Source organism: Macaca nemestrina, chromosome 6 (assembly GCF_043159975.1).
Source record: "Macaca nemestrina isolate mMacNem1 chromosome 6, mMacNem.hap1, whole genome shotgun sequence".
NCBI lineage: Eukaryota > Metazoa > Chordata > Mammalia > Primates > Cercopithecidae > Macaca > Macaca nemestrina.
The window spans coordinates 65,680,156-65,752,244 of NC_092130.1; positions in this window are offsets into that span (position 1 = coordinate 65,680,156).

Sequence of the window (72,089 nt, forward strand, 5' to 3'; positions counted from 1 at the left end):
CCTAAGTAATTATTGCAATAGCTCTAGTTTTTCTTTCTGCCAGTGGAATGTGTCCAGCCAAATCCAGAAAAAAGTCCTTCAAACTTTTGGCCTGACTGGTAGGGTTCTTCATAGTTATCTATTCCTACTTCCTCTTTTAATGTTTAATTTTCACACCACTATCTTTGCCCTGAACCATAAATATATATCCCAGGGCCAGTCACACTGAGCTATTTTATTCTCTGAACACTTTGTCTCATGACTCAATCAAGTTTCACACATTGGTTATTGTATATTGCCCCTCTGCTTGCAGTACCACTTACCCCATATTTGTAGTATCAGGCTCATCCTTCCTTCCAGACCAGCCTAAATGCTGCCTCCTCTGAGGAATTCTCCACAGCCTCCCATGCAGGGTTAACAGTGCTCTTCTTTGTTGACTCATAGTGTGTTCACTCATCAGAAATCTGTTTTCTTATTAAATGTACCAAAGAACAGCCTCTACAGGTAGAAAGTCACTTCCATGCCTCTGGTTCTTGCATGGGTCCTGCTGTATATTGGGTGGAATGTTGGATAAATGAATGGGTGACCCTCTAATCAGAATGGCATTTGGTGAGAATTTCAGGTTGAATAGTCAGTGGAAGTGAAAGGTGACACAAGCAGATGAGATATTTTGGGTCATAATGTATCTACCTATCCCTGGGATATAGAAAACACCCAGATATACCCATCTGCTGGGCCAAAGGTGAGCTTTAACAACCAGACTCTAGTGCCACTCTGTATCAACTCACTCACTTGGCCTTAAACTCTTGGTCCAATTCTCTCTTCTCTAAATTTCATATCACATGGTATCACATCTCAACTACAGTCCCACCTCAGCCCCGGTGACTTAGAATTTGCTCTTAATCCCGCTCAGTTTGAAACTTTTCATTTTCTGATTGGCTCTGCAATGCCTCATGCTACTTGTTCTCTTCCTTTGTCTCAGGCAGAAACTCTTCCCCTCCTAAACCTGAATAGCTGCCTTGCCAAATAACTAGATCCCTGGTGGATCCTGGTCTAGTCCTATTGTGAGGGGAAAATTGACATAAGCAATTTTAATGATTGTGTTTTTTTCCTCAAACTCCCATTTTCTATCATAATTAGTCATGGATACACATAAAACAAAAATAGGGATAATGATTTTGTGTCTTTGAGAGAATCAGTTAGTTTGGGATATCTCAAAAATATATCTTTTCTGCGAGAGGGTAAATGATGACATATCATTTTCAGCTGGTATGGTTCCAGAAGTTTCTGAGATAATGATAATTACCCAAACAGTATCAACCCATTTATCCTGTTGAAAACTCTTTGGAGAGTGTTCTAAGGATATGGCTTGGAAATAAAATTAAGACCTGTTGCTATGAGATGAATCCCAAGAGGCAATGGGGCTTCACCGGTACTTACCAGGGTATATGTAATGTTAATGGTCATGATTACCAATGGCTCAATAAGGAAAACCAGGCCCCTATGAAGGAAAACTAAAATCAACAAGGAAAACCAAAAGCCCCTGTGAAGAGACACCTGAGCAAGAGAATGACTATACATTACACAGTGCTATCTGAGAAGAAGGGAGGCCAAATTACTATGGAAAGTTCTGTGTAAGAAGTTAAAGAAGAGTTCCTCAATCGGTTTTGTTAGGCCTTCTTGAGCAGGCATAAATGTCTTTTCTCTTTGTCTTTGTCCTTTGATTTTGCCATTAAGTGAAAAGGAAACTCATTTAGAAGGAGTAATACCCCAACAGTGATTAAGAATTTATCATCTAACAATACCATGTGGATTAACTCATTTATCTCACACTGTGAAGATGCTTCTCACCCTGTGAAGTAGGCCACATTCTTATCTCCATTTCATTGGCAAATACACTGAGGCTGAGAGAGGAGTAGTGGCTGTGCAAGTCATCTAGACAGTAGGTGTCAGAGCTCAGCATTGACTGTGGAAGCTTCACTTCAGAACCTGCATTTTTTGCTATTCTAACACTGCAACTTGAGCCTATGCTTAAGGATTGCCTGTTGAGCTATATGATCTGAGAGGTAAGGTGAACAAAAATGAGCTCTTGCTGAACTTGGCTCAGAAACAGACGATGCCATTGAGACAGGGAAGTGGCAGGTCGTGGGAATCCAGGCCTTTGGCTATTTTGGATAAGAGTGAAAACTGGAATGTTGGCAGGTAGAAGACTAGAATGAAACTATGCACAGCAGTGATCCTGCAGCCATCATCCCACCCAGTGTTCTGTATCAAGGAGGACAACAGAGATGAACCCACATGCATCGAGGCTTTAGAACCCCTAACTCTCCCCAAACCTCTTGGGCAGAATGGATGCAAGGTGATGTCATTAACTGACTTGTGATGGGAAGGGATTAGAAATCCAAACCAGAGGAAAAGCAAAGGGAGACAAGGAATAGTTGTCAAAGGACAAATTGTCTGGCTGAGTGGTATAGAAATTAGAAAAGGCTGTAACTGAATTCAGGGAGATTGAGAATTCCTGGGACATGAGATTAGCACAAATGGGTCCCTGTAGTGACTTGTGACCTTCCCTCAACAGGACTGGTTTGTCCCAGCACACACGAGGGAGCCACCAGAAAAAGAGTTGAAAATGTGTAAGAAAGGGAGATTGTGGAAGAGATTTTTACGTATTTTGTTATAAAATGTGTATTTCTTTGACTTCTAAAGTCATTCATGTAAAAAACATTTTGAAGTAGAATTGTAGTCCTGAACTTCTTTCTCTGCCAGAACTTTTCAATATTATTCATTTCAAGGGCTTGAATTTCCTCTAATGTCAAGATCCTGTGGTTTTACAACTAAAGATTGGCCCTAGATACATGAGGACTTATCTAGGTCATGTTTCATGATTAATGTATTCTACCCTCAGGACATTAGTAGCTTCTTTTCACTTATCTCATTTTTTATATTACTGTTAATGACCTTTTAACCTATTTTCATATAAAGTAAAACCTCTCCTCTGGGAAAGGCAATTCCTGAAAAGACTTATGCACTAAAGCTGTTTATGGAGAAAAACATTGTGGGGACAGGGTTAGGAAGAAATTATACAAAATTCCCTTTTATTTGGAAAAATTTATAATTTGGCCCATTTTCAAGTAATGAGAACTTTAAATAGAATGACACTTAAAAAAAACTTACTGGTTTAAAAAAAGTTAGAAAGCTTGCTGAGATATAAAAAAAAATGTAAATGGAAATAAAAATAGGAACGAAAATGAGTCCCAGATTTAGTGAAGATGACAGCCCTCTTTAATGCTGCCATCCTAAGCCACCCTTTACAAACTCTTCTCTGTTATGTTTTCAATGGAAAGCAGCTGCCTTGGAAGGCATTGTTTACAATGGATCTCTGTCACAGCTCTGCATTGTAGCTATAAATAATGTCAACACATTCTCCTATCCAGCAGCCTAAATGCTGATGCCACCCATCCATACCAGATGAGGTTATATTATTCTTCCTCAAACATATTCATTATCATCTCATGCTGTCCCCATCCCTGAGGGTAATGATGACCCTTTGTAACACAATTCATCACTGCCTGTGATTGTTTGCAGCTGAGGCTATTGCCTGGGGGTCCTCCCCACCCAGCTTCTCTGTTCTCAGTCATATCATGTCTGCTTTGTTGTCTTATTGATCTTTATTCCAAACATTTTCTTCTTTTCCAGTACAGTCCTGTGGCTGTAGAAGCAAAGCAATGCAAAGTACATTTATGTTAGCATCAAACATAGCCATGTAGAGGTCTTGGCGGTTTAACCAGGTAAGGAATGAGTCTCTAAAGGAGAGTCTAGGAAGGATCTTAAAAGGTGAGTAGAAGGTCAAGGTGAAGTGGTGGGGATTTAAAATTTTTTTTGGAAAAGCTGGAGTGAAAGAAGACAATCAGTGACATCACCTTGCACCCATTTTCCCCAGGAGGTTTGGGAACAGTCAAGGGGCCCTAAAAGCCTCAGTGCATATGAGCTTTTCTAGTCAGGGGGTTTCTTCATTTTGTTGAATTCTCAGGTTATGAGTCAAGTCACATACATAAAAGAAAATGAATAAAAGTGTAACAACACTAAGAAAAAGATTGTTAATGGGACAGAATTTGCAGAATACTTGAAAAAGGGCAGATGAAATTTAATAGGAAAACTAAGCTCAAAATACATATAGGAGAAGATGGCTACTGCATGTGGAGACAGATTTGGAGGTTCTCTAAAATCAGTTTTGGGTATCATATACAGAAAGGAGGTCCTAAAAGAATCATCAGAAGACTAGTTTTTGTGCCAGTAGGTGGAACGACATCTTCCTATCACCTTAGCCAGTGGGGCAGAAGGGGGCTATTTCATCCAGAAGATTAGCTACTGGTACACTGCACACTTTCCCCAGTAACTGAGAAAGGCTGTGGTCAAAATTATAAGAGTTAAAGAGGAAAGAAACACGAAAAGCTGAAATTTTGGAGAATAAACCTGAGAGGGACTTCTGGCTGATTTTGGTCGGGAACACACTCTCTTCCAGACTAAGAATATTTAAGGGTTTTAGGGTGAGAGAACTCATCACAGGCTTGGAATGTTTCCGTGCGGAGGACAAGTTTATTGCAGGGTTGGAATGTCTCTGATGGAAGGGGAAGTTATCTTGGGGCTGACATCTCTCTGGCCAGAAGGGAGGTTGTCTCGGGGCTGGCATGTCTCTGGTCAGGGAGGAGTTTATCTTAGGGTTGGAATGTTTCTGGTCAGAGATATCATTTGTGATTTATGGTCATGCTAACATTAGCCATTAGACTGATGTCCTTTGGGTTGGATTTAGGTGGTTTTTGATAAAGGGGAACTTTAAAATGGTAGTACTTGTCCAAGATGGTGATGTTTCTGCTCTGTCAATCAAGACCCTATAGTTATAAGAAGGATGAGGGGTGGCGTGTTCTTTCTGGCTACTTCCTGCTTATGGGGGAATAGAGAGTTTTCTGGTCTTGGATTGACTGTAGGGGTAACGCTGTCTGTAGATGTTTTTGGATAGTTGTCTGTGAAATGGCCATGATTCTGTCAGTTAAAAATCTTTGAAAAATGTTAGAGTAAGAACATTAGTCTTAGGTATATTATCAGAAGAAGGCCCAGGAATGAGATGACCCATGCTATGATTTTGTTCGCAAACCAATAATGTATTTGGTTGTTTTGGTATTCCCTTAGCTTTTTAGCCCTTTAACTTATTTAGCAATGCTTCTTACTAGGCCCGATTGGTTGAAGCAACATTCCTTACCTAATGACAGGCAGAGGTGCATGTTTGGAAAGGCCCATGTGTTATTTTCTGTTAGTAACTGTTATTAAAAGACAAATCATGGTAGGACTGGTTTGTTTTATTACACTTGGTTTAATTATTTGCATATAGTGCAGCAAGAATAATTGTTACGTAGGCCTTTTAAATTGGCTTTGATGGAACTTTGTTCCAGAGAAGGAATCTGAGATAAGACCTTTATAAAGCCAAGCCCAGCCATGAATTTGTACCATCAAATACCTATGAGTTGGGTGAATTCCTCTCCTCTTGAGATTCTAAGATAACTTGGGGTTCCCAGCCTGTCAGAAAGTGACATTCTGTACCTACAACAGATCAGAAACCCTGTACAGGGACAGGGACTGTGAAAACAAAATATGAGGCCAGTTTTCCAAGGGCTTTATTGGTGTCATAAGTCAGGTTTGATTCCTTAAAGGAGAGAACGCCATTCCAGTCAAAGCCTTGGTAAAAATAACCAGTTTTTCCAATTGTGTCCTGTTACAAAAGAAAACAGATTCTAATTGCACTTACGCAAATAACTACATTGAAATAATCTAAGAATACTCACAGATAGTTTCCAAATTCTGGAGAAAATCAGGTAGAGAGAAACAAGTATGCTTCAAATTTTGTTCACGGGAGTATACTAAATTGCTAAAAGCAGTCCATAGCTTAAAAAGAAAAACATCAAAAAGATCACTCCAGTCTCCTATTAATTCAGTTCATGACGTTAGTTCCTGTCCTGCTTAATATTAATGAATATTTTTAGCTCTTCAAGAGTCCTGAACATTTTTCCTCTATTCTGATGTCACAATCTCCAAAGTTATCAGAAACCTGCATTCAAAAGCACCTGCTAGAGCTTTATAGGTGATTATAAAACCACCTTCTAAAGAGGACCAAAACAATACGATAGTTTATGGATGACAAAAAGTCTTAGGGTAGCCACAGTTAAAGACACAATTGACAAGGATATCTGTTACCTTTGTGGCATGCAATAGTTTTAACATAATAATTATTACTGATAATGTACACCAAGATATATCAGAATTATAGGAGTCTCTCATAACTTTGGAACACATATCAATAACATATTTATACAAATATAGCCCAAAGAAAGCTAAACACCATTTTATATTTGACAATACTTCCTGTATGATTTTATACAAAATAAGCCAAATTTTACCTTTATATTAGTGTGCTTTTAATGTTAAACTCAATTTTTAATAAAACCTTGTAGACACATTTACCCAATTTTAATATTTGACGGTAAGGTAAGATTTTTATAGACCCTTTTAACCCTTTATAATTTTTGTTAAAGAGCAGGTTAGTGCTTTAAGAGAAACCTGTTGTGCTTTTATTTTAATGCTCAAGTTACAGAAAAACTAGATGATACCCCTTCAACTTTAGCCAATATGTTTACACACAGAATTTCCTTATAATTAACCTTCTAAAACTTGCTTAAAGTTTCATTTTTATTTTATTTAACTTAAAAGAATTCTTTAACCTTTCAATCTAGGTAAAAATCCACATTCTCATGCCTCCTTATAATCTCATTACCAAAAATATATGTAAATTATTTTTTTTTCAATAGTCTTAAATACATGTTACACTGTTAACTTTTAGCTACCTTTACTTTTGTTGGTAAGTTTGGGATTTTAAATATGTACTAGGTGTACAGCCTAGGGACCTACACAGAAGTGCAGATAAGGTCTCACTTATTCCAGCATCTAACTCCATGTATCCTAGGTCTTACCTAGCTGCAAAGCAAGCAAATTGTACAGCTAAGAGTTTTAGTGGCATTTTATAAAGCATTCAGGAAGCCTAATCACTTTTAAATTGTACAATATTTCTTGCTTAAATTCCCTTTTATAAAATTTTTTTGTGACTTACACAGACAATCTCTGACATGACTCGACTTTCTGACTTCTTCTAAATGTCCCTCTCTCTAAACAACAGGTTAATTTACTTTAGGACAAGAATTTACCATGTAAGATTCTTTTCTATGTAAATTCTTTTTTCTTTAGTATCAAAGATAAAAGTCCTTTCCCAAAATGAACTTCCTTCATGTCTGCATACTAGACTGCCTAAGCCCACAAGATTAGAAGTTAGGGTATTTCACTAAATAGTTCAAGATGTAGCTATCTTTATTAAATATTAATGTTTCATTTGCTTAAAAGTTACACAAAGATTATTCTGTTTGGGCTGAGTTACAGTTTTGTAGCCTCTGTGCCAAATTTTGACACCTTATAGTATTTGACAGAGATAAGTATGAAATTGCTCAATCAATAAATGCGAACAAAAATGTATGCTGGCAACTCTTAAGACATTTCTAATTTTACAGTACCAGTAGGTTTTAAAGATTAAAGTCACGTGAACTGAAAGGTCCCTCTCATGCAAATTGCTTGAAAAGTGAAGTGAGAGACAAGATGGGGTGGGTGACCAGAGGCTCTTGGGATTCAGCAGGATGAGCTGCTGCTGCCCACTGCTTCCTGGGTTGTAAGAGAGCCCCTACCCCCAACACCCCTCCTGGGTTTTGGCACCAAATGTAAGAGTTAAAGAAAGTGAAAAGAAACATGAAAAGGGGCTCAACAATCAAAGACAGATTTATTTTGGAGAATAAACCTGAGAGGGGCTTCTGAATGATTTAGGTCAGGAGTGTCCTCTCTTATGGACTAAGACTATCTAAGGGCTTCAAGGGGAGGGAGCTTATTACAGGCTTGGAATGTTTCTGTGTGGATGAGTAGTTTATTGTGGGGATGGAATGTCTCTGGAGGTTATCTTGGGGCAGACATCCCTCTGACCAGAGGGGAGGTTATCTCAGGGCTGGCATGTCTCTGGTTGGGGAGGGGTTTATCTTAGGGTTGGAGTGTTTCTGGTTGGAGATGTCATTTGTGGTTTATGATCAGGCTGATGTTAGCCATTAGGTTGGATTTAGGTGGTTTTTGATCAAGAGGAACTTTAAAATGGTTTGTCCAAGACGTTGATGCTCCTACTCTGTCAGTAGGCACCAAAAGTACTGAGCAGAAAAATTTTCACAGAATTAGCACGAAAAGGTGCAGAAACAAAAAATACGGAAGCAGTGAAAGAAAAAGTAATCCCAAAGTTTCAAAATCTATCAAATAGGAACTCCCAAAGAAAAAAAATGGAAAAGAGAAGATACTTAAGGGAATAGTAAAAGATAATCTCTCACAACTTAGAAATACAGATTTTGCGGTTGAATGGGTACAGTGAGGCCTGCCAGATGGAAGAGGTAAAGGATCCTCCCCCAGACACACCAGAGAGAGCTTTCAGAGCACCAAGAATATAAACAGACACTTCCAAAGAGAGAAACAGACAAATGTGTACATAGGAAAAAGAATTGGATTGACATCCAACCTCTCAGCAACATTAGATACAGGAAGACTAAAATTTTGAACCCATATGTCTGTGCTTAGCCAAACTCTCATACATTTGGGAGGACAAAATTAAAATTTTTCAGGTATATTTTAAAAACTAAATTCTATTAAGTCTGTTTGGTGCAGAGCTGAGTTCAATTCCTGGATATCGTTGTTAACTTTCCGTCTCATTGATCTGTCTAATGTTGACAGTGGGATGTTAAAGTCTCCCATTATTATTGTGTGGGAGTCTAAGTCTCTTTGTAGGTCTCTAAGGACTTGCTTTATGAATCTGAGTGCTCCTGTATTGGGTGCATATATACTTAGGATAGTTAGCTGTTCTTATCAAATTGATCCCTTTACCATTATGTAATGGTCTTCTTTGTCTCTTTTGATCTTTGATTGTTTAAAGTCTGTTTTATCAGAGATTAGGATTGCAACCCCTGCCTTTATTTGTTTCCCATTTGCTTGGTAGATCTGCCTCATTCCCTTGATTTTGAGCCTTTGTGTGTGTCTGCACGTGTGATGGGTCTCCTGAATATAGCAAATTGATGGGTCTTGAATCTTTATCCAATTTGCCAGTCTGTGTCTTTTAATTGGAGCATTTAGCCCATTTACATTTAAGGTTAATATTGTTATGCATAAATTTGATCCTGTCATTGAGATGTTAGCTGGTTATTTTGCTCATTAGTTGATGCAATTTCTTCCTAGCATCGATAGACTTTACATTTCGGCATATTTTTGCAATGGCTGGTACCATTTGTTCCTTTCCATGTTTAGTGCTGCCTTCAGGATCTCTTGTAGGGCAGACCTGGCGGTGACAAAATCTCTCAGCATTTGCTTGTCTGTAAAGGATTTTATTTCTCCTTCACTGATGAAACTTAGTTTGGCTGGATAGGGAATTCTGGGTTGAAAATTCTTTTCTTTAAGAATGTTGAATATAGGCCCCCACTCTCTTCTGGCTTGTAGAGCTTCTGCCAAGAGATCTGCTGTTAGTCTGATGGGCTTCCCTTTGTGGGTAACCCGACCATTCTCTCTGGCTGCCCTTAAGATTTTTTCCTTCATTTCAACTTTGGTGACTCTGATAATTACGTGTCTTGGAGTTGCTCTTCTTCAGGAGCATCTTTGTGGTGTTCTCTGTATTTCCTGAATTTGAATGTTGGTCTGCCTTGCTAGGTTGGGGAAGTTCTCCTGGATAATATCCTGCAGAGTGTTTTTCAACTTGGTTCCATTCTCCCCATCACTTTCAGGTACACCAATCAGACGTAGATTTGGTCTTTTCACATAGTCCCATATTTCTTGGAGGCTTTGTTCATTTCTTTTTACTCTTTTTTTTCTAAACTTCTCTTCTCATTTCATTTCGTTCATTTGATCTTCAATCACTGATACCTTTTCTTCCAGTTGATCAAGTCGGTTACTGAAGCTTGAGCATTTGTCATGTAGTTCTCGTGTCATGGTTTTCATCTCTATCAGGTCGAATATGGACTTCTCTGCATTGGTTATAGATCTAATAGACATCTACAGAACTCTCCACCCCAAATCAACAGAATATACATTCTTCTCAGCACCACATCACACTTCTTCCAAAACTGACCCTATAGTTGGAAGTAAAGCATTCCTCAACAAATGTAAAATAACAAATTATAACAAACTATCTCTCAGACCACAGTGCAATCAAACTACAACTCAGGACTAAGAAACTCAATCAAAACCACTCAACTACATGGAAACTGAACACCCTGCTCCTGAATGACTACTGGGTACATAATGAAATATAGGCAGAAATAAAGATGTTCTTTGAAACCAATAAGAACAAAGATACAACATCACAAAATCTGTGGGACACACTTAAAGTAGTGTGTAGAGGGAAATTTATAGCACTAAATGCCCACAAGAGAAAGCAGGAAAGATCTAAAATTGACACCCTAACATCACAATTAAAAGAACTAGAGAAGCAAGACCAAACATATTCAAAAGCTAGCAGTAGGCAAGAAATAACTAAGATCAGAGCAGAAATGAAGGAGATAGAGACACAAAAAACCCTTCACAAAATCAATAAATCCAGGAGTTGGTTTTTTGAAAAGATCAACAAAATTGATAGACCACTAGCAAGACTAATAAAGAAGAAAAGAGAGAAGAATCAAATAGATGCAATAAAAAATGATAAAGGGGGTATCACCACCAATCCCACAGAAATACAAACTACCATCAGAGAATACCATAAACACCTCTACACAAACAAACTAGAAAACCTAGAAGAAATGGATAAATTCCTGGACACATGCACTCTCCAAGACTAAACCCTGAATAGACCAATAGCAGACTCTGAAATTGAGGCAATAATTAATAGCCTACCAACAACAAAAAGTCCAGGACCAGACAGATTCACAGCCTAATTCTACTGGAGGTACAAGGAGGAGCTGGTACCATTCCTTCTGAAACTATTCCAATCAACAGAAAAAGAGGGAATCTTCCCTACTCATTTTATGAGGCCAGCATCATCCTGATACCAAAGCCTGGCAGAGATACAACAAAAAAAGAGAATTTTAGACTAATATCCCTGATGAGCATCGTTGCAAAAATCCTCAATAAAATACTGGCAAACTGAATCCAGCAGCACATCAAAAAGCTTATCCACCATGATCAAGTGGGCTTCATCCCTGGGATGCAAGACTGGTTCAACATATGCCAATCAATAAACATCCAGCATATAAACAGAACCAAAGACAAAAGCCACATGATATCTCAATAGATGCAGAAAAGGCCTTTGACAAAATTCTACAGCTCTTCATGCTAAAAACTCTCAATAAATTAGGTACCAATGGAAAGTATCTCAAAAAAAATAAGAGCTATTTATGACAAACCCACAGCCAATATCAAACTGAATGGGCAAAACCTGGAAGCATTCCCTTTGAAAACTGGCACAAGACAGGGATGCCCTCTCTCACCACTCCTATTCAACAGTGTTGGAAGTTCTGGCTAGGGCAATCAGGCAAGAAAAAGAAATCAAGGGTATTCACTTAGGAAAAGAAGAAGTCAAATTGTCCCTGTTTGCAGATGACATGATTGTATATTTAGAAAACCCCATTGTCTCAGCCCAAAATCTCCTTAAGCTGATAAGCAACTTCAGCAAAGTCTCAGGATACAAAATTAATGTGCAAAAATCACAAGCATTCTTATATACCAGTAACAGACAAACAGAGAGTCAAATCATGAATGAATTCCCATTCATAATTGCTTCAAAGAGCATAAAATACCTAGGAATCCAACTTACAAGGGATGTGAAGGACCTCTTCAGGGAGAGCTACAAATCACTGTTCAATGAAATAAAAGAGGACACAAACAAATGGAAGAACATTCCATGCTCATGGATAGGAAGAATCAATATCGTGAAAATGGCCATATTGCCCATGGTAATTTATAGATTCAGTGCCACCCCCATTAATCTGCCAATGACTTTCTTCACAGAATCAGAAAAAACTACTTGAAAGTTCATATGGAACCAAAAAGGACCCCTCATTGCCAAGACAATCCTAAGTCAAAAGAACGAAGCTGGAGTCTTCACGCTTACCTGACTTCAAACTGTACTACAAGACTACAGTAACCAAAACAGCATGGTACTGGTACCAAAACAGAAATATAGACCAATGGAACAGAACAGAGCCCTCAGAAATAATACCACACATCTACAACCATCTGATCTTTGACAAACCTGACAAAAGCAAGAAATGGGGACAGGATTCCCTATTTAACAAATGGTGCTGGGAAAACTGGCTAGCCATAAGTAGAAAGCTGAAACTAGATACCTTCCTTACTCGTTATACAAAAATTAATTCAAGATGAATTAGAGACTTAAATGTTAGAACTAAAACCATAAAAACCATAGAAGAAAACCTAGGCAATACCATTCAGGACATAGGCATGCACAAGGAATTCATGTCTAAAACACCAAAAGCAATGGCAACAAAAGCCAAAATGGACAAATGGAATCTAATTAAACTAAAGAGTTCTGCACAGCAAAAGAAACTACCATCAGAGTGAACCGGCAACCTACAGACTGGGAGAAAAATTTTGCAATCTACTCATCTGACAAAGGGCTAATATCCAGAACCTACAAAGAACTTAAACAAATTTACAAGAAAAAAACAACCCCATCAAATAGTGGGCAAAGGATATGAACAGCCACTTTTCAAAGGAACTCATTTATGCAGCCAACAGACACATGAAAAAATGCTCATCATCACTGGCCATCAGAGAAATGCAAATGAAAACCTCAATGAAATACCATTTCATACCAGTTAGAATGGCAATCATTAAAGGATCAGGAAACAACAGGTGCTGGAGAGGATGTGGAGAAATAGGAACACTTTTATACTGTTGCTGGGATTGTAAACCAGTTCAACCATTATGGAAAACAGTGTGGCGATTCCTCAAGGATCTAGAACTAGAAACACCATTTGACTCAGCCATCCCGTTACTGGGTATATCCCCAAAAGATTACAAATCATGCTACTATAAAGACACATGCACACATATGTTTATTGCAAGACTATTCACAATAGTAAAGACTTGAAACCAACCCAAATGTCCATCAGTGACAGACTAGATTAAGAAAATGTGGCACATATACACCATGGAATATTCTGCAACCATAAAAAAGGATGAGTTCGTGTCCTTTGTAGGGACATGTATGCAGCTGGAAACCATCATTCCCAGCAAACTATTGCAAGAACAGAAAACCAAGCACCACATGTTCTCACTCATAGGCGGGAATTGAGCAATGAGATCACTTGGACACAGGAAGGGGAACATCACACACTGGGGCCTATTGTGTGGGGGGAGGAGGAAGGGATAGCATTAGGAGATATACCTAATGTAAATGAAGAGTTAATGGGTGCAGCACACCAACATGGCACATGTATACATATGTAACAAACCTGCATGTTGTGCACATGTACCCTAGAACATAAAGTATATATATAAAAAAAGAAAACTAAATTCTACTAACTACAAATCCCGGTGAAGAAGCAAACACTATGTATTGTAGAAAAGTTAAAAAAAAAAAATAAGTTTAAAGAAAATGCCATGAATTATAAGAAATTGAGAGAGGAAGAATCCAAGAAAAAATACTGCAGTTAGACCTAAATGTTTGTTATTAGAAAAAATGTGTATTAACTTCATGTAGAATTAGAGGTGTGAACTACCATTCTTCATGTAAAATTAGAAGTATGAACTATCGTTCATTCCTTTCTCAATGAGATGATGTAATATTAACTATGTGGTAGGAAAATAAATACAAATATTTGTTTTCAAATAGGATGTTTTGATTTCAGACTATTGAAATGGGGAAAAACTCCAAACCAGATCACTCAAACAAAATACAAGAGATGAAAAGAAACAAGAAAATATAGTGAATAAAAAAAGGGAGCTAGCATAATTTTAAACATACCTGTTGTCCCTGTAAATGTGAATAGATAAAATTCTCAAATTCTGGATAGACATTCTGATATTGAGTTAAAGAAATCAAACTCCAAGCTATTTTGGGAAACTTCTAAAACAAAAGAAAACTAGGAGTTTGGGAATCAAGTAATGAAAACAGATAACCTAGCATTTTATTTAGGTTTATCCTATGAAACAGCCTAGCATTCTATCTAGGTTTATATTTCTCTGCCTAGCACGTAGAGAAAAATAACAAGCAAAAATAGAAATCAAGGTGAGAGGCATTGAAAGAGACATACTGATCAGATAAATTTATTAAGAAAAGATGAATGATGAATGTTTATAAACCTAGTAACATAAATGTATGTTGTATAAAGCAAATTTAAGCGAAAAGAAAGGAGAAAGGGACAAATTCATAATCCAGTTTCTTCCAACATGGAAGACATTAAAAAACCCAAAAATTTCACTCAGAAATATATACCTCTAGTAGATAAAGTGAATTAGAATGTACAGTAATGTCCACAAATTTAGTCTAATAGCTAGATATACAAACTTGTAACCTACAGAGTATTCTCAGATACACATGTCATATTCACAGCAAAGTTAGGGAAAAAAATCTAAAATGTGAAGTTATTAATAAATTTGCATTAGAAGAACTCTGATGGAAATTTATACTTTTTAATGCACTTATTAAACAACTACAAAAACTCAATTTAGAAAACATTTTTAAAAGTAGAAGAAATATATAAAGATAATACCATAAGTTAGTAAAAAATAAAGTGTAAGCTTTATAAAGTAAAATATAACATCTTCTACTTTAACTAGAAAATAGAAAAATTCTGAGCAAACCTGATAAATATGACAAATAGCCAGAACCTTTCAAGAATTATAAAGGGAATAGAATTACCGATTTTAGAAAAATTTAAACAAAACAGCAAGTATAGCATCTTACTAATAAACTAGAGGATCTAGAAGAAATGGTTAGATTTATAAAGCAAAAAGTTCTAATATAGACACAAAAAAGCAAAATATCTGAATAGAGCAATAAGCATAAAAGTAAAAATACCAATAAAATATATATAACCTTCTAAAAATAATTTTTGTTTTTGTAGACCAAAAAATATGAGGGGAGACTAATCAAGAAATTATAAACATAATGAGTATTATGAAAGGGGAAGTAAAATATGCTCTTTTTTGTAAATTCTTGAGAAAAAGTAAAATAAGCCTTTTTTTTTTTTTTTTTTTTTTTTTTGCTGTTTGCGGAGACCCTCGAAGTTCTCATAAAGATTTAACAATGAAATTATTTACTGCCTATTGCAAGATATTTGATTTTCCAAAGCACACCACTAACTCATTATAAAAAAATTTTGCAGAAAGAAGCATTTTCCCTTCTTTGGTAATATTCGATCCGTGAAAAAAAGAAGGAAAGATTAAGGTAGTTGTAAATCATGAAAACAATATTCTGTTATCTTGATTCACACAAAAATGGAAATGAAGTGTTTCTAATTACTTTTTCACATATATCACAGAATGGAGAACATATGATAACATTTAATGAGTGAATTAATTTTTTCAGTGTTCAGTTGATGAAAACAATGTTGGAACACGAAGGAATGCTGCTGATATAAGATGGTGCTTTAAGCATAAACGATGAAGTGTCAGGTGGAAATTACATTAAGTTTGGCACACATCATTAAACAGTGTCTGACATGAGCAGATGTTCAATTTTTCACACTGAGGAGGTGGTTCAGGATATTCTATTGTAACATAATGTGATGAAATGGCATAATTTGCCATGAAAGTAAAATAAGCCATCCATCTTGAATGTGGCAGTTGGTAACTGTTTGTGAAGCATGTTGATAACTTTAGTGTTCCTGTCTGTGGTGGAAACCAAAGGTGATTCTGAAGACTCTAAATATACCTCATCTATATTTGTTATTGTCCGTATGATACTGATACAGTGCCACAGGTGGACAGCACCTTTAAATATCTAATGTCTTAAATGATATCCTTTAGATTAGTTTATCACTATCTTTTAATACCTCCTCACTCTGCCCATTCCTAGGCCTATGCCCTGGAAGTCAAGGGAAAGTTGCTCAAATGTGGCAGTGGTAGATTCCGTGAGGCTCAGCTCCATAAAAGATATTTTATCATACTTAGTTTTCTATGGGTGCTCTAATTAGATGTTTTGCATGGTCATGTTCATCATAAAGGTTTTTCAATTTGTGTATCTCAAAAAATGGAGAGATAGATGAGGTAAAGGTAAGTACGTAAATTTGACTTTCCCAACTTCTTGGAGAAATGGTAAAAAAGGAGAACAAAACTGTACAAACCCCATTCTGTCAGCATAACTAGAACTAAGAAATTGTCAGCCGGGCGTGGTGGCTCACTCTTGAAATCCCAGCAATGTGGGAGGCCAGGGTGGGTGTATCACAAGGTCAGGAGTTCGAGACCAGCCTGGCCAAGTTGGGGAAACCCCATCTCTACTAAAAATACAAAAATTAGCCAGGCGTGATGGCACATGCCTGTAGTCCCAGCTACTAAGGAGACTGAGGCAGGAGAATTGCTTGAACCTGGGAATCAGAGGTTGCAGTGAGCTGAGATTGTGCCATTGCACTCCAGCCTGGGTGACAGAGCAAGACCCTGTCTCAAAAAAAAAAAAAAAAATTGTCCAAACTTCAAACTAACAGTGGAAAAATAGACACCAAGTCCCAGCATGCTATCTCCCATGTTCTGGATATAATCCTTTGGGAATTGCATGGGCAGTTCAGAAACAAAGCAAAACAAAAAACTGCATGGCAGAGAGAAATGGGGAGACAGCACTAGGGGAAAAAAATCTAACAGAAGCTATAAACAGAAAAGAAATATTCTATATGAAAATACAGAAAAAGTGTAATGGTATGCCAGAGCACTGACTATAGGGAAGGGAATTAAAAGTATGTGTGGGACACAAGTAAACAGTCTTGGAAAGGTAACACCCAGGCAAAGATTAGAGTTAAAGCAATGGGCAGCCATCCTTTGGGAAGTGTCTAGTGAGGGGAACAAGAAACAAGATGGGGAAATTTAGATAGAAAAAAATCAAAATATCAAAGGACGCACAAACCTTCTCCCATCTTCCACTTTCCCTTAAACACACACACACACCCACACACACACCCCTACACACCTACACACACCTGGTAAGCAAATTACTTCTCGATACACTGACAGAAGAGGGTGCTCTTGAACTGGAAATCTCACCTAAAACTGTGGATCATGTCCACAGAAATGCAGAAGCAAAGTTTTCATTTAATCTACTTTTTAAAACCTACAAAAAAGAAAGAAAATCAAAATAATCCAAACATTCCACTGATGAAAATTCACTCTCATAAGAAGCCATTGACAAAAGAGAATGATACTGTCATGCAACACTCAAACTAGGCTCAGTATTCTCAAACAAGCATTTGAGGATATTGGAGAATACCTTGAAACAAAAGTTCAAAAACTCAGAACATAGTGGATGAGTAACTGGAAGAAATGAAATAATAATTAAAATCAGGGGAAGAATAGAAAAAAAATCAAAATAAGTTGTCTACAAAGACAAAAAATTAACAACATAATAAGAAACGCTGGAAAAAGTTAGGAAAAAAACCGAAGGAAGGGAAATATGATAAAGGAAAATGTAAAAAAAAAAAAAAAAAAATCAGAGATAATAATTGATTTGGAAGATAACCAAAGAAGGAATAACATGTATATAATTGGAGGTCTAAAGAAAAACAGCAGAACCCCAGAATAGAACTAACAGTTATAACTATGAAAAAAACCTTTCCAGGTGTAAAATACTTAAATCTACATATAAAAAGTGCTCGCTGGTATGATTGAAAATCCTTAATGATCACCTTAATATTATATCCTCATAAGACTAGTAGACAAAGAATCTTTAGAACCTTCAGGAAAAAGATTAAATAATCTATATGGGAAGATGACTAGACTGTCATGAGACTTCTCAAAAACCAAAGACAAATCAAGCCAACATGGGAGCAGCATTTTTAGGAAACTCAAAAATGAAAGTGTGAACCAAAGATTTTACATCCTGTCAAACTGTCTTTCAAGTGTTAAGACTCTAGAAAAATGATTTTAAACTCAGAAGAGCTCAGGAAATTCTGTATCCATGAACCCTTTTTGAGGCATCTACTAGAAAATGTACTTCAATCACCATGAAATGACTAGGGAACTTTAGCAAAGGAGTGATGGTTAGCATTTAATAACTTGATTATAGATCTAAGACTAAAACAAAGATAGAAGGAAAAGTGCAGAATAAAATGTTGTATGACATGTATCAATGTTATGTGTTCCATGTTCTGATAAAGAAGAAATAATATGACTAGAGGAGAGTAGAATAAGTTCATTAATTATTGTATAGACAAAATGAGGATTAAAAGATAACATTAAAAACTCAAATGGATAGTATTAGTTTCTGAAAATAGGAAAATAAGGGCATTGAAAACAATATGAATAAAAAAGTAACCACTGGAACAAAAATACAAACCTTCTTAAACACTGAAAACAAAAGGAACAATGAAAAAAAAATACAGAGAAAAACACTGTAGAAAGTTACATAGACTGGGTACAGTGGCTCACGCCTGTAATCCCAGAACTGTCAGAGGCCGAGGTGGGAGGATTGCTTCAGGTCACAGGAGTTTGAGACCAGCTTGGACAACATAGCAAGACACCATCTATAAAAAAAAAAAAAAAAAAAAAAAAAAAAAACTTTAAAAAATTAGCTGGGTGTGATGGCATATGCCTGTTAGTCCTAGCTTCTCAGGAGGCTGAGATGTGGGTACTGCTTGAGCCCAAGATTTAAAGGCTACCATAAGCTAAGATCACACCACTGTACTCCAGCTTTTGTGACAAGGCAAGACTCTGTCACTAAAAAACTTTAAAATTAAAAAGTTCTTTAAAAAGTTGTATTACATAGTCAAGATCAAAAGTAGCAGTCTTACCAAAAAAATGTTGATGGACTTAATTTACCTATTAAGAGAAAAAAAAGATTCTCAATTTGTTTTATAAATGAAGGCCCTCCTATGTTCTGTATACAGGAGACACAACAAAATAGTTCAAAAAGATTAATAAGAAAGAGGTAGGCATAAGTAAATTCGGCAAATGAAAACAAGAAAGCAAGGTTAGCAAACTGATATCATGCAAAGTATATTTCAATACAAAAAGTACTAAGCATAAAAACTGAAAGATGCCTTTTAATGTTAACTACAATTTATAATTAATACATAACAATTATGAATATGCAACAAAATAACACAGCAACTACCTTTATAAAACAAAAACCACATATAAGGCATGGAGACACAGAAAACATGTTAGTAATTTGAAATGTTAAGACACAAGACAGATTATGTTGACCAAAAAAAAAAAAAAGACTATAGAAAATTTTGACCTCATAACCAACAAGATAAATGTTTGGGTATGTTAAACTTTGCACCCTGATCCAGATGACACACATTTCTCTCAAGTACATGTGAAAGACTTAAAAAACAGATAAAATGTCAGTAGAAATATTACAAACAACACTGTTGGATTCCAATAGAATAAAACTACAAATTATTATGAAATTAAAAAATAATCATAGGCCCAGTACGGTGGCTCATGCCTCTAATCCCGGCACTTTTGGAGGCTGAGGCAGGTGGATTGCTTGAGTCCAGGAGTTGGAGACCAACCTGGGCAACATGGTGAAACCCCACTTCTATAAAAAATACAAAAATTAGCCAGACATGGTGGCATGCACCTGTAGTCCCAGCTACTTGGGAAGGGTAAGGGTGCTTAGGTGGGAGGATCACTTGAGCCCAGGAGATCTAGGCTGCAGTGAGCCATGATCATGCCACTGCACTCCAGCCTGAGAGACTCTGTCTCAAAAAAAAAAAAAAAAAATCATGGTTCTTGTACCTGGACACTTACTTCATAACCTTTTATTATCCACTCTTGATTAAAAGAGCAAGCACAATATAAAATTATAAAATTTCTAACAATGCTATTGAAAACACAACATATTTAAACTAGCAAAATGCATTTAGAGTGTGATTAGAGTGAAATTTGTAGCACAAAGCACTCTAATTGATAAAAATGAAAGAATGAAAATAAATTCAAAACATAAAAAGAGAAAACCCCAATGTAAATCAGAAGAAAGCTCAAAGAAATTAAAATGATGGCCGGGCGCGGTGGCTCAAGCCTGTAATCCCAGCACTTTGGGAGGCCAAGACGGGCGGATCACGAGGTCAGGAGATGGAGACCATCCTGGCTAACCCCGTGAAACCCCGTCTCTACTAAAAAATACAAAAAACTAGCCGGGCGAGGTGGCGGGCGCCTGTAGTCCCAGCTACTCGGGAGGCTGAGGCAGGAGAATGGCGTGAACCCGGGAGGCGGAGCTTGCAGTGAGCTGAGATCCGGCCACTGCACTCCAGCCTGGGCGACAGAGCGAGACTCTGTCTCAAAAAAAAAAAAAAAAAAATTAAAATGATGAAAGCAGAAATTAAGAGTAGATCTAACTCATAAAACTTATTTGAAACAACAATATAGACAAACCTGTAGATAACATAATCAAGAAACAAAAGGAAAAAAATCACAAATATACAAAATAATAAATAAGGAAAATAATTGAGTCAGACAAAATTTTAAAATGTCATGAGACCATTTTGGAAAGTTTAAGAAAATGAATTTGAAAATGTAGATGAAATGGATATTTTCCTGGGAAGATATAATTTACCAAATTGATTCAATTAGAGCAGAAACTGAGAAAGTTATGTAAGAACTACTGTACAAAACATAACATGTACAGGTGGAAATTCACGGGGAAATTTTAGCAAACTTCAAAGAGCAGATGATCCTGGTTCTCCATAAATTATCCTGGAGCACTGAAAACAGGCAAATTAGCTGACGCTTTTATGAAGTGTGTATAACATTGATATTATAAAGTTAATAAGACAGTACCTCAAAAAGAAATTTCGCCACAGTATCACCAATGAATATTGATGCAAAAGTTCCAAATAAAATATTGATAAAATCTAGCATTACTCTAAGAAAATAATGCATAAAGACCTCATGAGATTTATTTTAGGAATGTGTGGATGGTTCAATATTTAAAAATCCATTAATATAAATAAGGAAAAAAATCAAAGAATTGTCTCTATAGAAACTGAAAAAGCTTTCAACATAATTCACTGCATTCCTGAAAAAAACGCACTCAAGCAAATAGGAATTGATGAATATTTTTTCCATGATAAAATATATACGCTGTATTCCTAAAGCTAGCATCTTCTTTAATGGGGAAACAATAGAGGCATTCCTATTAATATCAGAGAAAGACAACTGTAGTAAGGTGATACGGTTTGACTGTGTCTCCATCAAAATCTCAACTTGAGTTGTATCTCCCAAAATTCCCACGTGTTGTGGTAGGGACCCAAGGGGAGGTAATTGAATCATGGGGGCCGGTCTTTCCTGTGTTATTCTCATGATAGTAAGTCTCACAAGATCTAATGGGTTTATCAGAGGTTTCCACTTTTGCTTCTTCCTCATTCTCTCTTGCTGCCACCATGTAAGAAGTGCCTTTTGCCCTCCGCCATGATTATGAGACCTGCCCAGCCATGTGGAACTCTAAGTCAAATTAATCCTCCTTTTCTTCGCAGCCTTGGGTATGTCTTTATCAGCAGCATAAAAACGGACTAATACATAGGGAATCTGGGTGAAGGTATCTGTGTATTCTTTTTACAAGTCTTGTAAGTTTTCTCTAAGTCTAAGATAATATCAAAATATATACTTAGAAATATGGAGGATGAGATTACTAATGCCTGTTTTCTGTATCAGCACTTAGGCCTGTATCTTGATCAGATACTCTAAGCTGTCTACCCAACATCAGTTTCTCCCCTTTCTTCCAAAAATAATTTATTTTAGAAAAGTGTATAATAAAATACCTTTGTCATTGCCCAATTGTGTTCCCCACAAGATAAAGTAGAAATTTCCAAGTAAGTTTTCTGGGAAAATTTCAGGGATCCACATTGTACCTGCAAGGAAAGCCTCAAGCTGAAGATGAAGGGGCAGAGTCTCATAAAGAGCACGCATCCTGGTGAGGTCACTGAGTCATTATATTAGCCCCGATGGACAATTTCTGGATGTTTTGCATAGTAATAATCCCCTTTCTTATCTAGGCTATGGTTAGTTGGGTTTTAATTTTCAAAGCAATCAGAAAATCATACTAGTTGGGAACCACAACTCTAGACACATAAATCCTATATTAAATTCCAAATTGCATGTCAAAGTAAAAATTTCAAGAGTTCACACTATATTGAGAATCCCCATGCCTTGGAAAAATAAGCATAATGCAGTAAACTCAGTGTTTTCATTCTGTATTATTATATCAGTTCAACACCATTTGCTGAGAAATTCCTATGTGAAAACACTAGAAAATAGAAATATGTCTCCATATTCTACCTAGCAAGGACTTTCTAATCCTGCTTGTAAGTAAATAGAGATGCAAGTGCTTTAAGAGGTAAAACCCATTCAAGACACTACACTAAAAATGTCAGTAACCTCTGGAGATGGTGTAAGTCCTATATAAATTCAAAGACATGTACTAGATTGAATGGAGGAGAATTCGTGAAGGGGTATCTGAGTAAGTCATGGCAAAAGATAAGCGTGGTCATTGGAAGGAGTAGGTGAGGAGGCATGCTTGGCAAAATAAATAGCATATACGAGTTGGATGGATACTATTTTCTTTAAGTGACATTCAGGGCCAGTAAGCAGTTTGTTCTGATGAAGTAGAATGTGTTTGACATTATGAGTTCTTTAGCAGGGATGTAATCTGATTGAAGCAGAAATTTACAGAGTTATGCAATATTATGTACAATGAAATGGAAGTTTAGAATCAAACAGGATAAATGTAGTAATATTGATCATAGGTGGAGCAATAAGAATGATAAAGGTGTATTCAAAAGCTGTTTCTCAGGAAAAGTTCATATGCTTTTGTACTTTATCAGATACAGGGGTGAATCATAAACTACCCCAAGGTTTTTAAAATAATGGCTTGAAAAATAGTGGTAGCATTGATCGTAATTGGTTATTGGAAATGGAGCTCTTTCCTTGGAGAGAGAGGAGGGAGAAGAGGATGGAGATGAACTTAATTTTGCCACAGTTATATTTTGAGCAGTTGTGGAAATGTTCAGCACTTATTTGGAAATAGTGTCTCTAACTAGGATGAAAGGTCAGACCTGTAGATGCACTTGGGTGTTCTTTGCATGGAAGTGAAGTAAAACTGTCTAGATGGCTAATCTTTAGTATGAAAGGACGGAGAGTGGCCAGTAGAAATCTGAGAACTAAGCACTGGGCAACACTGTTTACAGAAAGGACAAAAAGAGAAGCTGGTGGGAAAGACAGAGGTAGAAAAAGCCTCACCTAACTAGGTGGTACACTTTCTCCTAGCTCTTGCTGATAGCTGTCTCATGGATTGAGGCATCTGCTAGGGTCCTTGAAGTGGAGTTTTATATGTCACATAATCTAGGTTTTAATGTAGATAAAACACTAACTCCAAACTTGTTGCAAAATCTATCCACTTCTTTTTCTAGGTGTGGTATGAGACACAGAAGCTTAATTTTATTTGCCTAGATTACATTTGTTTAGTATTCATTAAAAACAGCATATTCTTAAATAAAATTTGTGAGAATAAAGAGGGATTCTATGCCAAATTTACACTGAGACATCTCTTTTGAAGAACATATATATTGTATTCATGTAAATATTATCAAATTAGAGCAATATTGTAAGAGTTCACATTATAGTTAAATTAACAGGTATGTTAATTTTACTTTCATGACCTTGTGCTGGTTATTTCTGACATATTTTGTGCCTCATCCTTGTTTAGGTACACAATTATGAAAACATCATTATTTCTATATGAAAAGCAAAAGCATGACATGCTTTACTGTTTAGACCCAAGGAGATATTACCACTGGAAGCCGGAATTTTGCCAATTCTAATAGGGTGGGTCAGCACTACTGATCATCACAGGATCCTGCACATTTTAGGAACCTTAGAGCAATTAACTCAACAGCAGTTGAAAACTTTAGTTGAAATAAATTGCCCTCTTTAAGTTTAAAATTCTCAAGCACAGTTTCTTGGTTCTATACTAGAAATGGCAGTAACGTTAATAAAACATGTGGCCTGCCTTGTAGCATTTTATATGTGTGCTATTTTACTTTTTAATTCACTAGATAGAGTTTGCTTTTCTGATGAAATATGTGGTAGTTATTTAGGTTCCTTGTAAATACTGTTTGGGGAATTTGACAATGAAGTAACTGTGGTTGAAAAGAATGAGCTTTTTAGTCAGACAGGGCTGGGATTGCTCTATTAATTATTGTCTTCATGATAAGGGAAAATATACTTAGTATCTCTAAGCCACAGTATTTTCTTTTTTAAAAAAATTTTTTAATTTTTTATTATTATACTTTAAGTTCTAGGGTACATGTGCACGGCGTGCAGGTTTGTTACATATGTATACCTGTGCCACATTGGTGTGCTGCACCCATCAACTCGTCAGCACCCATCAACTCGTCATTTACATCAGGTATAACTCCCAATGCAATCCATCCCCCCTCCCCCTCCCCATAATAGGCCCTGGTGTGTGATGTTCCCCTTCCTGAGTCCAAGTGATCTCATTGTTCAGTTCCCACCTATGAGTGAGAACATGTGGTGTTTGGTTTTCTGTTCTTGCGATAGTTTGCTGAGAATGATGGTTTCCAGCTGCATCCATGTCCCTACAAAGGACACAAACTCATCCTTTTTTATGGCTGCATAGTATTCCATGGTGTATATGTGCCACATTTTCTTAATCCAGTCTGTCACTGATGGATATTTGGGTTGATTCCAAGTCTTTGCTATTGTGAATAGTGCCACAATGAACATACGTGTGCATGTGTCTTTATAGCAGCATGATTTATAATCTTTTGGGTATATACCCAGTAATGGGATGGCTGGGTCATATGGTACTTCCAGTTCTAGATCCTTGAGGAATTGCCATACTGTTTTCCATAATGGTTGAACTAGTTTACAATCCCACCAACAGTGAAAAAGCGTTCCTATTTCTCCACATCCTCTCCAGCACCTGTTGTTTCCTGACTTTTTAATGATCGCCATTCTAACTGGTGTGAGATGGCATCTCATTGTAGTTTTGATTTGTATTTCTCTGATGACCAGTGATGATGAGCATGTTTTCATGTGTCTGTTGGCTGTATGCATGTCTTCTTTTGAGAAATGTCTGTTCATATCCTTTGCCCACTTTTTGATGGGGTTCTTTGTTTTTTTCTTGTAAATTTGTTTGAATTCCTCGTAGATTCTGGATATTAGCCCTTTTTCAGATGAGTAGATTGCAAAAAAAAAAAACCCCAAAAAATCAGTGAATCCAGGAGTTGGTTTTTTGAAAAGATCAACAAAATTGATAGACTGCTAGCAAGACTAATAAAGAAGAAAAGAGAGAAGAATCAAATTGCAATAAAAAATGATAAAGGGGATATCACCACTGACCCCACAGAAATACAATCTACCATCAGAGAATACTACAAACACCTCTATGCAAATAAACTAGAAAATCTAGAAGAAATGGATAATTTCCTGGACACTTACACTCCCCAAGACTAAACCAAGAAGAATTTGAATCCCTGAATAGACCAATAGCAGACTTTGAAATTGAGGCAATAATTAATAGCCTACTAACCACAGAAAGTCCAGGACCAGACAGATTCACAGCCAAATTCTACCGGAGGTACAAGGAGGAGCTGATACCATTCCTTCTGAAACTATTCCAATCAATAGAAAAAGAGGGAATCCTCCCTAACTCATTTTATGAGGCCAACATCATCCTGATACCAAAGCCTGGCAGAGACACAACAAAAAAAGAGAATTTTAGGATAATATCCCTGATGAACATCGACGCAAAAATCCTCAACAAAATACTGGCAAACCAAATCCAGCAGCACATCAAAAACTTATCCACCATGATCAAGTGGGCTTCATCCCTGGGATGCAAGGCTGGTTCAACATACGCAAATCAATAAATGTAATCCAGCATATAAACAGAACCAAGGACAAAAACCACATGATTATCTCAATAGATGCAGAAAAGGCCTTTGACAAAATTCAACAGCCCTTCATGCTAAAAACTCTCAATAAACTAGGTATTGATGGAACTTATCTCAAAAAAGTAAGAGCTATTTATGAAAAACCCACAGCCAATATCATACTGAATGGGCAAAAACTGGAAAAATTCCCTTTGAAAACTGGCGCAAGACAGGGATGCCCTCTCTCACCACTCCTATTCAACATAGTGTTGGAAGTTCTGGCTAGGGCAATCAGGCAAGAGAAAGAAATCAAGGGTATTCACTTAGGAAAAGAAGAAGTCAAATTGTCCCTGTTTGCAGATGACATGATTGTATATTTAGAAAACCCCATCATCTAGGCCCAAAATCTCCTTAAGCTGATAAGCAACTTCAGCAAAGTCTCAGGATACAAAATCAATGTGCAAATATCACAAGCATTCTCATACACCAGTAACAAACAGAGAGCCAAATCATGAATGAACTTCCATTCACAATTGCTTCAAAGAGAATAAAATACCTAGGAATTAAACTTACAAGGGATGTAAAGGACCTCTTCAAAGAGAACTATAAACCACTGCTCAGTGAAATAAAAGAGGACACAAACAAATGGAAGAACATACCATGCTCATGGATAAGAAGAATCAATATCGTGAAAATGGCCATACTGCCCAAGGTTATTTATAGATTCAATGCCATCCCCGTCAAGCTACCAATGAGTTTCTTCACAGAATTGGAAAAAACTGCTTTAAAGTTCATATGGAACCAAAAAAGAGCCTGCATTGCCAAGACAATCCTAAGTCAAAAGAACAACGCTGGGAGGCATCACGCTACCTGACTTCAAACTGTACTACAAGGCTACAGTAACCAAAACAGCATGGTACTGGTACCAAAACAGAGATATAGACCAATGGAACAGAACAGAGTCCTCAGAAATAATACCACACATCTACAGTCATCTGATCTTTGACAAACCTGCAGAAAACAAGAAATGGGGAAAGGATTCCCTGTTTAATAAATGGTGCTGGGAAAATTGGCTAGCCATAAGTAGAAAGCTGAAACTGGATCCTTTCCTTACTCCTTATACGAAAATTAATTCAAAATGGATTAGAGACTTAAATGTTAGACCTAATCCCATAAAAACCCTAGAAGAAAAGCTAGGTAATACCATTCAGGACATAAGCATGGGCAAGGACTCATGTCTAAAACACCAAAAGCAATGGCAACAAAAGCCAAAATTGACAAATGGGACCTAATTAAACTAAAGAGCTTCTGCACAGCAAAAGAAACTATCATCAGAGTGAACAGGCAACCTACAGAAGCCACAGTATTTTCAACTATAAGAGGGGAATTACAGTAACCTTCTCATAGCTAATTGGGGAGGTTAAATAAAATCTGTTTATAGCTTCCATTTCCTGGGGAAAATATAAGCACTGCATGATGTACATTTCTGAAGATACTTATCTGGGGCTCAGAGGTACTTTATCATCAATAAACAATCAAATGTCAGTATTTCATCCACTATATTTAACAGCTATTAATGAAAAGTAGTTTCAAAAACCACAGTTACTTTTGCACCAGCCTAATATATATTAGTAATTTGATATTAGTTGTGGCACTTCAGAAGAAAAAAACACATAATTTTTACATCTCCAAATATTCTCCAGCAATAGAACAATTCCGGAGACTTAAAGAATCAAAATGTTTGATTTTCTTTTTCATCAGACATCAAACTAGTATGAAGAAATGGCAGTTGTATTTTAACATTTTCAGCATAATTTAAATAGCATAACTTCAACTCACTGAGGAGAAATACAGTCTGTTTGGTGACATCTGAATTATACACACACTTTAGTAAATGAAAACTTTAAAATGTTTAGTTTACAAAAATAACCCTAAAATAGTGGTTTTGAAAGTTTGTTCCCTGCTGGTGATGGGCGTAGGACTGGTTTGAAGAACATCACCAATTTTGTCTGCTTTATATAATATATTGGCCTTTCTAGTCTAATTTCAATTAAAATAAACTAGCATTTCACACATATAAAACAGGATTATCACTTTATATCCTATTTGTTTTAAGCATTGTGTAGGTTAGTGTTTTCATTTTCCAATGTTTTGTTTGTTTTAAGACATGTTTCGTACTAATTTCTAGTTTAATTGCATTTTGGCCAGCAATTGCAACTTGTATAATTCTACCTCCTAGAGTTTGAGGTTTTTAATTAATAACTGCTATAAATGTTTCATGAATGTTTAAAATGTTTATTCTCTGGCAGAATGCAAATATCATATATGTTGAATCAAAATTACATTATTCAGATGCTCTCCATCCTTATTTGTATTTTGTTCACTTGTTCTCTGAAGGACTAAAGATGAAATAGTAAAACACAAGTTTCAAATAATCAGCCACATATAGAAGTTTCTTGTTTTCCCGTGCAGTTACCCATGCATGCAATGTTATTTTTAAAATTAATCACCAGCATTTAAAAGCCAGGGGATTTTACATAACATTCTGATTTCTAACTTCCTTTGAAAAATTAGAAAATCTGCTAAATCTGTGTCTTTATTGCCACACAGAAATGTTTGAGTACAGCTAAGTGTTTGGCCTCTTGTGATGGTACATTCACTCCCCATTTGACACGGACTTATCTTATTGTCTGAGACTGAGGACTCTGGCCTTGAATGTGAGTTGCCATTTACCTTTGTTCTTGTTCTCTTGTACTACTTTCGATAGAACAGAGGAAACTGAAAAAATAATTAACCCCTGGGAGTATTAAGTCAAAAGATAGGCTGAAAAGACATTGCATTTAAGGGAAAACATTTAAAATCTTGAATTAATCATTCTTTATTCATTTACATTATATGTTTGGCCACCGTAAGAAAATAAATTTGTAATTCCTGTAACAATATCTGTCAATTTCTTATATTTTAAATCCACTTTATTGAAGTATAAGTAAATGGATCCATGTAAAGTGTACAATTTGCTGGTAGACATACCTAAAACCACCTGTGCTGTATAAATCTGTGAAAATAAGATCTCATTCAAGATACAGAACATTTTCAATATTACCCAAGGTTTCCTGGTGCCTTTCTGCAGTCTGTCTCTTCTTCCTCTTCCTTCACCCCAGACAATCACCTACCTATTTTTTGTCACTATAGATTAATTTTCAGTTTAAAAAATTTCAAATAAATGAGATTGTATATGATGCACTCTTTTTGGGCCTAGCTTTTTTTCATGCAAGATACTGATTTTGAGATCCAGCCACATTTTTTTTTTCTTGTATCAATAATGCTTTTATTTTTATCACTGAGAATTATTCCATTTCTTGGACATATAAAAATGATTTTATCACCAGTTATAGGATATTATTCCCATTTTAAAAGATACTACAAATAAAGTTATGAACATTCATGTACAAGCTTTCGTGTGAACATCTGGTTTCATTTCTTTTGGGTAACAACCTAGGAGTAGAACGGCTGGGCTTTATTGTAGGTATATGTTTAACGTTTTCAGAAACTGACAATTATTCAAAGTGGTTGTATGCTGTTACATTCTCATAACAGCATATGAGAGTTGCACATGCTCCCTATTCTCACCAGCAATTGATACTATGTTTACAATTTTAGCCGTTCTCTAGGTGTATAATAATATCTCATTGTGGTTTTAATTTCTCTGACAAATGATGTTGGGCATCTTTTTGTTGAGCGTGTTTGTGTGTGTTAGGACATATCTGCTCAGATCTTTTGCCCATGTTTGTTTTTTGCTTCTTATGGTTGTCATAAAACTTATGTGTATAAGACACAAGATCGTTGTTAGATATATGAATTGTGAATATTTCTCCTATTCTGTGACTTACCTTTTCATCTCATATTTATATTTTTGCTTTTTATATTTACACAGCATGTAAATATAAAATGTTTATGATTCACGTTTATGAATCTCATATCTCAACTGTGAACCATACCTTTATTAGCATAAGAAAACCCTGTTGCTATCATTTTACTATTCTTATAACAAATACTCAGTTTCTACTGTTTGATTGGCATTGTTTTTAACATTCAGCCTTTATATATTTTAGAAACTCTATAAAATTGAATCTTATTTTTTAACACAGTATAAAAATATTTGCCTTCCCATAGTAGTTTAAATCATTACACTTATTGTCATGATTAATACTGGCTCTTTTTTTATGTAATCATCTAAAAATTTTGTTGAATCAATATTCTTTTGTCCTTCTTTCTCTACTGGTTTGAGAGACATCCTAAAATCTAGACTTTTGTTTTAAAAAATACACTATAATCTAATGTCTCAATTTTTTAAAATATTGAGAATGGAATACTAGCTATTAAAACCATGAATCTCTTTTCTATTATAGGGTGAAGCAACTTTTCTTCATTGTGAGTTAATGCCTTTTTTTCTTATAATCCATACTTTCACATTTAGATTATTGTTACCAAGTTATTTTATTCTAGGTATCTCTCAATACCTATAATTTATTATCTTCCACACATTTTACTAATCTGATAGACTAATAACCATTTGTGTTAAGTGCTGTTCACAAAATTGTTTTTGCAACATTTATTCAAGGTTAAGTGTTTATTCTCATTTAATGTACTTTGATATCTGTGTGTGTGCATGTGGGTGTTTAAGGAAGTATATATTGAGGTAATACTTTGCATGTTTGATTATCTGTAAGAGACATTTTATTGCTTTCACACATTAATTATAGCTTACTATGCATAGAATTATTAGGTTTCAGACTTACCTTTAAAGGGGTGTCTCTTTATTGTCTTCTTTCATTGTACATAAGAAACTGCTGAGAAATGTTTCCAATGTAAAAATTGTATTTCATGCTTTGCTACCTTTTTTTTTTTTTTTTTTTTTTTGGTGTTTGACATTTAGATAGTACATGTGGATATGTGGATATGTTAGTTAATTTTAATAATATTGTATGATGCTGATTGAACAATTTCAAATTAAGTGTGTCTTCAGCAAGTGTTCAGCAAGCAAGTGTTCTTACTTTTGAGTAATCATTACTTTAGTTTCTTCCCTTGATCTCATCTGCCGTTGGAAATGAAAAAAAAAAAAATCACCTTAAGACATCTAGTAGAGTTGATTTATTATATTTTACCTTTTGTGTAGTATCTTTCTAGCTTTCATCTGACAAAGCAGAGATGTTATTACTTGGGTACAACACATTGGTAAATAATACAGTCGATCAAAATGATAGACATTTCAGAGTTTGAAGTTGCTCACTCTAGATGGCGTTTGTATCTAAATTCTAGATGTTGCAAAAGACTTTTATCTTGCAAGGAGGGTTTATGATCTGGAATAACATTTTTCCTGCAGCTGCAAAAGAGAGGGATAAATTTTCTACTTATGCAGATATCTTCTTCGGCATAGTTAGTTGAACCTACGGATTTTAACACTAAGTGCTGAAATTCCATTAACACTGGGAGGAAAAGAGATATCCAAGGAGCTAAAAACTTACAATAAATAACAGGTCAAAATAAGAGTATTACAAAACAGAATATGGGACATGTCATGCTTTGTACTTACACATTTTCAGAAATACTGGTAATGTCTAGGCTGACTCATTATGTCTCTTCATTTATATATTTTTTCACAATTTCATTTTGTCTACATTCTGAGAGTTTAAAAGTTTATCCTACATATCATCCCCCAATTCACTGTCAATTCTAATGTTGCCTTTACCTGTTACAGTCACTTCTAATCCTATTCAGCTTAATTTTCATTTCTGCTTCTATCCTGGTTCTAGTTTTTTTGTAACATGACTTCTCTTGAAATTTTTCATTTTTTATAGTGTATATTTTCTTATGAAAGTTTTTATTCTCTTTATTGAGTGCTATGTTCTCTTTTTACATCATAGAATCTTTATATAATCCATGATGGTCATTTCTAAAAAAACAGGATAGACCTATATACAGCGGTAGTATTGTTTTTTGTTTTTTAATGGAGTCTGGCTCTTTCGCCCAGGCTGGAGTGCAGTGGCGCTATATCGGCTCACTGCAAGCTCCGCCTCCCAGGTTCACGCCATTCTCCTGCCTCACCCTCGGAGTAGCTGGGACCATATGCCCACCACTATGCCCAGCTAATTTTTTGTATTTTTAGTAGAGACAGAGTTTCACCGTGTAAGTCAGGATGATCTCGATCTCCTGACCTCATGCCACCCGCCTTAGCCTCCCAAAGTGCTGGGATTACAGGCATGAACCGCGGCAGCCGGCCCAGAGATAGTATTTGTTAATAGACTAGATTGTTAGTTTTAACTTGTCCCCTCCTGCCTTTCCATCTGTGAATTAATGCAGGCCTCCTTTCCTACAGGACAGAGAGATGTTTACTCTCCCATGCCAAGCTTGTGGTATTTTTCTTAGTGTGATTCTGGAGACTGCAAAGGATCCTCTCTTACTCCTGCACCCTTGTCATCTGTTCCCATTAGGCTACTCATGTTGTGTCTGGAATTGGTTCCTTCTGGTGAGTTCTTGGTCTTGCTACTTCAAGAAAGAAGCCATGGACCCTCTTAGTGTTATAGTTCTCAAAGATGGTGTGTCCCGTGTTTGTTCCTTCCAGTGGGTTCATGGTCTTGCTTGACTTCAGGAGTGAAGCTGCAGACTTTAGCAGTGAGTGTTATAGCTCTTTTTTTTTTTTTTTTTTTTTTTTTTGAGACGGAGTCTTGCTTTGTCACCCAGCCTGGAGTGCAGTGGCACAATCTCCACTCACTGCAAGCTCCGCTTCCCGGGGTTCACACCATTCTCCTGCCTCAGCCTCCCGTGTAGCTGGGACTACAGGCGCCACCACCACGCCCGCCTCATTTTTTTAAATGTATTTTTAGTAGAGACGGGGTTTCACCGTGTTAGCCAGGATGGTCTCGATCTCCTGACCTCGTGATCCGCCCCTCTCCGCCTCCCAAAGTGCTGGGATGTTACAGCTCTTAAGGATGGCTGTGTCCAGAGTTGTTTGTTTCTCCCAGTGGGTTCGTGGTCTTGCTGACTTCAGCAGTGAAGCCACAGCCCTTCCCAGTGATTGTTACAGCTCATAAAGGTAGTGCAGACCCAGAGTGAGCATCAGCAAGATTTATTGTGAAGAGCAAAAGAACAAAGCTTCCACTCCATGGAAGGGAACCAGAGCCTGTTGCAGCTGCTGGTTCCGTGTCCAGCTTCTATTCCCTTATATGGCCCCACCCACATATTGCTGATTCGTCCATTTTACCAAGCACTGATTGGTCCATTTTACAGAGTGCTGATTGGTCTGTTTTTACAGAATGCTGATTGGTGCGTTTACAAACCTTTAGCCACAGAGCGCTAATTGGTGCGTCTTTACAGAGTGCTGATTGGTGTATTTACAAGTCTTTAGCTAGACACAGAGTGCTGATTCATGCATTTTTACAGAGTTCTGATTGGTGTGTTTAAAAACCTTTAGCTAGACACAGAGCGCTGATTGTTGCGTTTTTACAGAGTGCTGATTGGTGCGTTTACAAACCTTTAGCTAGACACAGAGCAGTGATTGGTGTGTTTACAATCATTTAGCTAGACAGAAAAGTTCTCCAAGTCCCCACCTGACCCAGAAGCCCTACTGGCTTCACCTCTCACAACCACAGCCAAGTGAAGCCTTTGGAAGCATATAAAGGCAGCAGACATCTTATTCAAGAATTTGTCCCATAATACACCATTACACCATTACACATGTCACATGTGGAATATCAAACAAAAATCCATGAAACTCTCTAGTAGGCAATGATTCAAAGCAATTAAGTTTAGATTGTTTGTTTTGGAGATAAATAGACTCATTAGATAATTTTTTTTCTTGCCGAAAAGAACAAGGGCTGTAAAAATTATCTTCATGGATCAGAAATGGACCTTAATGGCATGTAATGAGAATTTAGTTTGTAAAAAAAACTTTTACTGCTGTTGTCTGAAGAAATAAATGGTGATATGTATTGTTAATCTATATAAGTATCCCACATAGGACATAATCAGGAGATGCTGTAAATTTGGAAAACTGTTAGCATTGCCAGATACTATGTGACACCTTTCTAGAAAGTATGATGTAGAGACAGTTAGTTGCCTTGCAAAGATCTTGAGTGACTCTTACTATCTTTCTGCTCACTCCACCACCTGTGTCTTCCCTGCCCCTTCTGTTACCTATTTCCACAATGATGTGTGTGCTGCTTCTGTATTCCTGCTTTGTCTGGAATCAGAGTCTATAATAGTTGCTAGGAAAGATGGTAATCCAATAATATTGAGACTACTTAATTACCCGAGTGGTTTTCTCAGTGTAATGGTCATATATGTAAGTAGTAACCTAAGCTGTGTGTGGCCCTCAGAAATGTTGTTGCAAATCCCAGATTATTGACTAGACTTTTTCCTGGTTACACTTAGCAAACACTGGCAGTAGCCATCCAGAAAATAACAGCGGCAGACATTTGCTTCAGTAAATATAGAAGGCTGGTGCTGGAAAGGTTCTGACAGTTCATCTGGTTCTTTTCCGTTATTTTACAAATGAGGAAACTGGAACCCTGGCAGGTGAAGTGTCCTCCCCGAGATCAAATGTGAGCTTAATGGTACATTCTGGGCCAAATCCACACTCCTTGTTCTAGTCCAGTGCCCTTCCATTTTACCATACTTTGTTTTTGCTGGGAAAATCCATATGAGGAAAGGTAATAAAAATTGTCTTGAATGTTAAAAGGTGCCACATTTTTGGGGGGGAAAATAACTGAGCAGAAAGTTAAGAGAAAGAATTTCTTCCATGGAGATTTTAGGAGCAAAAATGAAAGGCAAGAAGAAGAATCTTTGTTCTCATCTTGGGTTTTAAAGTCTCTTTCTTATTTCTGATTAAGTGTCTAGAGGATTTGTTAAAGCATAATTTAACCCTAACCTTCTTGTAGCACCTTTATTGTTTAAGAGAACAATCATCTAGTTCTTGACATGGCAAATGTCAATTTTTTTTTTCATGTGACTTAAGTAAAATTTTATTTATTTATTTATTTATTTATTTATTTATTTATTTATTTATTATACTTTAAGTTCTAGGGTACATGTGCATAACGTGCAGGTTTGTTACATATGTATACTTGTGCCATGTTGCTGTGCTGCACCCATCAACTCGTCAGCACCCATCAACTCGTCATTTACATCAGGTATAACTCCCAATGCAATCCCTGCCCCCTCCCCCCTCCCCCCTCCCCATGATATGCCCCGGTGTGTGATGTTCCCCTTCCCCAGTCCAAGTGATCTCATTGTTCAGTTCCCACCTATGAGTGAGAACATGTGGTGTTTGGTTTTCTGTTCTTGTGATAGTTTGCTAAGAATGATGGTTTCCGGCTGCATCCATGTCCCTACAAAGGACACAAACTCATCCTTTTTTATGTTTGCAGAGTATTCCATGGTGTATATGTGCCACATTTTCTTAATCCAGTCTGTCACTGATGGACATTTGGGTTGATTCCAAGTCTTTGCTATTGTGAATAGTGCAGCAATAAACATATGTGTGCATGTGTCTTTACAGCAGCATGATTTAGAATCCTTTGGGTATATACCCAGTAATGGGATGGCTGGGTCATATGGTACATCTAGTTCTAGATCCTTGAGGAATCACCATACTGTTTTCCATAATGGTTGAACTAGTTTACAATCCCACCAACAGTGTAAAAGTGTTCCTATTTCTCCACATCCTCTCCAGCACCTGTTGTTTCCTGACTTTTGAATGATCGCCATTCTAACTGGTGTGAGATGGTATCTCATTGTGGTTTTGATTTGCATTTCTCTGATGGCCAGTGATGATGAGCATTTTTTCATGTGTCTGTTGGCTGTATGAATGTCTTCTTTTGAGAAATGTCTGTTCATATCCTTTGCCCACTTTTTGATGGGGTTGTTTGTTTTTTGAAAATGGCCATACTGCCCAAGGTTATTTATAGATTCAATGCCATCCTCATCAAGCTACCAATGAATTTCTTCACAGAATTGGAAAAAACTGCTTTAAAGTTCATATGGAACCAAAAAAGAGCCCGCATCTCCAAGACAATCCTAAGTCAAAAGAACAAAGCTGGAGGCATCATGCTACCTGACTTCAAACTATACTACAAGGCTACAGTAACCAAAACAGCATGGTACTGGTACCAAAACAGAGATATAGATATGGAACAGAACAGAGTCCTCAGAAATAATACCACATATCTACAGCCATCTGATCTTTGACAAACCTGAGAGAAACAAGAAATAGGGAAAGGATTCCCTATTTAATAAATGGTGCTGGGAAAATTGGCTAGCCATAAGTAGAAAGCTGAAACTGGATCCTTTCCTTACTCCTTATACGAAAATTAATTCAAGATGGATCAGAGACTTAAATGTTAGACCTAATACCATAAAAACTCTAGAGGAAAACCTAGGTAGTACCATTCAGGACATAGGCATGGGCAAAGACTTCATGTCTAAAACACCAAAAGCAACGGCAGCAAAAGCCAAAATTGACAAATGGGATCTCATTAAACTAAAGAGCTTCTGCACAGCAAAAGACACTACCATCAGAGTGAACAGGCAACCTACAGAATGGGAGAAAATTTTTGCAATCTACTCATCTGACAAAGGGCTAATATCCAGAACCTACAAAGAACAAGAAAAAAACAATTTTTGTTTTAAGCAATCCAGTAGTTTTAGCCATTAATTGGATCTTCCACCTCTTATCTTAGCCTATTATAAATATTTTGTAAATATTGTTTAAATTATCTTTGGAAGTTGACAGAAAATAAATACATGTACTGATTTAAAGCTCCTATTTCATTATTTGGATTTCTCTAAGATTATTATTTTCATTTTTGGATTGAAAAATCCTCATAGACTCTTGGCTTCATTAGGACAGATGTTAAAGCCTCTAATCCTGATATAAATGTCTTTAAATATTAATTTCTTAATTTTTAAAAAAAGCTAATGGGGTAGTAGAGGGAAGATGGAATTTGTCTTAGTTTATATGATAAGGAAAAAATGAAGTGTTTGTTCTAACCACTTATGAATGAAAGAGAAAGAAGTGTTGGCTTCTGCTAATGTACTTACCAAAAGTTCATTATATGGATTTTAATATGTTTTAATATTGGTCATTAATATACTTTTGTATTAATCAGTTCTATAATTTAAATGAGAAGAAACTTTGAGAAGAATTCCAAATGAAGATGGTTCCCCCTCCCCTACCCCAAGGATTTTTTCTTCGCCCATAAAGGACTCTGGAGTCTAAGCCTTTGACCCTTAGACTAAATGACCCTTGGAAGAGCACAGGCTAGAGACTCATGTGGGGATAAAATTCAAGCCAGAGACAGGCAAAATTTCAGCCTTTCGAACTGTAGTATCTAATGAGAATGTAAGAGGAAAATGTCTGAGTTTAGGTCATTGTCCTGTGAGCTGAGACCCTGGGTTTCAGTTTTGTTTCTTTGTGAGCTCCGGCAGATTAATGAACCTCTCTGGTCCTTTGTTTTTCATCTGACAAATGAGTTAACAGTGTTGTTCTATATGCTTTATGAGGAGAAGTAAGGTATTTGACAATCTTTGAAAAAAGTACAAAGATCTTTGCCACTATGAAGTGGTGTTCTGTACGAATTCATGCTCTAGAGTGTCATTTCTTTGTCAAGAGGAGCTGACTTCTCTTTTCATGGTAATCATACCTGGTGGGCTGACTTCTCCATCTCCTTTCTGTGCACATTTGTGATCCTTTTATTTTTAGATGCATGTTTTATAGTATTTGCTAATTGGACATGGCTAATAAACCTGCAAAGCAGAGTTCTGAACTTACTATCAAATGAATTATGAAACTACCTCAAAATTTGGAGGGAAAAAACAGGATATATTCTCAAACTCAACATTCAAGAAGTCTTGAATATTTCCAGTGAATGGTTGTCCTTATTCAAATTAGATACAAGCCCTTGGCCAAAGGATTACATTCTGGATTCTAGAGGTTTTTCGTTAAGAAGTTATTAGAAAAAAAAAAAAAAAGTAAATGACGAGTTGATGGGTGCTGACAAGTTGATGGGTGCTTCACACCAACATGGCACAAGTATACATATGTAACAAACCTGCACGTTATGCACATGTTCCCTAGAATTTAAAGTATAATAATAAAAAAAAGAAGTTATCAGAAGTATTTGGTACTCTCCATCATTTTTCCTGACGTGTGTGGGAATTCTTTAATTCAGTGGTCCCCAGCCTTTTTGAAAGCAAGGACCTGTTTCAAGGAAGACAATTTTTCCACAGATGGGGGTGGAGTAGTGGTTTTAGGATGATTCAGGTGCATGACATTTATTGTGCACTTTATTTCTATTTTTATTAGACTGTAATATATAATGAAATAATTAAACAACTCACCATAATGTAGAATCAGTGAGAACCCTGAGCTTTATTTCCTGCAACTAGATGGTCCTATTTGAGGGTGATGGGAGACAGTGTCAGATCATCAGGCATTAGATTCTCATAAGGAGCATGCAACCTAGATCCCTCATATGTGCAATAGAGTTTGAGATCCTATGAGAATGTAATGTTGCTGATCTTACAGGAGGTAAAGCTCAGGTGGTAATGCAGGTAATGGACAGGTACTGGTCCATGGCCCAGGGGTTGGGGACCTTTGCTTTAATTAGCATTATTGTGAGAGTGCATATGGGGAGGTGGGTCCAGGATTACCCAGGCAAACCCCTTTTGATGATGATTTTTTTTTTCTTTGAGATGATGATATGGTTAGACTGTGTCCCCACCCACATCTCGTCTTGAATTGTAGTTCCCATAATTCCTACATGTTGTGAGAGGGACCTGGTTGGAGATAATTGAATCATGGGGGTGGTTTCTACCATGCTGTTCTTGTGGTAGTGATTAAGTCTCATGAGATCTGATGGTTTTATAAGGGATTTCCCTTTTCACTTGACTCTCTCTTATTTCTCTCTTGCCTGCCTCCATGTAAGACGTGCCTTTCACCTTCCACCATGATTGTGAAGCTTCCCCAGTCATGTGGATCTGTGAGTACATTAAACCTCGTTTTCTTTATAAATTACCCAGTCTCGGGTATGTCTTTATCAGCAGTGTGAAAACAAACTAATACAGAGGAATTCAAGAGAAGGAGATTGAGAGCACAGACAGAGGATGCAGGAGAGGTGATGTTTGTGAATGCCCAGTGGGAGATTTGCTGGGCAGGGATGGCACACACTGGTTTCCCGAGGCAAGAATAAAGAAATCGACTTTTGGCCTCAGTGTGCAGAGGAGGCCAGGAAGTGTTCTTCCAAATCTACATATTTCAGAGCTTTTGATTTTTCTCTGTAGGACTTGATCCATGAAAGCCAAATAAGGTGATGTGAGATCTCTCATCCCCTCAAAGAAAATACAGTGAGAGAAATGAGTTACATCTTATATCTTTTATACATTTTCAGTCTCCTCTTTTGCACCTGGAAGAGCATTAGTACTCCAATGGCAGGTTGAGCTTCTGTAGAAAGGCTGATAGACATACAAGAAGTTAGCATTCAGGTAAGATACTTGGGATTGTTTCAGTTTGGAGTTCTTAAATATGTGAAGACAAAATAAACTTGAGAGGTAACAGCAGGTTGAATTTAATTGATTTTTCCAGCAATGATTGGGGTGGGTCACATTGTGTAGTCTGGTGAAATAGAGTATGGGAAGGCTTGCATGGAGGGAGGTGGCCTGTGAATTTTATTACCTGAAACAGGAACTAAACTGAAGTGAAGGCTCTTCTGCTTTCCAGGAAAGACAAAACACTTAAATTAACTTGTGACCTCTCTCTGCCTTTTTATGACCTGTCAAGGATGAGCTGTGCCTCACTTGGGGTTCACTTCAGTAGTCTGTAATCACCAATTCCCAACTCTCCCTTTCAATCTACTTAGGGTTTCCAATCATTCTTAGACAAGGTCTCCATTAGCTGGGTGCAGGATCTTCCCACACAAGCACAGAGATTAAATTATCTGGGTTTTGGTTTGCCAACTTGGTAAGTGAATAGTCTCATCTGCTTTGAAATCCTGATGATTACCAGTATATTTAGTCTTCAGGAAATCTGGGTTGTATGGGAAGAATACTGAATTAGAAATGAGGGATCTGAATTTTGCCTTAGTTCTCACATATGCTTGTAAGTTACTTAATTTCTTGAGGTGTAGTTTCTCATCTCTAGAGTGGGAATATAACGATAATGCTAATAATAGGTAGACTTAGCACCTTATATGTATTAATCCATTTAATTCTCACAACTCTGTGAGATGGGTATTATTATTATCATTAACTCTGTGTCACAGATGAGGAAACTAAGGCATGGATAGATGGCGGCTGCTTATTCCCAAGGCCATGCAGCTAGTTTATGGCCAAACAGGATTTGAATCTAGCAAACTGACTCCAAAGTGTTTTAACCTTAATCATTGTTTTACTATTTCCAGAAAGCACACCTGATCATTCTGCCTACCTAGTAGTGAGGATCAAGTTAACATATTTGGAGAAATGATTTTCTTAGAAATGACGTAGAAACTTTTTGAATACTGTGAGGAAAAAGAGCTCCCAAATTACCTTCAGATGAGAGTACAAGGGAAGGTTAAAACAAAAGAAAAAAAAAAATAGCCCCAGCATTGCTGTCTGTAGTTGTGTGAGTGTGTACTTAAAAAGAAAAGATAGGTGAGTAGTCAAGTGGTGAAGGAAAGGGAAAAATGTGGGAAATAATAATTCCCTATAGTGTTATATATTGGATAGAGGCTTCTTTCTAGCTCATTTGTATAGTAACTGGGTGTCTATTAAATGTTTGTTAGTTGGCCAGGTGTGGTGGCTTGCACCTGTAATCTCAGTACTTTGGGAGTCCTAGGCAGCAGGATCACTTGAGCCCAGGAGTTTCAGACCAGCCTGGACAACATAGTGAGGCCTCATTTCTACAAAAAAGTTAAAAAAAAAAATAGCCAAATGTGGTGGCATATGCCTGTAATCCAGCTACACAGAAGGCTGAAGTTGAAGGATCACCTGGGCCTGGGAGGTCAAGGCGGCAGTGAGCCCTGATTGTGCCACTGCGCTCCATCTTGGGCAACAAAGCAAGACCCAGTCTCAAAAACAACAACAACAACAAAAGTGTTAAACTGCAAATAATCAGAGGCCTAACCAAAGTAATAGGGAGATCATTTTAAAAAGGGATTGTTTTCATATGTGACAAGAAAGAAATCTGGAAGAACAAAACAAGAAACCAACCTTTGTGAGTTGAGGGCTCAGCTAAGTCATCGAGCCCCTGAAGCTTTCCATCTCTCAGTTCTGCCATCCTTGGCTTGGTGGTTAGTTACATCACCACTCATGGTCATATCACATCTGCAACAATTTCAAGGTTCATGTGTCAGATGACAATCTCCACAGTGGAGGAAAAACACATATTCCAGTATGTCTCTTTATTATTGGCAGGAACCTTGCTTAAAACACACCCTGAAAGAGTAAAATGGCAGTGTCAGATAATACATATATGCTTCACTTTATAAGGAACTGGCAACTTGTTTTCCAAGGTGGTTGCTCCATTTTACATTTCCACCAACAGTGTAGGCAGGTTCCAGTGGTTCCTCATTCTCTCCAAAACTTTGGTCAATGTTTTGGGTTTGAGGCATTCTAAATAGGTGTGCAGTGGTGTTTCATGAGTTTAAGTTGCATTTCTTTAATGACTGATGACATTGAGCTTACTTGTTCGCCTTTTTATAACCTGGGTTATTCATTTTCTTGTGTTTTGAAAGTTCTTTATCTCTGTTTACAAGACTTCCACCAAATACGTGATTTGCAAATATTTCCTTCCAGTTCATGGCTTGTCTTTTCCCTCTCTCAAGAGCATTTTTCAGAGACCAGAAATTTTTCATTTTGATAAAGACAAATTTATCCACATTTTCTTTTATGCATCATGCTTTTCGTTTTGTATCTAAGAAATCTTTCTCCAACTCACATTTAGAAGGATTTTCTGCTAGGTTTCCTTCCACAGTTTTTATTGGCTTTTGGTTTATAATAGGTTAAATTAACTTTTAGCTAATTTGTATATAGAGTGAGTGTGGATCAAAGTGGAAAGGTTCCGAAGTTTTCATAGTAGATTAGAAATTGAAGACCTAAATCACTTCTTTCAGCAATGTTTTGCAGTTGTCAGTGTATGAATCTGGCACATCTCTTGTCATATGTATCTTAAATGATTTCATAGTTTTGAATGCTATCGTAAATAGTATTTTTAAATTTCAATTCCTGATTGCTGATTTTTGTATATTGATCTTGTATACTCCCACCTTGTTAAACTCGTCAGTTCTAAGAGATTAAAAAATAGATTTCTTGGGATATTTTACAGGATCCATTCAGTTTATCTTTGAAAAATACTATTTTATATATTATTTTCCAGTCTGGATAAGTTTCATGTATTTTTCTCTTATTGCGTTGGCTAGAACCCCCAATATGATTTTGAAGAGAAGTGGTAAGAGTAGGCATTGTTCTCTTTTTCCTGATCTTAAATAAAAAGCATTCAGTCTTTAAATAATAACTGGGATGTTAGCTATAGGCTTTTCATAGATTCTTTTTACTGGTTGAGGAGGTTCCCTTTTATTCTTAGTTTGCTGAAAGTTTTTATCAAAAAAGATTTTGTATTTTGTTGAATGCTTTCTCTGCATCTCTTGAGATGATCATTTAATTATTTATTTCAGTCTGTTAATATGGTGAATTATATTGATTTTGAATGTATAACCAGACTTGAGGCTTTAGAATAAATTCCACTGGTTATAATATGTTCTTTTAAAATATGATTTTGGATTTGATTAAACTGTTCATTTTTTTTACATCTAAGTTTATGAGGCATGTTTGGTCTTTAGTTTTATTCTATCTTTTTATTTATTTTTGGGGTTTTGTTTTGGTGTCAGGCTAAAACTGGCCTCATAGAAATATTTATAAATAATTTCATCCTTGTCAATGTTCTTAAATAGTTTGTTTAAAATTGGCATTATATCTTCCCCAAATGTTTGACATAATTCACTCCTTCTCCCTGTTATGGGGATCTTGTTATCATAGTCTCAAAAATTAGTGTCTCTTCTTCCCATGGAGCAAAATAAATGAGAAGAGGAGGAAAGGAGGGTTAGGAGATTTTCCAATTCGACACACTCCTGGAGATAGGAAACATTAAAGTCTGTGAAAAATCCTTGTCCCAGTGAAATTCAATATTTCTAATAGTTGTAGTCATAGCAGACTAGAAAAAACATGACAGATGTTCTTATTCTAATGCTTAGCTTTAGTAAATGATTGGGGTTTTGTTTTGTTTTCTACTTTTTCAAGACAAGCCTTTTTTCTTTCTCAAGTACATTATCCATTGGAACAAACATTGTCACACATTAGACTTGTGGAATAATTTATTTTCATTGGGTCAGCCATTTGGTGCCAAACCAAAAGCACTTCTCTTAGGAGAAGAGAATATTTGGGGCCAAATTGTAGAATTGATTCCATTTTCTTTAGATGTCTGCCTGTAACATTATTTTTTTGTTTGTTTGTTTTTGTAATAGTGATAAAATACTGGCCAAATTTGTTTTCAGTCTGTTTTGGTGTCATTTAATGAAATACTGCCCGAATAGTTGAAACCTTTTTGAGTATTTATTGTCTACCTCAAAGAAGAGAGGAATTTAAGAAGAGGCTTTTTTATTATTTTGGAGTGTTGGACAGCTGTGTGTGTGATACTCACTGTTCCAAGGTAGAGGTTACAGAATGCAGGATGGGTGCAATCCCCGGAGAGTTTTAGGTCACCGTTTGACCAGTAGGGAGGTGGTGTTTAAGTCATGGAGAACAGTCATCCACCTTTTCTTTGAAGAGAGCAGTGTTAAATGTTTTCGTAATGTCTTATGTAACATTGTAGAAATAACATTCTTCTGATGGGCTAAATAAATATCTCCTTATGAATTTCAAATTTCATTTCAAGGAAAAATGCTGGGCAGATCTGCTGGCTGTTGTCTTTGCTTTTTGTAACTATGACATTGCTAACAAGAAGCTTATCTCAGGTTCCTTTAAAATTGCCACATCTCTTACTGCAAACCTGAATTTTTTTGATGTACAAAGATTATGGTTTCTTTCTTGATCAAATTGCTCTATATGTCTTCACTGATAATGACTTTGTTTATATTCATTGCTTTTTGTGAATAAGATTGTAAAGATCGGTTTATAAAGTTAGTTTTCTTTTTATAAAAAATATTTTTTAATTGGGAAAGATGTTATCTGCATGTGTTTTAAATAATTCTTTTATTATTTATGTGTGACTAAAGGGTTTTTTTCCTGGATGAAATTTCAAAAGCTAATAACTCTCACACAGTGCAGTATCTTGGTGCAGTGCTCTGGTCTTAGACACATTTTGTTATTGAGTAAGATATTTTGGAAAGCTAGCTTCTCTTGTTTTCTCTTGACTGACTTTTAAGTTGCTTAATTGCAATATGTGTTTTATCTCACAGTGATTCTCAATAGTAGGCTTGTTAAATTAGAGATTCTTCTTCTTTACAAAGCAAAATTTTAAAAATGTGTTTGGAAATTTCAAATGTACATTAAAGGGAACAGTACAGGCTGGGCGCGGTGGCTCACGCCTGTAATCCCAGCACTTTGGGAAGCCGAGGCGGGTGGATCACGAGGTCAGGAGATGGAGATCATCCTGGCTAACACGAAACCCCGTCTCTACTAAAAATGCAAAAATTAGCCGGGCGTGGTGGCAGGCACCTGTCGTCCCAGCTACCCAGGAGGCTGAGGCAGGAGAATGGCATGAACCCGGGAAGCGGAGCTTGCAGTGAGCCGAGATCGCACCACTACACTCCAGCCTGGGCAACAGAGCAAGACTCCATCTCGAAAAAAGAGAATAGTACAAGGAATTTCTCAGTCACTCGGCTTCATCATTTATCAAGATTTTGCCCAATTTGCAATACTTATCTCTCCTTTGTTTTTCTTTGCTGAAGTATTTTAAAGCAAACCTCACACATCATGTCATTTAACTCCTACATCAGTATCCCTCTCTGAAAAATATGGACCACAGCATAACCACAGCCTTATTACTATACCTGTCAAAGTTCCTTGGTTTCACAGAATACCTATTTCCCAGTCAGATTCCTCCAGTTGTCACTAAAGGTCATTTTATGTTGGTTTTGTTGAATAAGGACAAAAACAAGGTTGACACATTAATTTGGTGGTTCTTTCCCTTAAATTTCTATAATTGGAAGTGATCTTACTCTTCCTCCTCCCTCCTGTTTACCTTCTACAAGTGACTTAAACTGATTTAGTTCTCTAGAATGTTTTCCCTCTGGACTTGTCTGTCTGCTGCTTTTTGATGTTTAACTTGACCCTCTATACCCTCCCTTTCAGTGAATGGAAGGTGCCTACAGGCTTGGTTAGATGTTGGTTCACCTGTTTAGGGAAGACCACCTCCCAGGTGGGTCTGTGCTTCATGCTGCATCCCATCCTGATGCACACTGTCTGGTTTTCTCATTTTTAAGCATGCTAAAATAGATCATTGGTTCAGGTGGTAACAGCTGGTCTATCCATTGCAATCATCCATCCTCCTTTTATCTAATACCTCTATTCATTGGCTACTGTTGCAGGGGTTGTAAACTAGGTACTTTTCTAATACTGCTTTTTTTTTTTCCCCCGCAACAATTAGCTTGAATTATTCTGTAAGGAAAATTTTTCCTCTGGTTAATTAGACTATATGGTTACCCCCAAATATATTTCTTCAAGGGAAGGTGGAATAAATGTTTAATTCTTTATTTTAATTGGCAACAATAACTCATTCAGCTTGATGGCCAGTTTGCCACTAACACATTCCCTGCAGAAAGCACAGTTGCCTGTCAGGCAAATTAACTGACCATTACCCCTTGTCTGCCGGAGTTATCATGGGGTTCCTGAGCCTAACAGATTGAAACCAGTCCTCTCTAAAAAGACTTCTGAAATTAAACTTCAGGTCATGTTGTAAGACTGGTAGAGTTTGTGGGTCACTTAGCACTAATTTCAAGTTTTTTTTCTAGGTTTCTTTTTTTTTTTTTTTTTTTTTTTTTGAGACGGAGTCTCGCTCTGTCGCCCAGGCTGGAGTGCAGTGGCCGGATCTCAGCTCACTGCAAGCTCCGCCTCCCGGGTTCACGCCATTCTCCTGCCTCAGCCTCCCGAGTAGCTGGGACTACAGGCGCTCGCCACCTCGCCCGGCTAGTTTTTTGTATTTTTTAGTAGAGATGGGGTTTCACCGGGTTAGCCAGGATGGTCTCGATCTCCTGACCTTGTGATCCGCCCATCTCGGCCTCCCAAAGTGCTGGGATTACAGGCTTGAGCCACCGCGCCCGGCCTTTTTTCTAGGTTTCTAATGACTATGCTATGTGGAGTGTTAGAAACTGTGTCACGGCCCTTCACAGTACAGGCATATGTTGTGCTTTTTACAAATTGAGGTTTGTGGCAACCCTGTGTTGAGCAAATCTATTGGCACCATTTTTCCAACAGCATGGGCTCACTTTATGCCTCTGTGTCACATTTTGGTAATTGTTGAAACATTTCCAACATTTTCATTATTATGGTATCTGTTATACTGATTGGTGTAATCAGTGATCTTTGATGTTACAATTGCAATTGCTTTGAAGCGCCATAAACCATACCCATGTGAGACCGCAAACTTAATTGACTGCTCCACAGACTGGAAATTTCCCTATCTCTCCCTTCTCAGGCCTCCCTATTTCCTGAGACAAAATGATATTGAAATTAGGCCAATTAATAACTCCACAATGGCCTCAAAGTGTTCAAGGGAAAAGAAGGGTTACACATTTCTCACTTTAAATCAAAAGCTAAAAATGATTACACTTATGAGGAAGGCATGTCAAAACCGAAAGTTAGATGTCTTTGCACTAATCAATTAGCCACGTTATGAACGTAGAGGGAAATTGAAGGAAATTAAAAGTGCAATGACAGTGAAGGCACAAATAAGAAGTAAGCAAAACAACCTTATTGCTGATATGGAAAAAGGTCATGTGGTCTAGAAAGAAGACCAAACCAGCCATGATATACCCTGCAGTCAAAGGCTAATCCAGAGCACGGCCCTAATTCTCTTTAGTTCTATGAAGGCTGAGAAAGATGAGGGTGCTACAGAAGAAAAATAGGAAGCTAGCACAGGTTGGATCATGAGGTTTAAGGAAATAAACCATCACCACAACATAAAAGTCCAAGGTTGAAGTGCCAAGTTCTGTTGTGGAATTTGCAGCATACTATCTGGAAGACCTAACTAAGATAATTGTTGAAGGTGGTTGCACTAATCAGCAGATTTTCAATGTAACAAAACAGCCTTCTGTTGGAAGAATATACTATTTAGGGCATTTTTAGCTAGAGAGAAGTCAGTCCCTGACCTGAAAGCTTCAAAGGATGGGCCACCCCTCTTGTTAGAGGCCACCCCTCTAATACAGCTGGTGACTTTAAGTTGAAGCTAATGCTCTTTTGTTATTCCTAGAATCCTAGAACCCTTAAGAATTATGCCAAATCCACTCTGCCTGTGCTTTATAAATGGAACAACGAAGCCTGGTTGATAGCGCATCCATTTACAGCATGATTTACTGAATATTTCAAGCCTATTGTTGAGACCTGCTCAGGGAAAAAAAAAAAAAAAAAAAAAAAAAAAACTCTCAAAATATTACTACTAATTGACAAAGCACCTGGTCACTCAAGACCTCTTATGCAAATATACCAGGAGATTAATGTATTTTTCATACCTGCTAACACAATATTCATTCTGGAACCCATGAATCAAGGAGTAATTTTGACTTTTAAGTCATATTATGTAAGGAATACATTTTGTGAGGCTATAGCTGACATAGTGATTCCTCTAATGAGTCAGAGTAAAATAAATTGAAAACGTCCTGGAAAGGAATCACCATTCTGGATGCCATTCAGAACATTCATGATTCAAGGGATGAGGTCAAAAAAGCAACATTAACAGGAGTTTGGAAGAAGTTGATTCTAAACCTCACGGATATTCAAGATATCAGTGGAGGAAGTCACTGCAGATGTGGTGGAAATAGCAAGAGAACTAGAATTAGAAGTAGAGCCTGAAGATGTGACTGAATTGCTACAATCTTTGATGAAACTTGAATGGATGAAGAGTTGCTTCTTATGGATGAGCAAAGAAAGTGGTTTCTTGAGATGGAATCCATTCCTGGTCAAGATGCTCTGAACATTGTTGAAATGACAACAAAGGATTAGGAATATTACATAAACTTGATAGAGCAGCATTAGGGTTTCAGGGGATTGACTCCAGTTTTGAAAGAAGTTCTAATGTGGGTACAATGCTATCAAATAGCAATGTATGCTACAGAGAAATCTTTCATGAATCAAAGAGTCTGTCAGTGTGGCAAACTTCATCAATGTCTTATTTTCAGAAATTGCCAACAGCCACACTGACCAGCCAGCAGCCATCAACATTAAGGCAAGACCCTCCACCAGCAAAAATATTATGACTTGCTGAAGACTTGGATTGTTAGCTTTTTTATTTTTAGCAATATGGTACTTTTAAATTAATATATGTAAATTGTTTTTCTAGACAAAATGCTGTTACATGCTTAATAGACTCCAGTCTGGTGTAAACAAAACTTTTGTATCCACTGGGAAACCAAAAATGTTGTGGACTTACTTTATTGTAATACTTGCCTTATTGTGGCGGTCTACAACTAAACCTGCACTATCTCAGAGGTATGCCTGTGCTACCACAGCTTGAACTACAAGTTTACTTGTTATTTGTTATTTTTTCCCACTAGATTAAAATATCAGAAGAAAATAAACTGTTTGGCATCCCGGTTTTAGTAACTAGAGCTTTTCTGGTTTTAAGAGACAGAAACCCAAATCAAACTAAATGTAACACAAAGGAAAATTATTTGCAAAGCCACAGGTGTAGCTCACAGAACTGAAGGAAAAGTTACAGAACATTCAGCTGCTCTAGAAATTCTGATGACTTCAGCTGGACTTGAATGTCATCAGCACCCTCTGTCTCTCTCTTTCTCACCTCTCACTGACAGTTTTCTCATAAACACTTTCATGTTTTGGCAGCTATGGTAAACACCAGTTTAGGGATTGTGTCCTTTCAACATCAAGGCTCTAATTGGCCCGGCCTAAGACATATGCTCATCTGTAGGCCAATTATTACTGTCTCCAGGGAAAGTGGGTGCTCTGGCTGTCCTACCATGGGCCAAGTGTCCACTTCTGTGATGATGGGGGAGGATGGTGATGTGCCTTCATTGTTCTGATAAGCATAGGTATGAAGTAATTCCTCATGGATAACAGAGTGCTGTTATCCAAAGAAAGAAACATGTTTGCTGCATAGGCAAAAATAATAGATGTATCATTTGTATACATTTGTGTCTACAGCATCCAACAAAATATTCACATATAGCAGATGCTTGACAGAATTTTGTGGACAAATCAATGGAATCAATGAATACTGCTTGCTTTTATGTAATACATTTGGTTTGTAGAAAGATTGTATTTTGGCAGAACATACTCCCTAAAGTCATGCCTACTTTTGCTTGCTATATGGATTCCCTAGTTCTTGAAACATCCTACTTACAATTGCTGTGTTTTTGTTTTGTTTTGTTTTGTTTTTCTGCAAAAATTCCCTTTGCTCTAGACTTTACAGATTTTCAAGGTAATAGTAAAACCTTTGTAATGACATAAATAATTTCTCTAGTACTAAGTAAGACTGGTGAGTCATCAGTACCTATAAATCTCAGTGTATCTCCTTGTGTATTCAAGGGCTGGATCCTTTCCTATTGGTTATGGTACTTGGCCACTTTTGGTGCATCAGAGTGAGAAACAACATACGTGAAGACAAACAAAACATTTTTCTTTTCAACTGTTTTCATAAAGTGATTTAAAAAAACTCAAACTAATAGACGTTTTTTTTCTGGGGTGATACACTGACTGCTACTCAAAGTTTCCATCATCATTGTTTTCTGAGCCTATATATAGCTCAGTATAGACTGATAATTGTAACTCCCTGCTTCAGGTTAATGATAAACGATGATCCTAAAGTTATTTTGTTTTTGTTTGCTTGTTTGTTTTTTAGTGGGAGTCTCGCTCTGTTACCCAGGCTGGAGTGCAGTGGTGAGATCTTGGCTCACTGCAACCTCCACCTCCCAGATTCGAGCAATTCTCCTGTCTGAGCCTCCCAAGTAGCTGGCCTTGGGCCTAGCTACTGTTTGTGTTTTTAATAGAGACAGGGTTTCATCATATTGGTCAGCCTTGTCTCGAATTCCTGACCTCAGGTGATCCACCTGCCTAAACCTCCCAAAGTGCTGGAATTACAGGTGTGAGCCACAAAGCCCAGCCCCTAAAGTTATTTTGTATTTGTGAATTTATTTAGTTAGGCTAAAATCATGGGACTCCCTAGGAAGAAACAGTGTTTTCCATTATGCTGAAATGTGCAATTTTTTTCTTTCATTTCCTAAGCTCATCTATCTACAACCAGATAAAATCTTTTTTTGTCTATTAGTAAATGCATCATATAAAATTTTATATAGAGTTTGGGGCCTATTTGCCTTGAATAACTGTTCTTCAATTTTAAGATGTTACTTGGAATCCTAATCATCTCTATAAAAATATTTTTAAAATTATGAAATTTAAGAACATACTAGAAAATATCTTTAAAATTTTGTTTTCTTAACTATTTTTGATGTGTGTTGTCAAAGGAAATTTCACATTTAAAAGGTAATGAAGTGTTGAATTCATCCTCCCCTTCTCTCTCATGATGGTGTTCATAAAGTTGATAATGAAATCTGCAGCAATATCACGTTGTTTTGATGGCATTGGTTGCAAGAGAACTTGGAAGCCAATATGCAGCTCATTTAACTTGTGCCCATGCCATCTGCTTATCTGCATTACTCAGCCAGCCAGCCTGCTTCTTTCCTCTAGTCTACAGGGATGATTAACCTGGAGGAAGATTCCTGGCAGCCTCAATTCACTTCCTGAATCTTCTACATCATCCAGAATTCCCTGATGGAGCCTGGCAGAATATTTGGAAAGGCAAAGAGACTCTTTTGGCCTGGGAAAGAATTGACATAAATGTCAGCTGCTGAACCACAACCAAAGAGAATAAATTCAGGGTTCTAGGCTCATAAGAAATTCAAGTCACCAGCTAACTATAATACAGAGCAACCAGGCTGGGCACAGTGGCTCACGCCTGTAATCCCAGCACTTTGCAAGGCTGAGGCAGGTGTATTATGAGGTCAGGAGTTCGAGACCAGCCTGGCCAGTATGGTGAATCCCTGTATCTACTAAAGTTACAAAAAATTAGCTGGACATGGTGGTGTGCACCTTTAATCCCAGCTACTTTGGAGGCTGAGGCAGGAGAATCACTTGAACCCGGGAGGCAGAGGTTGCAGTGAACTGAGATCGCACCACTGCACTCCAGCCTAGGTGACAGGGTGAGACTCCGTCTTAATAGAAAAAAAATAGAGAGAGAAGCAGCAACTAACAAGGGAATATTCTAGTCTTGATCATCTCATTTATTTATTTTGTAGCAACAGAAATAGTGAAGTTCAAAGAAATTTAATGTGCCAACAAATTCATTGTTATCCAAGTCACTTGGAAGATAAGACAGGTGATTTTTTCCCCACTTTATTCTTGACACAGAGACCATCTGACATTAGAAGTCTTATTCTGTGAGAAGGTGGGGGCTATCCTCATTAATATGCCCTGGGATATCATTGTATTGAGACCTATTACATGGGGTCAGCCAGGGGAGCAGTGGTAATTTGGCCTGTGACACTGAATCTTTCTGAGTGAACCACAGTATGTCTGGCTTTCAGTTTGTCCATGAATGGGAGTCAGGGACCTGCCCTCCCATTCTCTCCCATGAATGAGGTTTTAGTCATCATATCCATCTGACCTTTGTGCTGTACAAATGCCAGGAAATGTCCAGTTGTGCAAGTCAGGAGCGAGAGGCACTGTGCAAACTAATGATAAAATGCAGGCCTGTGAACCAGAGAGGAAAAGTCCCTTGGTTAGTGCCAACAGCTCTTAGACAGTGGAAGCCTCTCTTGCCCTGCTGTCATGCTGGTGCTGAGCCCTCTACCACAGTACACATTTATCCATCACTGGGACATCAATCATTCACGGTGTCATATGCTGCCTTGCATATAATCCAACAGCATTTTTGGACTTTGGGCACTTTGGCTACTTCTTTATTAAGAACTGTGGAGAAAATATTTTTCTCATGAAAGTTACCAATATAAATAAGAAAAAGGAAAATAAGGCAGAGCTGAGGTTACTGTGTATCACAACACGGGGTGGTTTTAAGATAAGAGTTGAAACAGCTTGGATGAAGGCATTCTGTCATGCATGGTTTTGTCCCTGCCTCAAATCAAATTATGTAGAGTTAAATGACATTCTTTGTCACCACTGCCCTGAGCTGGCCCTTGTCAAAATGTTGAAGTCAGTTGTGCTTGTTTTAGGTGCCTCCCAGCTTTCCTTTTTTGGCACCATGCCTCTTCTCCTGAACTCACAGGAACTCAGAGACTCCAGAGAACATTGTTCTTTCAGGCTGCTGCTTTGACTGAAGCCCTAAACTCTCCCAGGTCCTCCTCAGTCCTATTCCTTGTTTTAAAAGCACAACTGTGACTACACAGCTACCTCATAACTACTAATGTGTTCACGATAAGGTTTCTTTATGGACGTCAGTGATACTGACACAATGAAAGGTCACATAAATGGTGGGATAACAGTATTTGCTCATCCTCAATCCAAGATATTTAGCCCCAAATTTTGACATCAGTTGAGGCGAATGAACTATAGCCCCTTCCTGCTCTAAGTAGGGTCCATACCAGTAGTATTAACATTACACCTGAGTGTATTAGAAATGCAGAATCTCAGGTCCTACCCAAACCTACTGAGTCCGAATCTGCTTTTTAACTGACTCCTAAATAATTATTATTCTTAGTAAAGTTTGAGAGATGTTAACACATTTCATACAAAGTTTCAGTAAAAGTTAATTCTTTACTGTGTCAGGCTTCTGGTGAGAATAGGGATAAAGCACCCTGACATAGGGAATGGTATAAAAAGTCCCACTTGGAACAATCACTCTCCAAATTCGGTGTGCATGAACATCATCTGGAAAGCTTATTAAAACATAGATTTTTTGGCTCCACCCTTAGAATTTCTGGTTTACTAGGTCTGGATGGAGACAGATAATTTCCATTTCTAAGTTTCTGGGTGATGCTGATCCTCGTGTTTGGAAGGGTGAAACACACCTGAGAACCACTAACGTAGTGATGTGAGCAATCTGGGTTGAGGCCCCTTTGTGCCAGGAGCTCTGTTTGGCCCTTGCACATATATCAAGAATACTTGAACTCAGAAGCTCTACATCAGGGTCTAAGGATGACACTTTCTGCTGCTTCTCTGAGTGACCTTGCATAGGTCACATGGCCTCTCTGGACTTCAGCTTCTGTATCCGTCAAAATAACGGGCTAGATACTCTCTAGTATATCTGCCGTTTCTAAAATTCTATGCTATGTCTTTTTTTGTGATTTCTTTAAGACCCAACTCAAAGAAGTAATTACAATTGGGGATCTCAGACCCAGGAGATGGAAAAAGCATGTGCCATGATGAAAGTTAGTTGGTAAATACTTGGGGTAATGAAATTTTTTTCTCCAATAATTGGTCACCATCATGCCTGCAGTTATACCAGCCCTTATTACCTGCACAATTCTTATTTTGGGGGAGTTTGGAAAATTTCAAAATTGAACTTTTCAGCAATGTGAAGTATCTTGGAACTAAAGTATAGAGAGGACCCAATATGCTTGGAATCCCACCCCACAGTTTGAGTTTCTCAAATTTCTACCAAATGGAAAAAAACCAACATATCTCAGTGCACACACAGCTCTAGTTAACAATTGAATGCACTGTTTTCATAGATAAGGTGTTAGTATCTAGGAGCAAATACACTCAGGAATTTTGTCTTTCTGCAGCTATGTTTGGCAGTGTTAAAAGTTGAATCTGTATTCTATGGAAACTTTACTTCTGTGTGAGTAAATGGATCAGGTATCAAGCATGATGGTAGAATCTGATCATTGGTGTCAAGGCTCATACATGTTTAAGTACTTTCACCATGTCAACCCGAAATGTTACCAGTTCTCTTGTTAAGAGATATCCCTTCAGAGAAAGGTGACCTGAAGGGTCAGGTTAAAACTTACAGAATCAAGAGTGAGGGTAGAGGTGGGCTATGTTATGTCCAAATATACTAAGAGGTGTGGGGAGAGAGATGAGTTTGTGATGATGACAAGAGTTAGGGTAGATGATGCCTCAGTGCACAACGAACAACAATGAGAAACAATGTTTAAGCAACAAACTGTGGAGTCTGTGGTTGTTACATACTTTTTGACATAATGATACTTGGTTTGCCCCTCAGTATATATGTGCTTTGAACTCTCTTCTCTTCCTCCTCCTCTTAGTGCAGGTTCATAGGTGAATTTTTTAGAAAGACTTTGAAAAAATAAATAAAAATACTCTTTAGAGTATGGAAAAATTCTTCAAGATTTCTAGTCCTATTTTATATTTTAAAAGATAAATTAAATGTCAGCAAGGCTATAATCTAACCCAGAGATGAGACCACCTTCTGAAGTGTGTAGAAAGGTAGAGCTGGAATCAAATAAAAGAGAGTACCTGAGAAAATCCCACACAGCCCCAGGGAGGTAGCACGTTTGCTTTATGTCTAGGTCCTCTCGCCAAAACCCTGCTGCTGTACTGCTCAACTAAAAATAACAATCCTCTGTCCTACTTTTTTGTTACTAATATTTCTTAATTTGTAAGACTTTTCTGATTTCATGGCATCTTCTAACAGCTTTAATATCCTGTTACTGTGTATCTAAGTGAATTATAGTGAAAACTACCTAGTCTAATGGTTTCAATCCCATAGAAATCAGTATTTTAAATGTTCATCTTATATAAACTTTGGTCTATTAACTCAGATTCACTGGGGAATAAAAGGAGTTAGACCATGATGGATTTGGTGGTGTAAAGTTTAGAGGAAGAAGGATTTTTTTTTCTTGTGTACTTTAAGTTCTGGGGTACATGTGCAGAACATGCAGGTTTGTTACCTAGGTACACACATGCCATGGTGGTTTGCTGCACCCATCAACCTGTCACCTACATTAGGTATTTCTCCTAATGCTGTCCCTCCCCTTGCCCCCCAATCCCCAACAGGTCCCAGTGTGTGATGTTCCCCTACCTGTGTCCTTGTCTTCTCATTGTTCAACTCCCACTTATGAGTGAGAACATGTAGTGTTTGCTTTTCTGTTCCTGTGTTAATTTGCTGAGAATGATGGTTTCCAGCTTCATCCATGTCCCTGGAAAGACATGAACTCATCCTTACTTATGGCTGCATAGTATTTATGCCTGCACAGTATATATGCCATATTTTCTTTATCCAGTCTATCATTGATGGACATTTGGGTTTTTTCCAAGTCTTTGCTATTGTAAATAGTGCCACAATAAACATACATGTGCATGTGTCTTTATAGTAGAATGATTTATAATCCTTTGGGTATATACCCAGTAATGGGATTGCTGGGTCAAATGGTATTTCTAGTTCTAGATCCTTGAGGAATCGCCACACTGTCTTCCACAAACAATGGTTGAACTAATTTACACTCCCACCACAGAGTAAAAGCGTTTCTATTTCTCTGCATCCTTTCCAGCATCTGCTGTTTTCTGGCTTTTTTTTTTTTTTTGGGACGGAGTCTTGCTCTGTCACTCAGCCTGGAGTGCAGTGGCGCGATCTCAGCTCACTGCAAGCTGCACTTCCCGGGTTCACACCATTCTCCTGCCTCAGCCTCCTGAGTACCTGGGACTACAGGCGCCCGCCACCATGCCCGCCTAATTTCTTGTATTTTTTTTTTTTTTTTAGTAGACAACAGGGTTTCACCGTGTTAGCCAGGATGGTCTTGATCTCCTGACCTTCTGATCCGCCTGCCTCAGCCTCCCAAAGTGCTGGGATTACAGGCATGAGCCACCACACCTGGCCATTTCCTGGCTTTTTAATGACTGCCATTCTAACCGGCATGAGATGGTATCTCATTGTAGTATTGATTTGCATTTCTCTAATCAGTGATGATGAGCTTTTTTTTCATATGTTTGTTGGCCTCATAAATGTTTTCTTTTGAGAAGTAGCTGTTCATGTCTTTTGCCTACTTTTTGATGGGGTTGTTTGTCTTTGCCTTTCCAAATATTCTGCCAGGCTCCATCAGGGAATTCTGGATGATGTAGAAGATTCGGGAAGTGAATTGAGGCTACCAGGAATCTTCCTCCAAGTTAATCTAAGTATGGCCACAAAAATATTTCCCATCCCCCATGGTCTTCACACAATGTGACTCTAGCATTCCTCCCATCCAGAGACAGGGTCTGTTCCCTCTCCCTGAGTCTGGGCAGATTTGCGCCTTCGGACTTCATGTTATGTGACTCCCAAGGTTAGGCTATAAAAGGTGATACAATTTCCATCTACTTTCATTAGAACATGTAGCAGAAAATAAAAGTTTGCTATCCTTGATACATAAAGAATTCTTACAAAACCAAAAGGAAAAAAAATATATTAAAAATAAGAAAAGGATAGTTTTGGAGTCCTGAACCACCATGTGAAAAGGGGGAGGCCTCCATGCCAGGCCACAGGGAAAGGACACGGGAGGGTGTTTGGGATGAGCTCCCAGCCAGGAGCTGCAACCACCGATCCTGTGAGTGGTGACACCTCCAGGTGATTCCTGCCCCAGTTGCTGAGTCACTTCCATCTTTTGAGTCTTGCCAGAGGAAGCTCCAGATACTGTGGAGCAGAAACGTGCTATTTCCCTGTGCTTTTTCAGAATTCTTGACCCACAGAAACTGTTAGCAGAATGCAATTGTTATTTTAGGTTGCCAAATTTTGGGGTAATTTGTTATGCAGTGATAAGAACTGAAAAAAAAAAGTCAACATTCTGATTTTCAATTTTTCTTACTTTTCCCAGTCTGAGAATAAAAGTCTATCATTTTAACTTGTATTTGATTATTAATAAAGCTAAACCATTTTTATGTGAATATTAACCAATTATATGTCTTTTAGCTCATCAGTATCCTTTTCTATTTTTAATAGACTTTTTTCGTTTTGGTTTTATAAGAATTCTTTATGTAACAAGGATACTAACTTTATTTCTGTTATATGTTCCAAATATTTTGTTGTTGTCTTTTGTTGTTTGTGGTATTATTTATTTGTGCTATTTTTAAAAGTTAGAACTTGAACAGTTTCTAGTTGTTCTTTATTGGGCACTTATGGCCTCTGTGTAATTCTCTCTCATCCCAAGACAATTAGATTTATTCCTTGCTTCTGTATTTGAAAGTATAGTATTCCCTTAGCTAATAACATGGTCTCCCATAACTTCTAGTTTTTCTTAAAACTTTATCATGTTTAGACTAAATGTATTTTCAAAATGTATATTTTAGTAAAGCTTACATTTATTTATAATATTTAGCCTCTTAACATAAAAGTGATTAAGTCTAATGTTAAAAGTTACAAAATAGCAAACAAGACTCAATTATAAATAGATGTAAGGCACAGACTAATAGGAGTGATGTGGGGATGAAAGACTTTGCATGTCAAGGTGAAAAGAATTTTTAAAAATTTAGAAACAAGCTATAAGGAAATTATTAGCAAGAAAACAATAGGAAAATATGTTCTAGAAAAAAATACAGGTGAGACATGGCTTATGTATTGCTTTTAAATGATGAGATGAAGGAAAATCTAGGTGCAAGGTGAATAAAATAAATATAGTAGGAAAGCAAGAAAGGCCAAATATAAAAGGTTATCTGTGTGTATGTTAATAGGTAACATTTTATTAAAGTCATTGCATAATTAAAGCCATTGTCAGAATGAGAAAGTGTACCAACTTTTGATACAAACTCTTGTAAGTCTGAATTGTCAGAGGTCAAGTCATAAATGAACCATGGGTATTATCCAGTAAAGGATACATAATGAAAAGCATAATAGTTTAGGGTATGTCGAATGTCACATGTAGTTCAGTTCTGGTTTTGAAATTTGGGAGTATACTTTGAGGTAAATATCTGTAGTTAAAGATTAGCAGAAAGCCATCCTAAAGAGCCCACAAGTTTATATTTATTTAAATCATGTTCATATGAATCTTTACATTTTATAGAAAATCAGTTCTAATTTAGAAGAAAATACAACATATTCCCTGCCTTTAGATAATATGACAGGAAACCTAGATGTTAGACCGTCAGGCTGTGACAGTTAAAGATCCACCGATGTAACTACTGTCAGTTTATCCTAACTGCAAACCAAGTTCTGAGAGGGACCAGCTATGCCAACAAGGCCATAAAGTGACAGCAAGTATCACACTGAGATAACAAGCGGCAGCTGCATCAATTGCTATCAGAGAGAAGTCCAGCCAAAGTAAAGGGGTGACCAGTTAGCCCTTAATATTTTACTTTCATTATTAGGAAGAAATGTGATTGACAGTGAACATTTATATAATTTAAAAATCCCTCTACACATAATGTAACACTTGTTGATTTAAGAATGTTTTCCAAAACACTCAAGTAGAAACATTTCTGTTGCATCTAAGGACTCTAAAACATGTAATACTCTAAGAGACAATGACCAGAGAATTTTCAATGCTTCCCATTGGATAAAGGAGCTACATCTATCAGGTGTAATTCCTTCTAAATAAAAATGTTTTCTCAACACTGTTACTGGCTCCTAGTGGATGTGAAGTGGTATTTCATTGCATATTGCTTTGCATTTCCCTGATGGCTAATGATGTGAGCATCTTTTCATAAGCTTATTGGCCATTCATACAATTTCTCTGGAGAAATGTCTATTCAGATCATTGTTCCATTAAAAAAATCTAGATTACTTGTCTTTTTATTATTGAATTTTGAGGGTTCTTTGTATATTCTAGATACAAATCCCCTGTCAGATACATGATTTCCAAATATTTTCTCCTATTCTGTCTTTTTACTTTCTTAATGGCATCTTCTGAAGCACAAACATTTCTAATTTGATGAAGCATTATCTTTTTTCTTGTTGTTGCTTGTGCTTTTGGTTTTATATCTAAGAAGGCTTAACTAACCCAAGATCATGAAGATTTAGTCCTATAATTTTTTTACAACCTGATAGTAAAGTTATTGGGGAATAGCTAACTCTCACACACCTCAACCTTCTGAGAAGTTACCATTATTTGCCAAAAATAGTCTAAAAGTTATGATTGATCAAATTTCCTAAGGTCATTGAAATGTGTCTTTGAACCATGGGATAGAGGCTTAACAAACAGGATAAATTGAAATGGGATCCAGATGAAATCAACGATATGATTTTAAAAGGAAATGAAAATTCAGAACTTCCAGATTACTTTCTAGGTTGCCACCAAGTCACTAAGTAATATTCATAGTAATTATATAGACCACATTGCTGTATTCTCTGCACAAACTCCCACAGTCCCTTCTGCATATGCAGATGAGCAAAAACTGAAAGAAATAAAATACCAATGACAACCTAAGGTTTAACCTAAAAAGGTCCTAGGTAACCCAGCCTTCTCGTTAATCAAAAGTTCCTTGGCTTGAACAAATCACAACAGAAGTTTTCAAATGAGTCCAATGAGTCAAAGTTTTTTTGTTTTTTTGTAAGCATAAGAGGTATATGAGATGAAGTTACTCCCTAAATAATTGATTAAAATCAATGCATTCTGGGGTGACATCCTGATTTCCTTGATCTTCATTCTCTTCCAGGTGTCATTTATAGGAGAGCTGTTATGAAGGTTAACAAGTATTAAATATGTTAAGTGTGCTGAGCACCACAAAATGAACACAGTAGAGGCCATACCAGTATCTTCAACAAGTAGAAGCCCTAGAACATTCTCTTCCTATAGCCTTCTCTAGCTGCCCTTTGTAAGCACACTGCAGGGCTTCCTACCAAGCTAGGCTTGACACTCGTTTGTCACATTAGAGATTATCTAGCTGGATCCTCCAGTAGTTGTTTTCATAATTCCCAAGTGGCAATCTGGTTAAGAGTATCCAAAGCAGGTAGATTGAAAGGGAGATAGACTGACCATCGATACAGGATTTAAAATGTCAAGAAAAGAGCAAGATGCACTAGAGGTTCCCACCAAACCAATTAGGCACAAAATGAAATTAAAGTCATCCATATTTGAAAAATAAAGTATGTCTATTTGCAGGTGACATGAACTTACATATAAAAATCCTAAGGAAGCTACTAAAAATTATTAGAACCAATAGAAAAGCTCAGTACATTCACAGAGTACAAGATGAATATACAAATAACAACTGTATTTCTAGACACTAGCAATGAATAACTCAAAAGTAAAATTAACAACATTCAATTTACCAATAGCATCAACAAGAATTAAATACTCAGAAGTAAACTTAACACAAGAAATGTAAAACTTATACTTTGAAAAGCAAAAAAAAATTGTTGAAAGAAATTAAAGAACAACTAAACAAATGGAAAGACATGGGTTGGAAGACTTTCATTCATGGATTGGAAGACTTAATGTTAAGATGGCAATACTCCTGGAATTGATTTATCTACAACCTCAGTGCCATCCCTACCAAAATCCCAGTTTGGCCTTTATTCAGAAATTGACAAGCTGAACCTAAAATTCAGATAGAAATTCAAAGGGCCCAGGATAGCCAAAACAATCTTGAAAATGACAAAGTTGGAGGACTTATACTTCCTGATTTCAAAACATACTACAAAGCTATAGTAATCGTGACAGTGTGGTATAGGCACAAGGGTAGACATACAGATAGAGGAATAGAATTGAGTCCAGAAATGAATCTTCACACTTGTTATAGTCAACTGATTTTCGACAAAGTGCCAAGATATTTTAGTGAAGAAAAAAATATTTTCAACAACTGGTGCTGAGACAACTTCAATATTCACATGCAAAAGAATGAATTTGGACACCATGCATAAAAATTGACTACCTAAATATAAGAGGTAAAACTCTAAAACTCTTAGAATAAAACATAGGTATAAATCTTCATAATCTAGGGTTAGACAATGGCTTCTTATATATGGCACCTAAAGCACATGCAATGAAATAAAAATATATTATTTTTGGCAGATAATCATAGTCTCCCAAAAGTTCGATGGTCTCCCAATGAAGACAAAGTTGAGGTGAATAAGGGCTAATTATTTACCGATGACTTGGCTACCAGGTTAGAAAGCAGGAAAATGTCAGATCAAATTATATTATGTATAAACATTTGTTTAGTAAGCATTTACAAGCAAGCAGACAAAATATTCTCAACAATATTTTGTATACTTGATAATGTTCGAAGTCTCTCTCCTGTAAGGTATTTGACCACCACCGTAAAAGTTTCACTAGATGAAGAAGTCATAATATTCTAGAGACAACAATCTATTTCTCTTGTAGGTAAGTTTTAGGAAACAGATTTTTTTTTTCAATATCATTGGCTGCACACCAAACAATTTTGGAATCAGAATTTGGGTACTCTCCATTCCTAAGGATACAGGTTAGAGATAAACTAGATTCTTATAGTCTATTTTTCACGGTTAAGGAGTGTCTCTAAAATATATACCAAATCCACAAGTCCTAATATCACTCCTTTCCACTCTATAAGTGTAATTTTGAGACTGGTTATGCTAATTAGGAAAACCTCTGTTGTTGACCAAACTATGAATGGAAAGCTGCATGACTTGTTCTTCCTCTAGAATAAGGCCTCTCAGATTAAACGTAGCTGTCCTTGTAGAAGTATGCATTTGTGACTAGGGCAACTGTGTGTCCCTGGAGTGTGGCTTTAACTCTCATACATCTTATATAACACTATCGTAATTTAAAAGTGATTTCCAGATGTTACAACTGGATGGGTGAGGAGCTGCAAAAGATTGAAAATGCTGTTCTTCCTTAAACAGTTTATGAAGATGGGAGAAATATATTCAGTTAACATTTATCAGACGCTTTCTGTGGATGAACCTGTGTTAGGAATTGGGCATGTGGCGATGAATAAGATGCTACCTATACTTGCAAAAACATCACCCTGTAGCACAGGAGCAGACATGTGAGCAAAGAATTACCATACCATAATTTGAAAGTGCAAAGCTAGAAAAAAACTTATGTAGGTAGTTAGAGGAACCATAAGCATTATAGAAGGAGGTTGGGCCAGAAAAACCTTCTCAGGAAAAGAGACAATTGATTTCAGTTTTGGGGTCTGGGCAGTAGAAAAGGACAGTCCAGGCAGAGCAGCAGCCCAGAGAAAGCAGGAAGACACAAGGCAGCACACGGTGTTTGGGGGACCAATGTTAGCACAGGGCTGCCAGTCATGAAGCACTATAACATTTGTAGCTGGAAGCTGCAGTAGGGGATAGGTTGTAAATGGCTTTGTGGCTTGACCTAATCTTCATTAGAAAATCAGAAAAAAAATTAGAAAAAAACTCTTTCCTTTTGTTTCATGTAGATGATAAGGATGACTTCAGATGTATTGGATTTTTGTATTTAGATGACTTTAGATGTATTGGCTTGCTATTGCATGTTAGAGTTTTCTCTTCTAAAAAGCCAGGATGCAGAAATGATGTCATGTAGAAAGTTCAAGAATCATGGTATGAATCACCCAGTGGTAAATCTGAGAAGCAGGTGAGATTTGGCTTCCCACCAGTATACTCAGTATCTTATTCTATCTTTCCGAGGCTCTGGGTGGGTGGCTTCACTTGTCTGTGTCTTTCATGAAAGCTCACATTCCCATTCCCTTAAACTCTCTTTACTGATTTTTATCAACCAGTGTATTACTATTAACGGTTACCTTTATCACATTAGGGTGCAAAACCGAAGAGGTGAACAAAATATTGAACAGAATTCCTGCTAGAGAAAGCTCTGACTTAGGAGAGATATTTTTATAACCTGCTTGGAAAAAGGGAATATAGCCACTAGGGTGTGCTGAAACATGGAATACTCAGAAGATAGCTATGACTAAGCAAAGAGAAACCACTTTTTTTTTTGTTCTGAAAGACAGAGAAAGAAGTGGAGGTGGTGGGAGGGAAGAACAAGATTGGAGAGATCTAATGCAAGGCTCTGTGCTCTATGATGTCACCCACATCTTCACATGAAAGTTGGCTGAACCCCCAAAGTGCTTGGTGAATGGATTGTGTATGGGCATGTGAGTAAATCTTTACAAGATCGAGGGTCATACAAAAGCCAAGGTTAGAGGGGAGAGGGTTCAGTCAGTCACCATAGAGCCGATGAGCCCAGAAGAACTCCCAAACTCTTTGAGTATTAGCAGAAATCTTTAATAAAATATTACCTTTCTTCCAGCTGCTTTAAAGCCAGTCCCACCCAGGTTTAAGGAGAGCTGGAATGGAGAGGATTCTCATCTAACATCTGGGTTGCAGTTGCATGTTAACATGGACTTCCTAGGAAGTAACATATCAAACAAAAGGATAACTATAGCATAGACAATTTAAGTTTATTGTCTAAGGAGATGTGTTGGGGGAGGGAAGCAACCGGGCCTTTCAAAACTCTTCAGTTCAAAATGTGGCTTACATCAGCAGCCTGAACATTTCCATACATTAAGTCCAACCCAAAGCAAAATACTTGAACTGCTCCTTCAGGTTAACTTTGCTCCTGGGGGATTTTGTGTCTTTTGGTAATATTATCTCTATACTTTTCAAGAAACCTGCTGAGACAGCCTCTTCCTGGGTTGCCTCAAATGGTGTGACCTTGAACCTCTGCCTTCCCAGGACAGATACTTCAGAAGTCAGAGGAAAACTATCTGATCAGGTATCCCCTTCTCTGCTCCCTCTCTTTTGTTGCAGGGAAAGTGATCAACCAGCAGCAGGTACCAGCCACAGTCAGTTAACTGCACCTGCTAGGAGTTCTGAAAAGACTTTTTTTTTTTTTTTTTTTAACAAAGAAATTCTCATTTCACTCTCCTCCACACTGAACTCACTGAAGAAAGAGGTAGGGAAGTGGATACGCAGTTCTTTTGGATTCTCTTTGTTATACCCAAGTGCTTTGAAATGTTGAATTTTGAAACTAGAGAGTAAAAGAAGAAAAAGAACAGACTCTCAGGTTCTGAGATATATATAAAATACACTTCCGTTCTTGCTTTCTGGCTGGGGAATCCTGCTGGCTGACTTGTAATTTGCAGAAGAGATTTCTTTTAGGCTTTTCTTATGTGACTTCCCAGGCTTTCTTGTACTTATATATGATATGTTAACTAACATCATGGCAAGCAGAAGGGTTTAAATTCAAATTCCATGGGAGTAAAGGAGTATAAGAATAATTGTAAGAATGATAGTTGTTATAAATATAGTTCACAAACTAGCATTTTTTAACATTTTCCCTAAATATTATGAGTAAGCAATCATTAATCAAGCTTTGGCAAGTTTGTCAAAAACATTTGCATTGAAATTTTATCTTGATATGAGATGCGGCCTATGCAATAATGATTAGGAACCAAGACAGTAAATTGCCAGAATTAGCAACATAGTAAGCGCTCACTATTATGCCTAGACTTTTCCTTTATGAAAAAATAGAGGATATTGGATTCTGTGTTCGCAGAGTTTTCATTTTAGTTGTGGAGAAGATGTGAAGTGTAAGCCAAATAATGTAGTACCTAATCTGAAAGGGATTCTGTTAAGAAGCATCAGTAAGGCTGGGATTACCATGAAAAGTAAAGGATTTGGAGAGAATGTTTATTTCAAACATTTACTTTCTTTGGTTGTGTTTCCCCCTGTACACTTGCGTGAGTTACCACACCATAGTTCTCAGCTTTGAAGACTGCTCTGAGTTTTTGTCTAAGGGAAGATTCGTATCAGCAGCTCACAGGGATTCACCTGGCCTTGGAGTCATTCAGGAGTAATTTTCTCAATTAGCAACCCTGGTAGTTAATTGCTTATTTGTTGGAGTCTGAGAAAGAAAATTTGAACTCTCTAGCAATTTAACTTCTTAGGAAGACGAATAAATCATATATATTTAACTTTAATAGCATTCATATTGCTATATTATGAATTTACTTAAAATAAGTAGTTGAAGAACCATGTGGAATGCTAAATAACAGGACTGCATGCCATTTCTTTAATAAAAATACTGCTACAAATGCAGCTAACAAATACTGCACTTACAGTGGTAAATGTACTAAAATTGAATGACTATCTGTTGATTAGACTACTTCTAAATCTTATTAAATTTAATTCAATCAGTGGGCAGCCTTTAAAATCCAGGTGCATTTGCTTTGACAAGACATCATTGCCAAATATAAACATATATTATGATGCGGTATGGTCTTACAAAATAAAAATCTCATTAAGATCAGCAACATTAAATTTGACCCACAGTATCTATCTTTACCTTTCCATTACAGTCTAACTATTCTTAGAATTTCTCTTTTACTGAACTAAAGGATTATGAAGAAGTTTCTAAACTGATTTCAGGAGGTGTGGATTACATGATAATATCTGCCTCTGACAAGGTAGTTTGGGACTTTCCATGGAACATTTTCTCTAAGTCCCACCTAAATCACCTATAAAATTCAGTCCTTCAGCCAATTATCTGGGGACGTAATAGTGAAGATGAAACACATGGTCTCTGTTTTCAAGGAAACAATATTACTAGAGAGTGATTCAGACAAGTAAATGAGCAGGAAGGTATCAGATGGTAATGAGTGACATAAAAAACCTAAAGAATACTGCACTGGATAATGCAGAGGGCACTTTATATCAGGTGAACAGGAAAGGCTTCTGTGGCACAGTGACACTTGAGCTGAGACCCAAATAATAGGAGGAGCCAGCCTATGAAGAGCTGGGGGAGAGGCATTACAAACAGCAAGTGAGAAGGCCTTAGGGCCGGAGCAAACAAGGCTTGTTCAAGAACAGAAAGGAGAGGTCAGTGTGGATGGTGCATAGTGAGGAAGGGAGCAAAAATGGGAAAAGACTCAGAAAAAGGAGAAAGGGCAGTGGCTGCCTCTGTAGGACCTTGAAGGTAATGGTAGGGGTTTGGTTTTGATTCTAAGTGCAATGGGAAGCCATTGGAAGGTTTTGTAATTGATGCACATTAGCTGATTCTATTTAACAAAGAGTCTGTAAAGGAGACAGAATGGAGGCAGGGCCACTGCTGAGGAGACTTGCACCCTGATGCTAGGGGAAAGTGATGGAGTTGAACTCTGAGCAGTATTCTTTTCTATGTTAAAGATACAGATTCTCTCCCACCCAAAAGATCTAAATCCACTTGCATAGCATTACAGATGCTCAGGGGATTGTCACACATCTTGAAGTCTATCCATGGATTATCTGCAGCTCAGAGTGGACTCTCTATAAATTCCTTCACCTTTGATGCTATGTTTAAATGTTTTCTGAAAGGAAGCTATTTACAGTTTCTTTGCATATCTAGATTTCCATGGAAATCAAAGTAAAATGAAACAAAAGAAAAGTTTGTTGAAAGTTCCTTTTGGTCTGTTACTTGATTCTTCTGTTAATACGTAGATCACTACTTATTTCTTGTGTGTGGTATTATGCTAACATCATTTGGGGAGCTTATAGACTTTATCAACAATTTCATTATTTTTGATATGCAAACATCTTGCTATCTGGTTTGATAATTCTGTTTTTGAAATAGAAAATAGCAAAAAGATACAGACTTCAGGCTTTTATAAGGAATTATAATTATTATATGTAATTGTTATTATATATACTATATTATATTACTCTCTGTGTAAATACACTAAATAAGAGGAATAACAAATAGAAAAGGTGACCCTAAGGTGAAGGTTGCAGTGAGCCAAGATGGAACCACTTAACTTCAGCCTGGGTGATAGAGCAAGACTCTGTATCAAAAAAAAAAAAAAAAGTAAAAAAAGAAAAATGGTAACCCTAAAAATTAAAATAACAAAAAAATAGAGAAAAAAATCCACCTAAATAGGAAAGTAAAATGTAAAGCACAGTCACAAACCCAAACCAAAAACTGTAAAAATTGTCTCTCAAACAGAGGGAAACATGAACTCTGGGTAATGTTATCAGGGCTATGCTACATAGCTTCTCTAACACTATGGCCAGGCGACCAGGACATGCTCACAGGGTCAGAACATAAGGCAATATGGAATAGGGAGCGGCAAGTAAATGGTAAGCCCATCTAAAGAGGACAGTCATAGCTCACATCCAGGTAATTTTTGCCATGCAGAAAAATTGCCACTGAGGACTGTCAGATCATCTGATTTTTTAAAAAGAAGTTGAAACTTTTTTTTTTTTTTTTTTTTTTTTGAGACAGGGTTTCGCTCTTATTGCCCAAGCTGGAGTGCAATGGCGCAATCTTGGCTCGTGGCAACCTCTGCCTCCCAGGTTCAAGCAATTCTTCTGCCTTAGCCTCCCGAGTGGCTGAGATTACAGGCACGTGCCACCACACCTGGCTAATTTTGCATTTTTAGTAGTTACGGGGTTTCTCCATGTTGGTCAGGCTGGTCTCAAACTCCTAACCTCAGGTGATCCGCCCGCCTTGGCCTCCCAAAGTGCTGGGATTACAGGTATGAACCATCACGTCTAGCCTGAAAAGATGGATTTTTATATGAAGTGTTGCTATCTTTCAAAAACTGTGTGGGCCAAACAAAATAATATCTGCCAGCTGGATTCTATCTGTGGATTGCTGGTTTATGATCCCTGCTCAAAAAATGTAATAATTCTTTTTTTTTTTTTTAAGAGATGGAATCTGGCTCTGTCACCAGGCTGGAGTGCAGTGGCACCATCTCGGCTCACTGCAACCTCTGCTTCCTGGGTTCAAGCGATTCTCCTGCGTCAGCCTCATGAGCAGCTGGGACTACAGGTGTGCGCCACCATGCCTAGCTAATTTTTGTATTTTTAGCAGAGACGGAGTTCACCATATTAGCCAGGATGGTCTCAATGCCCTGACCTCGTGATCCATCCGCCTCGGCCTGCAAAGTGCTGGGATCACAGGCGTGAGCCACCACCCCCAGCCATAAGTGTCGTAATTCTTAAAGGCCCATCTAATGATGCTTTGATTAGATGGATGAGATCTAGGAGTCAAAGGGAAGTGTCCGCAGAGATGCTTCATTTCACATTACAACAAGGAGGGGTAGGTAGAATTGTTTATGGCTGGCCTTCTAGGCAAGGGGATTAGGTTAGGTGAGCAGGGTGAGAAGGTGCAGCAGCACTGATTGACAGTTCTGGGCCTTAAAGGGCTTCAATGTGAGTCTTCCTGACTTTACAAAGTCTGAACACTGAGGGTGGTGTGTGGCTTCTGGTACAAGACACATCCAGTTTAGCTGAGTGTTGGAAACAAACTCAAACTGAAGCTGCAGTGGCTCCAGGTCATCCTCCTCACTCTTCCTCTCTCTCTTCTTGAGCAGTAGCTGGCTGGAGGGAGCTATCCAGAGGGAAGCAGCACAGAGTCTATGCACAGACATAGCAAATAAGAGCAAGTGAACCACGCCACACTTTACAACTATGTCAATAAAGGAATAGAAGCAAAGGAAAAGACTGGCATAGCTTAGACTGGGAATCCTCCTAGAGCGTAAGAAAGAATTCAGAGAAATTCCTGTCTCTAATCTTGTTGAAAGTCTTCAAAATGAAGATTGAAGAAGAAATATAGAATATCTAAAAACAAAAAAAAAGGGAAAGATAAAGTGATATATATTCTTTAAAAAAATCATTAAACCAAAGATTTGCCTCTCTGACTGTAATGCCCTCTCCTCTTAGCTAACTCGTTCATCCTTTTTCACAGTGACTATTCTTCAGACTCACAAAAATCTCAGTCTGTTGACATGTCTAGTCTTCCCATCCATCTCTCCCTTCTTTCCTTCCTCCTTAGCTGACTTAGATTTTATAGTCCAGTATTTCAAGAAAACCATTGGGGATTAAGCTCATTTTACTTATTTGTACTTTGGATAACAACCTCACTCATTTTCTCAGAAAAAAAATATTGTATTTTTGTCTGTCTTCTGTATTCAGCCTTTCCTTCTCAACAGGTTATATTGTGTTTTTTTTTAAATGCTCACATTTCTCTCATTAAAATAAAAATACAATACAATGATTGTCACCAAAAAACTCTTGTGTCCACACACACACCTCCAGTGAACACATCTCTTTTTACTGCTATTGTCTTCTTTTTCTCAACTTCCTCACTCAGTAACTCTTTCCAGATTGCCACCACCTCTCCGCCAAATTGCTTCTACCAAAGCAATGACCTCTATGTCACTTTATCCAGGTGACATTTCCAATTAGCTTGTCCCCGTGCTTTCATGCATCGCTGCAGGCCACTCCACCCACTTGACACCCTTTCTTCTTTTGGCTTCTCAGGCTCAACACTTCCTCTTGTCACCCAACCTCTGGCTTCTACTCCTTTGTTGCTCATCTTTAGAGGCTCATCTCACTCTAAAGGCCAATACATATTGATGGTCATCAGTGCTGGGTCCTTGTTGATCTTATTTTCTGCTCAGGTTACATCCTGTCTCCCTACTTGGTTGCAAAAATAATCACCACCTTGGTCATTATCTGTAAGCAAATATTCTCAGAATCCACGTGCCTGCCTTAGCTCATTTTCACTGTGTCTCCTTCTGGTGCCACTGTGGCTTGTCCCGATGCAAGCTCTTTACACGTTTTCTTCCTGACTGGGCCATTGCTTTTCAGACTATCTGTGAAAAAAGACCATTTGTAATCCCAGGTGTGGTGGCTCATGCCTGTAATCCCAGTATTTTGGGAGGCCAAGGCGTGTGGATCATCTGAGGTCAGGAGTTCGAGACCAGCCTGGCCAACATGGCAAAACCCCATCTCTACTAAAAATACAAAATATTAGCTGGACGTGGTGGTGTGTGCCTGTAATCCCAACTACTCAGGAGGCTGAGGCAGGAGAATTTCTTGAACTTGGGAGGCGAAAGTCGCAGTGAGCCGAGAACGTGCCACTGTTCTCTAGCCTGGGCGACAAAGTGAAACTCTGTCTCGAAATAAATAAAATAAAATAAAAGACCAGTTGGTTTTTAAAATATCTAATCTATCACAGAGTGATACTTTTATAAGTACAATAAAAATGAAATACTAGAAAAATAAAATGAGGAAAAGACACACAAAATAAAAGCCTTACTTTTTATTAGATTCAAGAGATATAAAATTACTCTGTCAAATTACTTTTGAAACTTCTAAATGCTTACTCTGAATTATCGTATGTCTGTTGCTGAAGAATAACACATAGTCCAAGGATTGAAATAGGTATAAAGACCCCAGAATAGAACTCCTGTTCCCTTTTGCCTAGTTTTCTCATCAGATCTCAACTTAAAAATCTCTAATTTAGAAAAGCCTTTGCTGACCTCCCTAAGTCAATTACAACTACTGTTTTTTTCTCAAATCCCATGTGCCTGTCCACTGTAGTACTTTTAATGCTTACACTCAAGACCTTTGCATCTTCCATGTAGGCTCCATGAGAGTGGGAGCTGCGATTCTTATTTTTCTACTCATTATTGTGCTCTCAGCATCTAGTACAGTACTGGGATATGAGGAATGCTCAAAATTCCCTATTCATGGTGTAAAGAAGACAGTCATGTACAAAGAATCAGGCAACCACAAAGGGAATTAAAATTTCTGCCCAAGGATTTCAGACACATTGACATTTGAAAAAGAGTTCTAGATGCAGATGCTGCAAGAGTGTTTTAGGGGAAGGCATGGGTGTACATGAAAGTGCAGAAGCTCAGAACTTCTCTGGGCAAGGGTGAGTAGTTTGGAGTGCTTGCAGCATGAAGTTTGCTGGGATGGGGAAAGGGCTATGATACTGGAGTATGGAGATAATGATGAAAAGTAGACTGTGTGAGTTGTCAGAGTCCTTCGATGCCAAACAAATGAGTTTAGATTTTACCATCTCTAGATAGAAAGTCATTATTTTCTTTCTAGTGATAGCAAGTCATTAAATAAGTTTTAGCAACAGAATAACAAGATTAGATTTGATTTTGTCAAAGGCCACTGGTGGAGATGTGGAGATGAGATTAAAGGGGTCAAGGTGGGAGGAGGTTCTTGGAACAGTCTATTTCATGAGTGTCTGAGAGGCCATGGAATGGATGGAGGCAGCTGGATGGAGTTTAGAAGGCAGAAACTCTGGGATGAAGTTCCCAAGTCTTTGATCTGAGCATGAGGAAGGGCCACACTGAATTCCTGTCCCCTGGGATGGCAGCAGGGTTAGCTTCTGCTTTATTGCTCCAGGTCTCTGACCATGGTAATGTTAGCCCCACCAGAGTATAGAGTGAGTTCTGAATGTATACCTTTCTTAAGCCCCCTAAGTCATAATACTAACACCATTAATACTAACCTAATACCTCCCCGATTAGTGGGAGGTTGTCCTTTTCCCCACAAATCTCACTTCTGCTCAGTCAGTTTTTCTGTGCTGCTCCATGAGAGCTGGGGATGACTTTCACCAACCAGTAGTGGCTGCGCTGACATTGAGCAAGAAGATAAAAGCCAGGATATCACGCAGAAAGGCGGACTGGGAGGACGCCAGGACAGAAAGGAAATCATTCAATACTGAATGCTTCATTCTTGATTTCTAATAATGCCACCTAGAGCCCAACTTTCCAAGATACATTATCACCACCTTTTGATTCCCTGCTTCGGTTGCCTTATTTTGTAGGTACCCTTTGTTAAAAGTTGCATCATGCTCTGTTCAGAAGTTTGTGGGGGTGTACTTTATATATAAATATCTTCCTCATCATAATCTTCATGTATGTTGTGTGTTAATGTCACTAAATCCTTTTGGGATAACACACTGTATTAAATTTTTATTATACTTTACATTCTGGGATACATGTGCAGAACATGCAGGTTTGTTACATAGATATACATGTGCCATGGTGGTTTGCTGCATCCATCAACCCATCATCTACATTAGATATTTCTCCTAGTGCTATCCC